At 40.2% G+C, this 72,089-nt stretch overlaps 2 protein-coding genes across 2 annotated transcripts; both read left to right on the top strand.

Annotated features, from left to right (window-relative positions):
- Nucleotides 1-44,057: 44,057 nt before the first annotated feature.
- LOC128127201 (uncharacterized) lies at nt 44,058-44,789 on the top strand. The gene has a single exon (XM_052765627.1). The coding sequence runs from the start codon at nt 44,058-44,060 to the stop codon at nt 44,787-44,789; it is 732 nt and encodes a 243-aa protein (XP_052621587.1).
- Nucleotides 44,790-52,110: 7,321 nt separating this feature from the next.
- On the top strand, nt 52,111-70,112 carry LOC128127200 (uncharacterized). The gene is made up of 4 exons (XM_052765626.1): nt 52,111-53,242; nt 53,332-53,806; nt 69,971-69,986; nt 70,083-70,112. The coding sequence occupies exons 1-4, from the start codon at nt 52,111-52,113 to the stop codon at nt 70,110-70,112; spliced, it is 1,653 nt and encodes a 550-aa protein (XP_052621586.1).
- The last annotated feature ends 1,977 nt before the right edge of the window (nt 70,113-72,089 follow it).

Here is a 72,089-nt window from a genome sequence, read left to right as displayed (position 1 = left end):
AGTCATGATTTTTGACTTCTCCATGACGTGGCTACCCTTCGCCACGTCATGACCACTGGAAAAATGCAATTTCTTCTATTAAGAGCTTAATCCTTTTAGATGAAAGCTCATACTTCCAAATCTACTCTTCCACACTGACTTAATGGATAAAGTTTCCAACTTTGTCCATTAGGAATCTATTTTAAGGCTAGATCTAGCATTTAAAGTCCATTAAGTCCTTAATGGGGTTATAATTTGAACATGAGAACAAAATACACAAAGCATGTTTTTGTTCTAAATCAATAGAAGTCCAAAGACCTAGAAAAGCCACCACAATTTTTTGAGTTATTCAAACTCCGAAAACATCTAAGAAAGGAACAAAAACCACCCAAATATGACCTAGAACGTGAATCTAGAAGTAAAGGTGTCAAGGTATGAACTTTATACCTTAAACAACTCAGAAACCTAAAGAGAATGTTGGATCCAAACTTGTGTCTTGTTCCCTTGCTTCCTTGTGAACTTCCCTCATCTAAATCTCTACCAAAAACCCAAGAAAAAGGCTCAAAATTGATGAAATGGACTCTCAAGCATGCATGAAGGTTAGGGTTTCGAGATGGGGAGGTGGAGGCTGAAGAGGATGTCCTAAACCAAAAATTTAAGGGCTTAAATATGGCAGAAACCCTAAAACTTTGTGGGATTGGGTTACATCAGTTGCCACACCATGGCTATCCTTTGCCACACTGTGTTTATCCATTACCACTCCGTGGTAGACATCCAAAACACGTGTTGAATCTTTCTTGCCACACCGTGGCCATCCATACTCCACGCCATGGCACTTAGGCCCCGTTTGATAGTTTCTGAATGAGAAAGTATTGATAGAGAAATGTATGTCTCAGTAAGAAATTCTGACTGAGTAAGAAATCATACTGTTTGATTGAAAATTTGACTGAATGTGCTGACTGGAGCAAAATGACCATTTTACCCCGATGCTCTAAGTGTTTCTATGCAATATGATGATGATAATAATAATAATAACAACAACAATTACAATAATAATAATAATAATAATAATAATAATAATAATAATAATGTATACAAATGCTTCCAACTTAATAAACATTAAATATATTATTTTAGAGATAAAACACAAACAACCCTTTAGTTTGCTGGTACACACCATTGTTTCTACAAAGGAGACCCAACTTCTATTCCTGTAACCTTCATTAGCTGCTAATTTTTATCAAAGCCAAGGGTACCATTAGAAAGCCTTGCTTTCTTTCTGAGTCAGCCATCTCCCAACTTCTTTCTCGGTCAGACCTTGCTTTCCGAGTCAGACGTCAATATTTTGTCTATCAAACACCTTTCGTCTGACCGAGTCAGCCAAAAATGTCTGACCTGACTCGGTCAGATGCATATCAAACAGGGCCTTAGTCTTTCTTACAAATCCTCCTTTTGATTCTTCCAAGATCTCAGCTGACCTACACAGTAAAACATGTGTTACATAAAGCATGACTATTTCAGTTAAGTCTATTCTAGAAGGAGCAAGAGTCTCCAGTAAAGATCAAGTTTGTACCTCAAAATTTAGGACTGAAGGTCCGACTTGGAATGAAGATCAATTGCAAGGTTGAGCATCGCAGTTAGTTAAGAAGTCCAAGATTTTGATACTCGTTTGGAAAGATAGAAGAGTTTTAGTTATTACCTAGAATGGAAATGTAACTTGCAGAATCATCATACAAGCCCGATTTTGCCGATGATTCTGAGATGTAATCATCCTAAGAGGGAGATAATTGTAACACCCACAAGATAGGGCTAGATGATTAAAGAATAATAGGATAATTATTCATCATGACGATAAACACATATTTTTGATAGAATATTATTTAGGATAAATAATCTAAACAAAAGTCATAGTAATTGTAAAAGCAAACTCGTGCTGTAACACCTCAGTATTCAGGTATTTTTAAATTCATTTGTATGGTTTATTTCATGTCATTTTGGTCCCTGTAATAGAAGGAAGTATCCATGAGAAGCCCTAGTGGTAAATTTGTAATTTTGGGACAGGAGGAGTGCGCTAAGCATACATGAGGGTACGATGAGCGTTCTAAGGCGCGCCCTAGTACGCTGGGCGTACACTTATGTACGTTGGGCGTACTTATGTCTAGAGTAAACCCTACGTTTTAGGGTTTGAGAGATATTTAAACATCCTTATGGCTCATTTATCCCCACCTTTTCAGCCTCCAAAGCCTTAGAGTCGTTCCTACAAAACCCTAGCCCCTTTAGAGTGGGTTTTGAGCCTTAAAGTGTGCTCTTGGTGTTTTAGAAGCAGGAGAAGTTGCATCAAGAAGCCTTGAAGTGGAAGCAAGCTTGTGGATTTGGAACCTTTGTCCCTTTGTGAAGCTCGAGAAGGTATAAAGTTTATACATTTATGTTTTGGTTGTTAGATCCCATCTTTGGAAGTTTTATGTTGTTTTCTTGACCCAAAGGTCCCATTCTATGCTTGTTTGGTTATGATGTTTTGAGTTGTCCTTCCAGACCCTAAGAAGGGTCTTAAGCCATAAAAATGGGGTCCTAATGGCTAGAATTGTCTCATGCATCCTATAGGGGGTCTTAATGGATTATGACCTTGTATTAAGGACTTTATGGACGTGCAATGTCATAAAGTTGGCGAATTTATGACTTTAGGGTGCATTTGGACCGTAAATCTTAAGTATGGGCTTAAGTGCTTAAGCCATTAAGCACTTAATGAGGATTTGAGGTCTCTGAGGTTACACCACGTATAGGTGGGAGTACGCCCCACGTACTTGGTCAGCCACCCCCGTAAGCTGGTCAATGCGAGGCTGCGCATACGCTTAGCGTACCTATGGGTTACGCCCTGCGTACTCGCATGAGTCAACCCTTGTTGAGTTGACTCAGTTGAGTTGACTCGACTGGGTTGACTCGGTTGGTTTAGTGGGTTGACCAGTTGACTTTGAGTTTGACCACGTTTGACCAATTTTGACTTTGAGGGCATTTTGGGTATTTCAGGGTTTTGATGGAATTGGTCACTTAGTGGATGTAGGTATTGAGTAGAGAGCTGAGATTCGGAGTTGGACCTTATCAGTTCTGTCCAGTTTGTGAGGTGAGTTTTCCTCACTGTACTTACAGGGTTTGATAAACTGATATTTGTTGATATGCCGAGTATGAGATAGATATGCATGATAGTTTTGATATGCTAGTCGGGTAGATCTGTAGGACTACCTGTGATACTGCATGATTATCTGTGTTTGTTATTATCTGTTATATGTCGACATATAGTGTGAGTTGGGTTGAGGCGGTACTGCTCTGTGTGGTAGCCAACAAAACCTGGAGCAAGCTAGATATGAGATGAGGGTCGGGGAGGGTATGCCAGACTCATACTGTGGGCTCATGAGCATTCCAGATACGAGCTGAGGGACGGGAAGGGTATGTGAGACTCGTACTGAGGGCTTAGTGGTATTCAGTTTGAGGACTGATTTAGCCGAGCAGCAAGCCAGACATAAGTTGTGGGCCGAGGGCAAGCCAGACTTATGTTGTGGGCTCAAGGGTAATCCAATCTGTTAGCGGTGGACCTATTGCATGCTGCTATTGTGTATGTGCTATTTGTTTGTGTGTTGGTGTTTGGGGGAAATCACTAAGCTTTGGGCTTACAGTTTTGGATTATGTTTAAGGTACCTCAGAGGATCGCGGGAAGGCGAAGGCATGATCGTGCACCTCCTCGAGTTTGTTTTATGATTTTGGGAAAACTATGATATTAAATCTGTTTTGGAAATAAGTTGTAAACAATAATGATTTACAGATTGTTTTAAAAGTTTAAAATTATTCATGAATTTTATGGATGTTACAATTTGGTATCAGAGCTTTGGTTTTAGTGAATTGGAGGAACACTCATTTAAATCCAGTCTAAAAATAAGGAATAAGATTTTAAAATTGATTTTTTTTCAAATGGTTTTCAAAATAATCAAGGAGGATGTGATGTTTACGATTAGTCGGAGCCAGTAAGTAGACCCCAAATTATCACACTGTTATTTGATATTGTTATATGTTAGAACAACATGCTAGTGATGGGCTAGGGACCTTCAGGATTTTGCATGATAGAATTGCTTGATTATATGATGCCTGATAGCCTAGGGTTTCTTCATCAATGAAACTGACATAATTACTGTAGTTGCTTAGTGTATGCATCATGGTTGTGCATAACTAAGATTTTATAGCTTGAGAATGTTTGGTTTGGCATTATTTCCTATTACTGTTTGATGAAGGGCTTAGGATAGGACCATGTATTCAACTATCTATAAGGTCCAATGTTATGTATGAGTAGCATACATGAGTGTTGCAGGGTTGGTGGAAGTTTCATGGATGAGTTGTGTTGGGTCAGCCGACTAGTTTCGAGATGCTTAGCCATTCCACTAAGGATTGGGGATAGAGAGTATGCTTATGATAGTGTGTATGGTTGGGGTTGTTGTGATGATCCTCTGATACAAATACAGGTAGGTGTGGAAGGTAGTATGAGCTTGTACTACTAAAAGCACATGACCCGTACACGTAACAGGGAAGTCACAACCCCTAGGTCTTTTTTGGGAGTTGGCTCCCCTGATATGATATGTGTATTATCCGATATCCTCCTGGTTTATTTTTAGGATGGTGACTATGAGGCGAGTTGAGGCTAGGACCGGATCGGGATCGGGAGCTGGCAGTCAGGGTGGCTCAGCTACACTGAATGACAGGATCAGGGAGATCCTGCAGGAGGAGGTTGTTGCTCGCTTTTGTGCTCAGTTTCCAGAGATGTCTTGGTCTATTTAGACCTCCATGATTGAGTACTTTGATGAGAGTTATGCTGCTTTGTATGAGGCTGCTGCTGCAGCCACCTCAGTTGTTGCGGCTGTAGGGGTTGGATCGGTTCGAGTTTTTCAGTATCAGGACTTCGACAATATGAAGCCCCTAACTTTCAATGGGGTGCAGGAACCAATCATAGCCATGAGGTGGATATCTGATGTGGAGGGATTTTTCTACACCTGTTCTCGTCTAACTGACCAGAAGTTCAGGTACGCTCTGAACCTTCTAAGGAGCGGAGCGAAGGATTAGTGGAGGTTTACTACTAGTTCATTTTCTGCTAAGCAGAGAGCTACTGTGTCCTGAGAGCAGTTCTCGGAGATGTTTCACTCTAGATATGTGCCGCTGGTGGAGCGTGAGAGTTTGGCCCAGGAGTATCTGGATTTGATGCAGGGGATGGAGATGGTAACAAAGATCACCAAACTGATCACAAAGAGGCCTATGGTTTGTCTGGAGTTTGCTACATCTGACCATGCTTAGATGACCCGTTACTTGAGCATGATCAAGATGTATATCATGAAGTTTGTTTCCACCCAACACTATGGTTCTTTGTTGGAGATGCAGAAGGCTGCCAGGCGGCATGAGATTGAGATTGATTTGCAGAAGAGGGAGCTGAGACCGGCCCTAGCGTAGTCGTATCCTGCACCAGAGCGGTTTAAAGCTGTTGATGTCAGATTTGGGGGTCGGAGGGGCCGCACTAGTGGGAAGTGCGACAAGGTTCATGAGGGTGCTTGTCGATCATCTCCTGTGTACCACAATTGTGGCTAACAGGGCCATATGGTGAGGGATTGCCGTCAGCAGGCCCCAACACTCAGTTCTACATTTTGGTATCATTACGACTTGGTTGTCCATGTGAAGGCCAACTATCCCTCGCTTGTTGCTAGGCTGGCGTAGGCTCCAACGTTGGATACTTTGAGGATCATTGATGGGAGTCAGGGCAGGGAGGAGCCCCCGAAGACTCAAGGTCGCGCTTTCCAGCTCACTGTTGAGGAGGCCAGAGCAACTCCAGATGTTATGACTGGTATGTTTCTATCCATTATTCTGTTGATTATGCTTTATGTTATGCTTATCGTTGTGCCTCTGTTAGGTACATTCCAAGTCAACTCTTTGCCTGCTATAATATTGTTTGACTTGGGTGCGAGTCGATCCTTTGTTTCTTGATCATTTAGTAGGGAGTTTGATATATCCATTGGAGAGATAGAGTGTCCGTTGTGAGTTTCTATCGCCAATGAACATGGGGTTTCTGCATCGTCAGTATATCAGGGTTGTGTTTTGGAGATCTTCGGGGTGCCTTATCCTTTCGATCTGATCTCTATCCCCATTGGGGATTTTTTCGTGGTTGTGGGTATGGATTGGCTGATCCGATTCAGTGTGATGATTGATTGTGAGGGCCAACGCATGGTAGTTCGAACCCCAAGTGGGTGAGAACTGGTTATCTATGGAGAGGGCACCAGGATGGGTTCCGAGTTTTTTTTCTTTAGCCAGGGATCGATAGTATATTTAACATTGGTGTGCAGGTTATTTAGCTTATGTGGTGGATTCGCGTGTTGGGGATCAGGTTTTAGTTTTTGAGGTACCGGTTGTCAGAGAGTGTGACATCCCCATTTTCATGGCCAGAAAAGACCGATTTTGTTTATGCTTTATAAAAATCAGAGTTCTTCTTTTAATAAAAATGTTGCAGAATTTGTTCCCAGAGAAACACGATAAATACGTTATTAAAACACTTTCGAAGAAACGTATTTGATTCATTTTAAAACATTTGGGATGTCATCGTTAATACAGAAACAAAAGCATAAACAAAACTTACATTTATTTACACTAGTGATCTACATCTCTTTAAATCTCTCAGTGTAATGTGACTTCATATCAACACCTGTGATATAAATAAACTGAGTGGGTCAGGTTGGGAAACCTGGTGAGCACATAGGGTTTTCAACCCACAATAATATAATTATTATTTTTAAACATCAAACAATCAACCCAATTACCCATTCCCGTTATGCTCACATTACGTCCCTAAAACATCTAACAGTTCACACAGTTCGAATAAACACACAGTTCGAATAAACACCTACAGGTTGCGAGCCTGCTAGTGTTCCACTGGACTGTCTAGAATAGTCCGTGGTCGTCATCTGTACTCCGCTCGATGACTGGATCATCAATAACATCTATAACAAGGCCTATCATTATTTTATTTTATCACACAACAACTATTATATCTACCCATGTTTTACCCAACACATTTTGTAGATAGAAAATACATATACAATTTAAATCATTAAAAACGTGTATAAAATCATTCATCCAGCATAGATAGCAAGTATACAGATAATATGCACCCACATCATGTAATTTATATAAAATACTTCATATATATGTGTAAGCTGAAAGTAACTATGCACTCACCAGAAAGGTGGTGACTCAGCACTCGGATAGCGTTTCGATACTCTCAAAACGATTTTCTTTCGATAAAACCTAGTACCAATACCACTAGGGTTTAGTCTAACGATAACCGCAACAAATTGATTAGTCTGACTATTATTAAGCGTTAATAACACTCAATATAACTCATAATATTAGCCCAAATAATTATTTTAAGGAACTAATAACATTCCTATAATTATTTGGAAGCTATATAAAAAATTCCGTAAGCGTAGCACACTTACAACGAATTTTATCGAAAACCGGAACTTAATTGGAGCAGCGTTTCAAAATTGAAAGACTCCTTTTTCTCGGGACTCCGGGAGCCTCGGGGCTTCCTTAGGGTGCTAGGTATTTTTCCTAGGGCTTAGGGGTTGTTTGGGAAGCTAGAGAGAGAAAGAAATTAGAGAGAGAAAGGTTTTGGTGTGAAAAATGCGGGCAGCCTCGGCCTCCTTTTATAGCCGCGAGGGCCTCGCTACGCTGGGCGTTCAGAAGCTCTACGCGGGGCGTAGCTTCGGATAAGGCAGACAGGTGGCAAGCTTCGGACGGGGCGACGTGGCTCAAGCTGGACCGAGGAGTGCAAGGCGTATGCGTCGCGTACCCGAGCTCGGACGCTGGGCGTAATGCGAGTGTGGCATGTCACTCATCCGAAGCGAGTCTTTCTTCAGCGATGGACGGTCTAGATCGTGCCGCGTCATCGCATCTAGCAACAACTTTGCAAATTCAAGTTTAATCTTTAAAAATTCGTAACTTTCGCATACGAGCTCCGTTTTCAACGTTCTTTATATCCACGCGAAGGCGGGAACGTACTCTAAAACTTTCGTTTAGACTTCGTCGGCTAATTTTGACTCGATTTTAAATTTTATATTATTAACAGGCCGGGACATGATTGGTCCGTTAAATCCTCATAACTTCTTCATCCGACGTCTGTTTTCGCCCATCTTTTTCTTGTTACGCTACTCTTAACAAGATCTTCGATTCTCATTTAGGTCGTGTCGGCCAAAAACCGCTCGATCTAATATTCGAATTTCGGGCTGTACACTGCTAATCCGAAACTTCGAAAAATCATAACTTCTTCATACGAAGTCAGATTTGGGCGTTCTTTTTATCGATGCTCTTAGTTTAACAAATTATACGACTTTCGTTTAGATTGCTAAGGCTAAATCTCGCTCTATCGTAAATTCACTATTTACGCTTCCCGGTGTCGTGCCTGTTCCGTCGTGAAACTTCGACGGGTCATAACTTCTTCGTTATAACTCGGATTTCGGAGTTCTTTATATGTACGGAAACCTTGTGACATATTCTACAACTTGGTTAAGATTATTTATTCTAAATAACCTTTTGTTGAAAAGTCATTTTCGACCCCTATTGCCTCTAATTGACTAGCCCGGATTTGCGGGCGTTACAAAGAGTTTGCAGATATGTTTCTGGAGGAGTTACCCGGTGTGCCTGCTGTAAGGCAGGTTGAGTTCAGGATTGACCTCGTGCCAGGTGCGGCCCCGAATTCCAAGGCACCATACCATTTGGCACCGCCTGAGATGTAGGAGTTGTCATCTCGGGTGCAAGAACTTCTAGGCAAGTAGTTCATCAGACCGATCTGTTCTCTATGGGGAGCACCAATTTTGTTTGTCAAGAAGAAGGATGGTTCACACCGGATGTGCATTGATTACCGGGAGCTGAAAAAGTTAATGGTGAATAACCGTTATCCCCTTCCGTGGATTGATGATATATTTGATTAGTTGCAGGGTGCATATTGGTTCTCCAAGATAGATCTGGGATCTGGGTATCATCAGTCTGGGTGAGATAGGAGGACGTGGAGTAGACAACGTTCCGGATTCGTTATGGGCATTACGAGTTCGTGTTGATGCCATTTGGGATCACCAATACGCCTTTAGTATTCATGGATTTGATGAATCAAGTATGCAGGCCGATGCTCGAGCGTTCTGTTATAGTGTTCATTGATGATATCTTGGTGTATTGCATGACCAGAGAGCAACATGAGGAGCATGTTCGTGAGCTTTTGGGGGTTTTGAGGTGAGAACGACTTTATGCTAAGTTCTTGAAGTCCGAGTTCTGGTTACAAGAGGTTTAGTTCCTTGGACACCTCGTTAACCAGGATGGGATATTGGTCGATCTGACCAAGATTGAGGCTATGATCCATTGGGAGGTTCGTAAATCTCCATTGGATAGCAGGAGTTTATTAGGTTTGGCAGGGTACTATTGGAGCTTCATTCAGGATTTCTCCAAGATTGCAGTACCCCTCACTCGTGTGACGAGGAAGGGGTGGATTTTCGATGGGGCCCTAAGCAGCAATCGACATTTGAGATCCTTCGAAATAGATTATGTGAGTCCCTGGTCTTGACCCACCCATAGGAAATTGAGGATTTCATGGTATTCGATGATGCATACATCACTATTTTGGGGGTAGTCATCATGTAGAGAGGACGGGTGATAAGTTATGCTTCGCGGCAACTGAAGTCGCACGAGACACGATACCCCACACATGATCTGGAGGTTGGGGCAGTGGTTTTTGACCTCACGATTTGGAGGCATTATCTTTATGGGGTACATGGATCACAAGAGTCTGAGTCATATTACAGTTCATTCGAACCTGAACATGAGGTAGCACAGCCCACAGGTGCTTGGACGTAGTTAAGGATTATGACAGCGAGATCCTTTACCATCCGGGTAAAGAGAATATAGTGGCAGATGTCGTGAGCCGCAAGTCGGCTGGGTCTTTAGATGGGTTATTGTGTATGAGGATATCAGTGGATTCCCTTCTTTTGCGCTTGATTAGGGAGGCTTAGGTCGAGGGCATTCGAGACGAGAATTGGAAGAAAGAGAAGATCAAGGGTGAGATTATCAGATTTGTTTCAGATAGTCGTGGGTTATTGATCCAAAGTGGACAGGTCTGGATTCCGATGTTTAGTGGGGTCAGACAGATTATATTAGAGGACGCTTATAAGTCTCGCTTTTCTATTCATCTGAGAGCCACCAAGATGTATCGATATTTGAGATTGAGCTATTGGTGGCCATGCATGAAGAGGGAGATAGTCTGGTATGTGAAGAGATTTATGACCTACAGGATGGTCAAGGTTGAGCATCAGAGGCCGCATGGCAAGCTGTACCCTCTAGAGGTTCCCATGTGGAAATGGGAGCAGATTTCGATGGACTTCATCACCAAGTTGTCAAAGACGACAAAGGGTTTTGATGCTATTTGGGTCATCGTGAATCAATTGATCAAGAGTGCCCACTTTATGGTGATTCGGGAGAGTTTTTCGGACGAGAAGTTGGCCGGTATGTATATTCGCGAGATCATTGCTTGCCATGGGGTTCCGGTCTCCATTGTTTCATACCATGATGTTCGGTTCACCTCCCGTTTTTGGCAGATGTTCCATGCGGATCTGGACATGAGGTTCCACTTCAACACTTCTTATCATCTGTAGACCGACAACCAGAGTGAGCGGATGATACAGAACCTTAAGGACATGTTGTGGGCCTGTGGCATCGATTTTGGTGGGAGTTGGGACTCCTTCCTACCTCTTGCGGATTTCTCCTACAACAACAGTTATCACTCTAGTATTGGTGCTCCGCCTTTTGAGCTCTTGTATGGGCGGAGATGTCGTACCCCGGTTTGCTGGGGCGAGGATGGTCACAGGGTTATGGTTTGGACTGAAGTGGTCTTTTAGACCACATAGATGATTCAACTGATCAGACATAGATTTCATATTACTCAGAGTCGGCAGAAGAGCTATGCCGACCGGCGTTGATCCGAGTTGGAGTTTCAATTCGGCAACATGGTGTTACTGAATTTCTCACCTTGGAAAGGTGTGATACGCTTCAAGAAGATGGGGAAATTGGGTCCCTGGAATACTGGTCTATTTCGAGTGATAGCCAAGGTTGGAAAGGTTGCTTACAGGTTGGATTTTCCCGAGGAGCTCAGCCAGATTGACAGTACTTTCCATGTTTCACAACTATGAAAGTGCGTATTAGATGAGAATGTAGTGGTTTCCTTGGATGATATTTAGGTTGATGAGCGCCTGAACTATGTTGAGAGGCTGGTGTCTATCTTGGAAAGGAAGGTAAAAGTTTTGCGTAGCAAGGAAGTACCTTTTGTAAAGGTACGGTGGCAGCACCGGAGGGACTCCAAGTGGATCTAGGAGCCAGAGGCTGAGATGCGGGAGCATTATCCAGATTTGTTCATCGCATCAGACTTCGAGGACGAAGTCTAATTTAAGTGTGGGAGAGTTGTAACACACCTTATTCAACTACTTTTAAATTCATTCATATGGTTTATTTCATGTCATTTTGGTCCCTGTAATAGAAGGAAGTAGCCATGAGAAGCCCTAGTGGCAATTTTGTAATTTTGGGACAGGAGGAGTATGCTAAGCGTACATGAGGGTACGCTGAGTGTACTAGGGTGCGCCCTAGTATGCTGGGCATACTTATGTCTGGAGGAAACCCTAAGTTTTAGGGTTTGAGGGGTATGTAAACATCCTTATGGCTCATTTATCCCCACCTTTTCAGCATCTAAAGCCTTAGAGTCATTCTTGCAAAACCCTAGACCCTTTAGAGTGTGTTTTGAGCCTTAAAGCATGTTCTTGGTGTTTTAGAAGAAGGAGAAGTTGCATCATGAAGCCTTAAAGTGGAAGCAAACTTGTGGATCTGGGATCTTTGCCCCTTTGTGAAGCTCTAGAAGGTATAAAGTCTATACCTTTATGTTTTGGTTGTTATATCCCATCTTTAGACGTTTTATGTTGCTTTTCTTGTGCCAAAGGTCCCATTCTATCCATGTTTGGTTATTGACATTTTGAGCTATCCTTCTAGACCCTAGGAAGGGTCCTAAGCCATAAAAATGGGGTCCCAATGGCTAGAATTGTCTCATGCATATTGTAGAGGTCTTAATGGATTCAGACCTTTTATTAAGGAGTTTATGGACGTGCAAAGTCATAAATTTGGCGACTTTAATACTTTAGGGTGCATTTGGATTGTAGATCTGAAGTATGGGATTAAGTGCTTAAGCCATTAAGCACTTAATGAGGATTTAAGGTCTGCGCTGCTACCCCCCATGTACTCGGTCATCCACCTCGTAAGATGGTCAATGCGAGGCTTCACGTATGCTTAGCGTACCTCTAGATTGCGTCCCGCGTACTCGCATGAGTCAGCCCTTGTTGAGTTGACTCGACTGGGTTGTCTCGGTTGGTTTAGTGGGTTGACCATTTTACTTTGACTAGTTGACTTTGAGTTTGACCAAGTTTGACCAATTTTGACTTTGAGGGCATTTTGGGTATTTCGGGGTTTTGATGGAATTGGTCACTTGGTGGATGTAGATATTGAGTAGAGAGCTGAGATTTGGTGTTGGACCTTATCAGTTATGTCCAGTTTGTAAGTAGAGTTCTCCTCATGATACTTATGGGTCAAAGGCACCAAGGCTAGCCCATTGGATTGATAACCTGATATTTTATATGCTGAGTATGGGATAGATATGCATGCTAGTTTTGATATGCTAGTTTGGTAGATCTGTAGGACTACCTATGATATTGCCTGATTATTTATGTATGTTATTATCTGTTATATGTCGACATATTGTGTGGGTTGGGTTGAGGTTGTACTGCTTCGTGCGGTAGCCAACAAACCCTGGAGCAAGCCAGATATGAGATGAGGGTCGGGGAGGGTATGCCAGACTCATATTGTGGGCTCATGAGCATTCCAGATACGAGATGAGGGCCAGGAAGGGCATTCCAAACTCGTACTGAGGGCTTAGCGATAATCAATCTATGGACTGATTTCGCCGGGGAGCAAGCCAGACATAAGTTGTAGGCCGAGGGCAAGCCATACTTATGCTGTGGGTTCAGGGGTAATCCAGTCTGTTAGCGGTGGACTCATTGCATGTTGTTATTGTATATGTACTATTTGTTTGTGTGTTGATATTTTGGGGAACTCACTAAGCTTTGAGCTTACAGTTTTGGTTTGTGTTTCAGGTACCTCAGAGGATCGCGGGAAGGCGAAGGCATGATCATGCACCTCCTCATGTGTTGTTTTTATGATTTTGGGAAAACTCTGATATTAAACCTATTTTGGAAACTATTTATAAACAATGATGATTTATGGGTTGTTTAAAAGTTTAAATTTTTTCATGAATGTTTTGGATGTTACACGTGCATATACAGAACACCCAAATCTAACTTCATATGAGGAAGATATGATTTTTTGAAGTTTTCAACACAACAGTGTTAGCTCAAAAACCAAAATTCAAATCGGCTGATTGTTAGGAAAAACAATCTAAACGAGAGTTGAAGATCTCATTAATACCTATTCGTTGATATAAAGACTATCGAGAATAGATATCGTATGAGAAAGTTATAATTTTTATATGGACTTTAACAATCTAAGCCTATACAATATCACTTTAAAAATAAAATGAGAATTCGCCGACGGAGTCTAAATGAAACTTGTAGATCTCGTCGATAGCTACGCGTGGATATAAAGAACTTCAAAAACAGAGCTTGTATGAATAAGTAACATAATTTATAGAATATGTATTTTGTGCGGCATGCGCTTCTAGAAGGAGGAAACACGGACCACAAAGAAGGTTACACATGGCACAAAATGGAAGGGGAGACGTAGCCTTAAGCGCACAGTGCGCACCTTGAAAGGCGCGACACACATTGTCAAAATTCGTCTATAATTATATGCAACCCCTCATTCTTTCCCTCGCACCTCTATAACCATTCTCTAGAAATTCTACCTCTTAATTCTGAATTTCCCTTAGATTTTAGAAGCTTTTAGAGGAGCCCTAATTCGTCAAAGAGATATAAGTGTTCAGGTCGAAGTTATGCCTAGGACTATTCCCGATTTTCGCTAAAATCTTTGTAAGTTAAGCTACACTTATTTTATTCAAAGTGTAACTTATATTTATCTACAAGATCCTAATTCATATCATCACCATGTTTTCTCTTCCATAAAACCTTCACGAGTTTCACCCTTTACTTGCATAATTCTCTGATTTTAGGCTCTAAGATAGCCTTTGGTTCCTCCACCAAGTGCTTCGACTCATCAACCCACAACTTATCTGGCAGAAGAATGCTTGGCTCCTCTGCTAAGCAATTTCATAGACATCAAACATGAAACTCATCATGAATCCTTTCCATCTGTAGTGGTAACTACAATCAGTACGCTTGGTCTCCAACATGCTCTAACACCACAAGTGGGCCAATGAAACGTGGTCCCAACTTGCCTCGCTTGCCAAAACGAATAATCCCCTTCCAAGGTGAGACTTTCAACATCATTGTCTCGCCCGCCTTGAAAGTTTTCGGTCGGCACTTCTTGTCGAAATACTTCTTTTTCCTCTCACGGGCCACCCATAACCGATCCGATCCATTTTCACTTTATCCTCAGTGATCGGCACAATCTCAAAACTTGGAAACTGCTTTTCTCCCCACTCCAACCAACATAGAGGTGTATGAAACCTCCTCCCATAAAGCATCTTGTACGGAGTTGTGACAATAGTAGCATGATAGGTGTTATTGTAGGTAACCTCCACCAAGGTAAGTAAGTATCCGATCAACACCATACTCGATAATGCATGCTCACAACCTATCCACAAAAGTCTAAATAGTCCTCTCGGTTTGTCTATCAGCTTGAGTATGGTAAGAAGTGCTTAGACACACCTTTGTACCCAACTCCTCCTAAAGTTTTTGTGAAGACCTCTAAGCGAAACGAATCTCATGATCATAGATAATAGATAGTGACATCCCATGCCTCGTGACAACCTCCTTAACATACAACTTTACCAGGTTCTCCAACTTCTCATTCTTCTTGGTTGCCAAAAAGTGAGCGCTTTATGTCAACCACAATCACCCAGATCATGTTATTACCTCGGGAATTCTTTGGTAATTTAGTGACAAAATCCTTCATAATCTTATCCCACTTCCACTCTAGCATCTCTGGTTGCTGTAACTCACCATAAGGCTTCTGGTGATCAGTCGTTACTAAGAGGAAGTCATAAATTCAACTACATATTCTGTTACCCCCCTCTTCATACCTGACCACCAATAGTTAGCTTCCAGGTCTCGATACTATTGGATTAGGTGTCTAAGCCATTAATTAAATTATTATCAACTTAAATTATTTTCAAAGTACTTATGGGTTGTCCTCAAACATAGTAAGAGACTGTAATGCTATTTGGAGAGAGAGAGAGAGAGAGAGAGAGAGAGAGAGAGAGAGACTGATTTATTAATTTATTATATGATTAATAAATTAATTATAAATCAAAATAAATAATTTATTAATATGTTTTGAGAAAAATATATTAATTCGAAATTATATTGTTTAATTATAAATTAATAAGTAATTAACTGGAATTAGTTTTAGGATTAATTGGAATAATTAAAAGTGGAAGGACTAAAGGTAAGAATGTTCAAAATTTGAGCATTGGACAAATTGTAGAACCTTCTTGGGTTGGACGAAATCTAGGAAGAGTTCTAGATAGTTTCTAGAGCCTTTATTGCTCACCAAGGAAACTTGGGGGAAAGGAAAAGGGATAAGGCTTATCCAAGGAAACCTGTCTTATCCTAGCCTCCTTGATCACCTGTATAAACCCTTCACCACCTTCATATTTTCGGCCATCCCTTATACCAAGGAAGAACATAAAATCCTTTGCCCTCTCCTCTCTCTTCAATAGCCTCCAACTTTTAGCATTTGGGTGTGAACCATCATATGCATGAGATTTCTAGTGTTTGCCTTTTGGAAGTTCTACAAAGAAGAATTCCAAGTTTATTTACAACAATAAACTAAAAGGTATATTTTCCTTATAACTCTTCTCAATTTCGAAGATAGCAATGTACTGTAGGGTTTCTTGAAATCAAATTTTTGTTTATCATAGTGAGAACATAGATCCTTTAGGGTGTATGCAAACTTAGGGTTTTATTTTTCCGCCTAAAATATGAATTTTTTTCATGTATAAAACCCATTGGTGGTATCAAAGCCATTGTTCTTTATGATTTTGCACATAGTTGAATAAGATCAAAAAACCTATTGTGGTGATTTTTGATTTTGGGCAAGGGTTTTAGAGACCCTAGTCTCCTTCTTGTTTTTTTTTTCCGAAATTGATAGGGTTCTTTAGGGTTTCCTTGTTTTGATAATTATTAGTTTTAAATTCCTTACAATTGGGTAATTATAAATTTGGTAATTCCCAAACCCGAATTCAAAATTAGAGGGTATTGGACTAGGATTAAAATTTATTTGATTATTTGAGTAATAGTAAATAAATTGTTTAATCCTTATTGGTTTAATTTAAATTAAATTAATTTTATTAGTTTCAAAATTTATAAATTAAACCTAGTATTTTGAAAAAAAATTAAAATACACCTTATACTATATGTAAAATTAAAAGTTTAATAATTACTATATGTATAAGACCAAGTCAGTCAAATCGCTAGTACGTCTCATTCACAAAGCTATACCACAAGGGGAGTTTAAGGAAGCGATCTATAAAATGACCGTCATTCGGTATCCGTTCTCACCCACCGCTCTCTTGTATGGTGAAGGGTCGTTAGTCGAACGTATTTGATAGGACATAACCTCATTAATAAGTATAATGCTATTAAAGTAACTAAAACATCTTTTATCAAATCCCACTCTTAGTTACTTTAGGAAAATGTGAAAAGTATGCTAGTCCATAAAATTGAATATTATACTTTATAGTAGTTAATGGAGCGTGTGTGATTAACCGGAACACTAATAGTAACTATAAAGAGTAATAATGGACATCTTGAAAATTATCATTGATTAATGGAGCATGTGTGGTTAACTGGCACATTCAAATGAGATTATAAATGAAATCGAGTGTGCCAAGCACATTTGTATGGTTATTCACATCTAGTTTGTGATCATCGGTATCGCAGTCACAAATAATAGAGCATAATCTGAGATTAAAAATGTCATTGATAGACTCAATGAATCTCAAAAGATCTAGGAATTTCACAGTTCGAAACTGGTGAATTGCTTTTACCTACCTCCATAAATTTGCAATAAGATTACGACATCCCTCTTCTTAGTTGTGAATTATTATTTAGGATCCTAGACTTAATAATTTATTATGGGTTAAAATATTAAGGATAATTGTCATTTAACTAAAACTATCCTTTTTCTTTATAGATTTATACTCCTGTTGATGCTTCTACTCCATCATCTTCTACCCACCACTCAGGGTTCTCCTTTCTCTCCATCGTGTCCAAAGTAACTTTTGATGGTTCCAACTATAATGATTGGATGCACAACATCATAATGTCTCTTTGATTCAAGGGCAAAGAATATGTCCTTGAAGAGAAACTCGTTGAAGTTGATGAAAACACTGCTGCTCCTGAACAATTAGCCTCCTACAGAAAACACTACGATGATGCAACAAAAGTTGCTTGCATCATGGTCTCCACAATGACTCCTGGATTGTAGAGGTTCTATGAGGACCACTAGCTTCTTGAGATGAACAATGACCATGTGGAAAAGTACCACAAGAGAGCTTGTCAGGAGAAATTTAAAGTGGTCAAGTCGCTCATGGATTGCAAGGTGAAAGAGGAAGAGTCTGTCTTCAACCACATGTAAAGAATGCAAAGATACATGGAGCGTCTCATAAAGCTCAATGTGCACTTTGACGAGGAGTTGTCTATTGACATGGTCTTAAACTACTTGCCAAGCTGTTATGATCACTTTATATTAGCTTATCATTTAAACAACACAGAAACCACATTGGCCCAACTCCACAACTTGCTACAGACTGCTAAGTCGGGATTGAAGGGAAAAAATTCGGCCCCTCCTCCTAATGCTCTCGTTGTCTCCATTGAAAAGGGCAAAGGGAAGAAAAAGAAGGTTGCTCCCAAATCTAACTAGAAAAACAAGGCCCATGCAAGGTCATCAAACAATGGGCAAATGGTGAAGCCTAATTCAGACATTCCAACTATTACTAACCCAAAGAGGCCACTTGTTACTATTGCAATGACAAGGGCCATTGGAAGAGGAGCTTCCCTAAATACTTGCATGACATCAAGGATGTCAAGGTAAATCCATTGTCGACAAGTATCTACGCTATTCAAACTAATAACTCACCTTATATTCATTCTTAGGTCCTTGATACAAGATGTGGATTTCACATTTGTTCTGATTTGCAGGGGCTAAAAGAAAGTGAGGAAGTGGAGTATAGGAAGATGAATATGATCATGGGGAATAGCTGATCTTCTCTTGTTACCAAGATTAGGACTTATCAACTTGTGCTTAGTAGTGATGTTAGGATTAGTTTAATTGATTATTGCTACTCATAAAAAATGACACGAAACATTATTTCTTTTCATGCATTGTTTAGACAAGTTTTTCACTACTCTTTTTATGATTTGAATGGTTCAATTCTAGTTTATAAAAATGGTGTTTATATTTGAATATTTACCTTGTAATAGTGTGTATGAAACTATGATTTGTGTTGATAGCTTAGGAAATAGTGTATTTGAAATTGATTCATCTAATGGATTAGACAAGGCATGCATGTGACATTGTCGTCTTGGGCACATTAACAAGAAACACATTGCCCAACTCTAAAAGGATGGAGTCTTCGAATCATTTGACCTAAGGCCAAATGATGAATACGAATCTTATCTTTTGGGAAAGATGAAAAAAAATCACATTTCACTAGATCTTGTGAAAGAGGTGAGGGCTTGTTGAACCTCATACACATAAATGTGTGTGGACCTTTCAGATCTAGGATAAGAGATGCTAGTCGATTTTATGTAACGTTTACAGATGATTATAGTAGATATGGCTATATTTACTTAATCAAACATAAATCAAAAACCTTTGAAAAGTTCAAAGATTTTAAGCATGAAGTCAAGAATCAATTAGGCAGGAAGATAAAGATGGTCTGATTTGATATATGAGGATAGTATTTTAGTATCGAATTCGACGACCACCTCAAGGAATGTGGCATAGTTTCAAAAATTACTCCTCCTAGGACACCATAACTTAATGGTTTGGATGAGAGGCGCAATTGAAACTTGTTAAATATGGTTCATTCCATGATGAGTTGAGCCACTCTTCCCATTTCCTTCTAGGGGTATACCTTAGACACAGCCACCCATATCCTCAATATTGTCCCTACTAAAAAGGTTTCCAAAACACCTCATGAGATATTGACAGGGAAAGTTCCCTCATTGTCACATATCAAAGTTTGGGGTTGTGAAGCTTTCGTTAGACGAGAGACTCATGACAAGCTAGAATCCAGATGAAACATCCCAAAAATACGGTCCAAAATTTTTGTTTTAAATCATTTAAGAAAACCATAATTCATCAGACATCATCATAATAAAATCACAAGTCATGTATCTCAAAACATCGTATAAAAAATTTTGTATCAATCACGCGTCAAAATATCAGAGTCTAAACATCCTAGGCTAAAAGTTGTGGTGTGTGTCATGCAGTCATCCCGAGCTCTTCCCCTTGCTAGCGGAACTACTTGAAACCAAAACTGAAAACTGTAAGCACGAAGCTTTGTGAGTGTCCCCAAACTACAACATACCATACACATAATCACATAATACCATACATTGGGCCTTACGCACTGCATCGGGCCCCACCCGACATCGGAAGAATTCGGCATCTGGCCCCGCCCGACATCGGACCGAAGTCCGGCATCAGGCCTCGCTCGGCATCAGACCGAAGTCCGGTATACATATTACATATAAACAAGCATATAACATAAACACATAACATAAACATATAAGCTAAATCCTTCCTCGGGCTTGCCCTGACATCGAACCGAAATCCGTAACGTATAACACATAGCATATAACTAAACATTCCTCGGGGCTTGCCCCGGCATTGGACCAAATTCTGGAACATATAAACAAACACATGTAAGAATCACAAAGACATCAAGCATACAAATGTTCCTCGGGCTTGCCCTGGCAACCGACCGAAGTCCGGAAACATATAATCTACATCGGGCTAGCCTCGACATCGGACCAAAGTCCGGCATATGCTAACATACATAAACATGCCGACATTGGTGCCTTCGACCCGTTCCTACTAGAGGAAAACTCACCTTTCAAGATGGTTGTTGAAATCTCGAGTGAGGAAGCCGACTATAATTTTCATAATAAACACTTGGTTAAAAACTGAGAATTCTTCTAAGGTTAAAATGACCATTTTACCCTTGGTCAAAGTTAACATTCTGGTCAAAGTCAATATTCTGGGTTGAACCAACTTGCCGAGTTGCTCCATCAACTCGCCGAGTCCTAGAACCCTAAAATCGCGATCTAACTCGTCGAGTCATCCCCTAACTCACCGAGTTCCATGGCTACTAATAGTTGCGATTTGACGAATCAACTCGTCGAGTCCTTTCACAGATTCATCGAGGTCTACCATAAGCTGAAACGGGATATCACGACTCAACTCGTTGAGTTCCCCTATGGACTCGACGAGTTCCTCTGTCTGTTTGGGCCATCTTAACAGATTAAGCCTCTACTCTCCAGATCCAAAGTCCATACTTCACCTACACACTGGAAATGCCCTTTTAAGGGTAAAGTTTCCAACTTTACCTGCTAATAATCCTTCTTAGTGGGTTTAGCTAAAACCCTATTTCCTTAGGACATCGATCTTTGTCCAAAAGCCTTATTACTCCAACCCAAAGCATGAAAACTGAGATCTAGGTCCTAGGCACCAAATAAACACGTAAAGTATCAGACTTTACTTCCATGCATGGCCTTTTGGAGCTTAAAAGGCCATAATAACGTCTTTAAGCTTGTATGGGGCTTCCATGGTCATAAAGTTTGCACCTTTATGCCATGAAACCCCTTCTAGATCCCATATCTGAAAGGTAAGCCACTTGGGACGTCCATGTCCCAAAGATCAAGATTCTTGAACCAAAACCCTCATACCATAAAACGATGAGGATGGAAGGAAATCTCTGGATCTAATATCTTCTCCTTGAACCTTCTAGCTTATTCTTCTTCTTCTAGCTCATTCTTCTTCTTCAAGCTTTAAGATCACACAATGATTACTCAAGAATGGCTCACACACTCACAAAAATCTCTAGGGTTTCGTGGATTAGGGTTTGGGACTTGGAGGCTGGAAATGAGGCCATAAGGTGGGGATTAAGATGATTAAATAGGGTGCAAAAACTCGAAATTAGGGTTTCACTTTGGCAGACCTGCTCGCCGAGTTGAGGGTTCTCAACTCGTTGAGTAGATTGCTTAAAACCTCGCGTCCAATCTCGTTTCTACTCAACGAGTCTGGGGATCCCAACTTGTCGAGTAGCTTTACAAAATGAATAAATTATAAATAAATGCGTACCAAGAATCAGGCGTTACACCAGAAGTGATAGATGTATTTTCATTGGCTACCCACAAAAGTCATTTGGATATTTTCTCTACATGCCTAGTGAAAACGTGGTCTTTTTAGCATGAACATGAGTCTTTCACGAGAAAGAGAGAGAGAGAGAGAGAGAGAGGGAGAGAGAGAGCTCATATTTAAAGAGGACAGTGGAAGCATAATTGACCTTGAAGAGATTTAAGAGTCAACCAATGAAAGATCCTTAGAAGACACTAGCACTCAAGCAGAGGAAGAAATCCTAGTTGAGCTAGTTGACAATTCATTACCTCTTTGTCGATCTAGTAGACTTAGCTGCCACCTGAGTTCTATGGTTTCCATATAATTTCAGATGGTGATACGTTTATCAGTGATCAAAAACTAATAAATTTTGATGACCCAACTAACTACAAGGAAGCAATGGCAAGCCCTAAGGCAGCCAAATGGAAATAGGAATGGATAACGAGATCAAGTCCATGTAGGACAACCAAGTTTGGAATTTGGTTGATCAACAACTTGGTCGAAAGATGTTTGTTTGCAAATGGATCTTCAAGAAGAAAACCAACATGGATGGAAATGTGCACACTAAGAAGACATGACTGGTTGCGAATGGATTTACTCAAATCCAAGGGGTTGACTATAATGAAACCTTCTCACCAGTGGCTAAGATAAAATCTATTCAGATATATCTAGCCATAGTTGTCTTTCATGATTATGAAGTTTGGCAGATGGATGTCAAAACCACTTTTCTTAATGGAAAGTTGGCTGAGGATATTTACATGAGTCAGCTAGAGGGTTTTGTTGATGCATAGTTTCCCAATATAGCGTGCAAGCTTGGGAAATATGTATATGGATTGAAACAAGCATCTCGCAACTAAAATATTTACTTCCATGAGAAAGTCCAAGCATTAGGTTTCTCTATAAGTGATGATGAGTCCTGTGTGTATGTGAAAGCTTGTGGGAGTATAGTAACCTATCTAGTATTTTATGTTGATGACATACTAATCATGGGAAACGACATTCTAACCTTGCAAAAAGTGAAATCTAGGCTTGGAAATTGTTTCGCTATGAAGGATCTAGGAGAGGCAACCTATTTTCTCGGGATACAAATTTTCACAGATAGAAAGAACATGCTAATTGGACTTAGTCAAAGTATATACTTGGACAAGCTACTAAATCGATTTAGTATGGAAAATTCTAAGAAAGTAGACCTACCTATTTAGAGAAATGCCAAATTGAGTAAGACTTAAAGCCCAAGTACATATGAAGAGATAGTTGACATGAGTCGAGTCCCTTATGCTTTGGCTGTAGGATTGATTATGTACGCTATGACACGTACTTACCCTGAGGTGTCCTTTGCTTTAAGCATGTTCAGTCGCTATCAGGGAAATCCTGACAGAGCTCATTGGACAGAAATTAAGAACATTCTCACGTATTTGCGAAGGAAAAAAGGACATTGTTCTAGTCCGTGGTGGCAGTGATACGTTGAGAGTGACTGGGTATAGTGATGCCAACTTTCAAACAAATAGAGATGACTTTAGTTCTCAATCTAGCTGGGTATTTACTTTAAATGGAGGAACAGTTACTTGGAAAAGTTCCAAGCAAGACATAGTGGCTGATTCCACCTGTGAATCAGAGTACATAGCAGCAAGTTAAGCATCAAAGGAAGCAACATGGTTAAAGAAATTCATCGGATATCTTGGAGTTGTTCTAACCATTCAAGAACCAATGGAACTTTTCTGCGATAATGAAGGAGCAATTGAAAAGAGTCTTGTTAGAAGATAACCACGTAGATCCTCTCACAAAGGCTTTGAGTAGGATTAAGCATAAACAACATGCTAGGGGGATTGGATTGAGAGATGACATTACTTTTAGCAGTTAGATGATTAGTTTGAAACTTGTAACAAAATAAATCTAATTGACTTTTGGTTATTAAACAATAGAGATTATTTATGAGTTTGTTTACTGCCTTTGCCAATTTTTATTCTTGTGTTTTCTTTTGCATATTTTACTTCCCAAATAGTTTAATTCCATAGTTGTTCATACTTTGGGAAGTAAGTAGTGAATTAAGACTGTCATGAATTGGATTGTAGATTGTCTAATGGAGTTAGAAAGCAATTGTATTGCTACAACTTTCATAGGTGCTTAGAAATGGAGATTTAAGTATTGGATAAACCCACGGTCAGAGAATTACTTCATGGATTATATCACGAGCAATTTTGAGATGATAATATCTTATATTCTTAAAACGGAGATATAGGAGTTGTAATTTACAAGTCGGTTGTACATTGGTGTTGCGTAAACGCCTCAGTAACATGATGCTATAAAACACAATGTCATGTATGATTTGGTGAGTAAAGGATACAAGCATATAAGTCAAATTTTATTCATTCCTTTTGCCTTAACGGGAAAAGTGATATATTTCGGCTCATAGGTGATTTGGTGTTGAATTATAGTGTTGGACCCAGCTAGGACTCAATAGATGTGTTCAATTGAAGTCTTATGTCTTCATAACAAATCAGAAAATCAGGAAACAAAATTTGGACGATGAGATTGATTTTAAATCATGTCTCATGTATATATGATATCTAGTAAAACGGAAGAATATTTGATCACCTATCTAAGGTCCAATATATGTTTAAATCAGAGTTCGGCAGTTGCATCGAAAAGCACACTCTGTTGTTTAATTTGGAAGTTGTAATTTAGTTATAGACTTATCCAAGTGGGAGACTATTGGATTAGGTGTCTAATCCATTAACTAAATTATTATAAACTTAAATTATTAGCAAAGTCCTTTTGGGTTGCCCTCAAACCTAGTAAGAGACTAGAATGTTATTTAGAGAGAGAGAGACTGGTTTATTAATTTATTATATGATTAATAAATTAATTAGAAATCAAAATAAATGATTTATTAATATGTTGTTAGAAAAATATGTTAATTCGAATTTATACTGTTTAATTATAAATTAATCATAAATTAATTGGAATAATTAAAAGTGAAAGGACTAAAGGTGACAATGTTTAAAAGTTGAGCATTGGACAAGTTCTAGAACCTCCTAGGGTTAGAAGAAATCTAGGAGGAGTTCTAGATAGTTTCTAGAGCATTTCTTGGGATTTAAGGAAACTTGGGGACTCTCCTTTCTCTTCAATATCCTCCAACTTTTAGTGTTTGGGTGTGAGCCATCAGAGGAACGAGATTTCTGGTGCTGGCCTGTATGAGGTTCTACAAAGAAGGAATCCAAGTTTATTTACAACAATTAACTATAAAAGGTATGTTTTTATAATAACCCTTTTCAATTTTGAAAATAACAATGTACTTTAGGGTTTCTTGAATTCAAAATGTTGTTTGCAAATCATAGTGAGAATATAGATCCTTTAGGGTGTATGCAAACTTAGGGTTTTATTTTCCATCTAGAAATATGATTTTGTTATGTATAAAACCCATCAGATACATCTTTGTTGTGCCTAGATGAATCGAATACTTCAATATGTGTGTGTCACACAACAACGTGTTGTGAACACCACCCAACTTAAGGACCCAGAGTCGCCATCGAAACGTCTTAATTCCTCGATCGTCTTCTACCAAAAGAGCCTACTACTTAACCATGACCATACTCTTCATATGATCGCCCTCAAAATGTCCTAAGTCCCTGATGATCTTCTTTTGGACTAATCTCACAGTCATGATCAGCAAGTAACCTAACCTAATGTTGTTGCCTCATATTCAACTCCTAATTTTGGATGTGTTGCAAACTATTATGGTCAGTATATAACATACACTTCATACCATACAATTAGTGGCACTATAACTTGAGTGCAAACACCACTGCTGCTAACTCCAAATCATGCATCGAGTAATTCATCTCGACACTCTTCAACTGTCGGGAAACATAGGAAATCACATTCCCTCTTTGTATCAACACACAACCCAACCCAAAATATGATGCATCATTATAAACTATAAAGTCCTTATTCCCCTAGGTTAGAGAAAGAATAAGATCCTCACATAAATGGATCGATACCACTGGTTGCCAAAGAAACTGTAATCCACTCATATATCAAAGTGACTAAATCTTCCTTGACCCTCCCAAAATACCTAAAAACTCATCATGTACAATCCTTAAGACCTCAATGATCACTGACTTGCGCAGAATCGCATTGCTCGAACCCGCACATAAGATGTCACTTCTCTGTATAGTCATAATCATAAGTCGTTTGAAGTCTCTTCTACTATAAAATCAACGAAATCTTCCTTGACCCTCCCTTCCCCACTAGCCCATAAGTCGTATGAAGTCTCTTCTAATATCACCAGATTGTATCATGAATGTGAAGTCATACATAATCGAGAATGAGATAGACATTCGAAAAAGTGTCTCTATCCTAAAACCACAAACAGGAAAGCAGCAGGTAATAAAGCCAAATAAAAAATTCTGAGGCTATGAGATCCTAATTATGTACAACCCTACTGGCATTTGCTTAACAATCCAACGATAAAAATCATAGATTCCAAAAAAAACATATAACAAGCAACACATATCAGGCCTAAAAGGCATATATACAAATCAGGCATATCTATCATGAAATTCATGAACAGATCCTTAACGTACATTCTATCATGCATATCTATCAACAAAATAAATAACATACATAACAATAGTAGGTCAGGTCAAGAACAATGTTCCTAAATACTAAGGCCTTTATCATACAATAACATGCAATGGGATAAGTCAATGTTCCAGCCCAACAAAACTTTTTCTTTTAAAGTTCTATTTGTAAACGAAAGGTTTTCTTTTCAAAAATTCCTACGAAAATCTCTCAGTCATCAGTTTGAGTTCAGACTCACACTTGCACGTCTTCCTGAATCCCTCAAACTAAGGCTCTGATACTAACTTGTAACGTCCCGAATTTCAACCAAACTTTTTATTTAAAACCAAATTAAACATTCAAGCACATTCCTAAAAAAACATATTACTAAAACATAAGTTTGAACATAGTTAATTTATCAAAACCAAAGGAATTTAATACAAAATAAATTTTTAATGCGAATGTACAATCACGCTGTTCCCTTCCCTCAAACAACCTGATAAACATTTAACTTAAAAATATAAACATAAATCTTAGTGAGTTCCCCTGTATACCACATATTCAACCATACTTACAATATATATATAAGCAACGCTCTCAGCTCTATAGCTAATAAACCATCATCCCTATCAAGCATACATATCAACATTACAGAAGCTACTACATATCGAATCAAGTCGTTGATTAGCACCATAGAATGAAGAATCATCAAGAACTCTATAAAAAACCTTGCATATATGTCACACCCCCAAACCGAAACGGCGAAAATGTTCGGGGGAGGAGGACGTCATGTACAATATCATATCAATGCATAATAGTAAACAAGCAACAACATCATCCATTGCATTAATAGTATAATTCAATACAAGTGTGTTATGTGTATAGTTGAAAAGACACCAAAATATGAATCAAAATAAAAGACGAGTCTCGAATGTGCTCCGTCTTCTCAAAACCAGGTCCAGTGTACCTGTCTACTGATGACCTGAGAATACAAGTTATTTTGAAAGAGTAGATCAGCATTTAAGCTGGTGAGTGCATAAGTATTTTAGTGCCATTGTTGTGTATAAGTTTGAATGAAAGTGTTTGTAAATGTTTGTGAAAATATGTGATGTAAATGTTTTATCTCCTAGAAAATCCTATATTTTCTACTTTATTATGAAATTTAGTCTTCTACCAAGACCCGACTGTTCTGAATGTTTGTTGTTTTGTAAAAGTGGGTGTTTTTCCCAAGTATGACTATCATTACCAAAATATATCTTACATTAACGTTTATGTGAGAAGATCACAATGTGAATGCAATGGGAAAATAAAGATGTACTGTAGTATTGTATATAGTAACTACCATTGTACTAACTAACTTAAACCAATTGTTAAATTAAGGTAAATTGTGATGAGATTATAACCATACTTGATTGACTAGTAAGACACGACATTCCAAGACGTCGAAATAGTATGACATTCGTCACCTGTAGACCTGCAGGTCTCACTGTAGCTAGCAGCAAGGTGTAGGATGGTCAATCCCATATAGATCTATACACAAACTCATGCTCTCCCTCCATGAGACTCTGGTTATAAAACGTGACACAACAGTATGTTGCCATGCCATGAAGTAGTGGCTCCCATTAATGTTATGGTATTCTTGAATTTGTATAGTATGTTCTCTTTTTTCTAGTATATAGTATGTTCTCTTTGTTCTAGTGTATAGTATGTTCCTCCCTGTTTCTCATTATAGTATGTTTGAACTGACTCTTGTATGTTTCATTGTTCTAGAAATTGTGAGTAGTAATTCTCTAAACTATACCTATTATAGTTTACTAGTAATGTTGTTTGAATGACTGAGTATGTTTGTACACATTTGCTACCCAAAGGTGTTGAACTCATGTAAGAACTTTTATATCTATACATATACATAATATACAACTAAGATTCAAACGACATTCGGACAAACAACCGATACCCTAAGTCCACAGCCAACCAACGAACAAGAAATAAAGTGAGTTATCAGTTCTAAGCCCTTTCAACCTTATTTATATAACTATATCTATATAGACATGATTTTGACAATATATAAGTTTAAAAGAGTTTGATAAAGAGTTTAGCATGTAAAAGAGTTTTAACCATTTGAATGGCTATAGATGACTTGATGTCAGTTTATATAATGTTTTGAAATAGTTTGTTTGATAACACAATTTGAAGTATAAGAAATACATTTGTTTGATAGTTATTAATCACATGTGATTGATACAATAACTATAATGTTTTCTACTTGTATTCCCCCCCCCCCATAAAAGCATTTAAAATCATTTAAAAGATAAGTTTAGGGGTATGAACTCACCTGATTGTGAGTGATCTGGAAAGTAAGATAGGTATAGGATGCTTGAGTTCACAATTGAAGTTCCGAAGCACAGTTGGATCCCTTCAAGTTCATGAAGATGATGATGAAACATGACAAATCAAGCCTAGGATCTAGTAGTCTTTCAAGTATGACAAGATTAATGATGAAACATTTAAATTTTTGAGGCTTTAGAGGGTTCACGGATGAAGTTAGTTGAGAGAGAATGGGAGTGTGCACGGTTAGGAGGAGGAGAAATGAGAAGAAAATGAGCATCATATATATATATATATATATATATATATATATATATATATATATATATATATATATATATATATATATATATATATATATATATAGGAGATGGTTCACGGCCGTGAACCTAGCCTTTGGCCGTGAACACTTATTAAGTGGTATTCTAGTTCGAATTAGTCCTCCCAATCTCAAGCTAACTCATCCTAGTATCCATTCATACATTTCACTAGGCTCAGAAACTCTCAAACGGACCCATAACATGGCTAAAAGGTAACAAAAACAAGTCTGACTTTTGATTGATTTGATTAACTTTTCATGAATGAAATTTTGGGTTGTCACAATATACCCTCGAATAGCACCCATCTCATATCCTCTTCAATTTTTTTTACCTGACCAATCAACCCAATTACACTTAGTTTTAAGTCGATATTATTTAGCACCAAATCTCCAACAGCACTCCATAATTTACAAGCTCGTGCTTCTAGCATAGCCTCCTTATCAACATAACAAACTTTTTGTAATTCCAAGGAAGACACCTTACCCTGAAAAAGCAATACCTCTTCTTCTAGATGGCGGTTCTCAGCTACCCTACTCTCCACTGCCATCTTCTCCTCGTTTAACAACCTTATCTCACCTTTCAAAACCTCCAAATCTGACGTAGGACCAATAGAAACACTCAAGCTTTCTCCTTCCAGCTCAACACCTCTCTTAGATATATCCACAAACTTATCCTGAAATAATATAACATTTCAAGATAAACTGTAACGCTCGTAGATCCGGGCTAGTCAATTTAGAGATAATAGGGGTCGAAAATGAATTTTCTACAAAAGGTTATTTATAATAAATAATCTTAATCAATTTTTATAATATGTCTCAAGGATTCCGTACACATAAAGAACGCCAAAATCCGAGTTATAACGAAGAGGTTATGGCCCGTCGAAGTTTTACGGCAAAACCGTCACGGCACCGGGAGACGTAAATAGTGAACTTTTGATAAAGGACTTTTTATCCTTATCAATCCAAATAAAATTTGTAGTATATGTTAAACCGAGAACATACAAAAAAAGAACGCCCAAATTTGACTTCGTATGAGGAAGTTATGAATTTTCTAAGATTTGACATAGCAGTGCACGGCCCGAAACTAAAATTTTAGTTCGAGCGGTTTTTGGCCTACGCGACCTAAATGTGATCTGAAGATCTCATTAATAGGAACTCAACAGTAAAAAGACGGACGAAAACAGAGTCCGTATGTAGAAGTTATGAATTTTATGCGGACATTTAACAGTATAATCTCCTCGTACTATTAAATTTAAGATCGGTCGAGAATTAGCCGACGGAGTCAAAATGAAAGTTGTAGATCTTATTTTTACCTACGCGTGGATATAAAGAACGTCAAAAACGGAGGTCGTATGTGAAAGTTACGGATTTTAGAAGTCGGAAGTGTGCTGTGCGAAAATGAGTAATGTGGCACAATCTTGGTCATTGCTTTCTCCCCAAGTCTTGCCACTAGATGGTGACGTGTGACACCAAGTTCAGCCATTTTCACCCTATAAATAGAACCTCTCTCACCCTCATTTTCTTCACACCTTTCCCATTCTTTCTTCTTTTTACTCTCTCTCGAGAACCTCTCTCTAGCCCCGAAACCTCCCTAGCACGAGGCGGAAGCCCCAGAGTGTTCGACGGCTCCGAGAAGAAGAGTTTTTCTGCACGACAATGCTGCTCCAAGCAAAGACCGGTTTTCTATAAAACCCGTTGTAAGTGAGCTACGCCTACGCTATTTTTAATATAGCTTTTATTTAATTATAGTAACGTTATTAAGAACTTATAATAAGTAATTGGGCTATTATTATGGGTTATATATGTATTGTTTAACGCTTATAATAATAGTAATAATAGCTAGACTATTAATTAGTCTCGGCAAATAATAGACTAAACTCTAGTCGTAATAATTCTAGGTTTCATCAAAGGAAATTATTTTTTTAGAAGCGAAGCGCTGTCTGAGTTCGGAATCACCACCTTATCAAGTGAGTGCATAGTCCCCTTCATGAACATGATTTTAATACAAGTATTAATTAAAGTATTAAATATATGTTAAAGAGTTAAATATTTGTTAAAGAGTTTATGTGTGAGTGCATAGTCCCTTTCATGAACATGATTTTAATACAAGTATCGATTGAAGTATTAAATATATGTTTATGTGAGAATTATTTGATGTTGCCTGAGATACTTGTTAAAGAACATACCTGATTATATATGCTGATTTAGGATAAAGAGTAAACCTAAATTAATTATGAGGAATATTGGGTAGTGTTTTCTTACGAGTACGAGTGAATTATACTCAGAGAATAAAACCTTAGTATATGTCATTGATCCGAGAGCATGGATTAGACATAGTCATTGTCCCTAGTCCGAGAGTATGGATTAGGCATAATCATTTATCATTAATCCGAGAGTACGGATTAGTCATTCGTCTCTAGTCCGAGAGTATGGATTAGGTAAAGTCATTCGTCTCTAGTCCGAGAGTATGGATTAGGTAAAACAGCTAATCTTAGGTCCGAGAGTATGGATAGTCTCGTTGTGAGGATCGACGGGGTGGGATAAAAGTTGTTTATATATACGGTGAAATTGCATAGATAGGCCTGTTAGAATAAGGAACGTCTACATATCAGTGGGGAGGGGGTATCATAGTGTTTAAACAATCAATATAATAGGAAGTCATGCTCACCCCAATGTTACTTATAAACGAATGAAAAGATGTAGGATCCAAAGAATGATATCACTTTATAACGCGCCTAGAACTGCCACTTTCCCCACTAGAAACTACCGTAGCAAAACATTCAAATCCGTTGCACCCCGCCTTTTCCGAGAAAACAAAGCGGTATCATTAGCTTCATTATCTACAACTGTCTTAAAGGTACCACCACTTGGGGGTTCGATGTACCACCCACATCAGAATCAGATGAATCACGAATGTGAATCGAAGATTGGGGCCCTTCATCATCCTTATCCCCATTACTACCTTCTTCCTCATCACCACTCATATTGCGTCCATGACAGGCAACTTAAAATCATCAGAGCCTATATATTTAGCGGAATTCCTACCTTCAAAGAAGTAACTCAGAAGAAATAGGGATCAACCACTTTCTGCACAACAATAGAAGCACAAAACATTCAAGCGATGACCACAACACAACCACAAGCACATATAGTCAAGAAAAAGAGAAAGAAGTAATAGAAAAACCTTGTACTCAAACATACAAAGCAGAAACAATCCACATACGGATCCAATGTGGACTCATTCCCACTTGTCCTAACACCGATTCAGGAAATGTTTTCATCCACACTGAGATTTTGGATATGTCTTGGCTAAGATCGGTGGTCGTGTCACGTTTTTGGTCCGCAATAGTACTAGGGGAATGAAAAAACTTCGGATAAGCAAATCGCGAATCATCCAACCAGATAAATTCATTCTTAAATCTTTTAATGGATTCTAGAACACCCAGTATAAATCTTTTTCCCCTGGAATGAAAATAGAACCAAGCACTACTACTACATATGTGGAAGAAGTATTGAAACAAATCCACCATCGGCACAACGAGAGAGGCATGTCACAAAAACTCAAAACGGGTTATTTTAAATATGAAATTTGGCTTTAGTTGGCATGTATGAATCTTATAATCCTCGATAGTCAACAACTCATATCTCTTGGTTTGAATACTTAAATGATATTATCGTCTCACGATCACTTGAGATAAATTCCATGAAGTGATACAAGTTAGCGTGGGTTTAATCCAATACTCAGACCTTATGAGCACTTATGAATGTTGTAGCAAACTTTGCTATGTCTAATACAATTTAGATAATCTACAAGCCAAATTCATGAAAGTCTTGCTTGAATACCTACTTCCAACGTATGATCGACTGTGGATAGTTTGAATAATATAATTATTCTGGAAGTCAAAACATGCAAAGTGAAACAATAGTAAATGATTGACACAAGATAGTAACATTACTTATAAATAAAAAACACCTTTAATTTAAATCATCAAATGTCAATTACATTTCAACTATTACAAGTTTCAAAAGCTATCCAATTATTAAAACTGATATCGTCATTCAGCCCGATGCGCTTCGCATGTTGTAAGTGCTTAACCCTGCTTAGTCCCTTCGTGAAGGGATCTGTTGGGTTCTCCTCAGAAGATAACCTATTTTCCACGAGGAGTCCTTCTTCTATTCGATGTCTTATGAAGTGATATTTTCTGTCGTTGTGCCTGGATCTGCCATGATCCCTTGGTTCCTTGGCTAAGGCAACTACACTCTCGCTGTCACAGAAAATCTCTGTATGCTCCTTTTTAGCTGACACAACTCCAAGGTCTCCGATGAAGTTCTTCATCCATATTGTCTCCTTTTCCGCCTTGCTTGCTGCTATGTACTCTGATTTGCAAGTTGAATAAGCTACCGTCTCTTGCTTGGAACTTTTCCAAGTTATTGCTCCTCCATTTAGGGTAAAGACCCAGCTCGAATGAGAGCGGAAGTTATCTTTTTCGGTATGAAAGTTGGTGTCACTATACCCCACCACTCTCAAGTCATCACTCCCACTGAGGGTAAGGACCTAATCCTTAGTCCTCTGTAGGTACCTGAGAATGTTCTTTACCGCAGTCTAGTGAGCCTTGCCCGAATTCCCTTGATATCTGTTGACCATGCTCAAAGCAAAGGCCACATCAGGGCGAGTACAAGTCATAACATACATGATCGAGCCAACAGCGGAAGCATATGGGATTCAACTCATCTTAGCTATCTCAGCCTCTGTACTCAGACTCTGAGCTTTACTCAGTTTGGCATTGCTCTGCATCGGTAAGTCACCTTTCTTGGAATCCTGCATGCTGAATCTTTTCAAAACCTTATCCAAGTAGGTACTTTGACTAAGTCCAATTAGTCTCTTACTCCTGTCTATCAATAACCTTATCCCAATAATATAGGCAGCTTCTTTGAGGTCCTTCATAGCGAAACACTTCCCAAGCCAAAACTTAACCTCCTGCAAGGTTAGGATGTTATTTCCTATGAGAAGAATGTCATCCACATACAATACCAGAAAGTTAACTATGCTCCCACTAGCTTTGACATATACACATGACTCATCCTCACTTCTCAAAAATCTAAACTCCTTGACTTTCTCATCGAAACAAAGATTCCATCTGCGAGATGCTTGTTTCAATCTATACACGGATCTCTCAAGCTTACACACTCTATTAAGGGTACTTTGCATCGACAAAACCCTCTGGGTGACTCATGTAAACATCCTCAACCAACTTTCCATTAAGGAAAGCGGTTTTGACATCCATTTGCCACATTTCATAATCATGAAATGCAACTATGGCTAGCATAACCCTGATAGACTTAATCTTCGCTACTGGTGAGAAGGTCTCATCATAGTCAACTCTTGGAGTTTGAGTAAAGCCCTTTGCAACCAGTCGCGCCTTGTAAGTGTGTACCTTTACATCCATGTCGGTCTTCTTCTTGAAGATCCATTTGCACCCGACTGTCTTACGACCCGGTACATTGTCAACCAAGTTCCAAACTTGATTGTCATACATGGACTGAATCTGGCTGTCCATAGCCTCTTTCCACTTTGCAGACTCGGGGCCTGCCATAGCTTCCTTGTAGTTGTTAGGTTAATCCAAATTTACCAGTGTGCTATCACTGATAATTGTATCACCTTCTACAGTAATATGGAAACCATAAAACTCAGGTGGAACTCTAACTCTACTGGAACGCCTTAGAGGTACATACTCGTCAATCGGCTCAATAGGAGTTTCCTCCTTAGGTTGATCGCTAGTTTTTGAGGTTCCTTCACCGCTTGACTCTTGAAGTTCTTCAAGGTCAATTTGCCTACTACTATTTGCTTGGCCAATGATCTCTCTCTCTCTCGCGAAAGACTCCTCTCCTTGCAATGAAGACAACATTTTCACTCGGTCTGCAGAAGAGATAACCAAAGGATTTATGTGGGTAGCCGATGAAAATACACCGCTCACTTCAAGGTTCGAGCTTGTCGTGAGTCTCGCGTCTCACGAAGGCCTCGTAACCCCAAACCCTGATGTGTGATAACGAGGGAGTCTTTTATGTCCACATCTCGTGAGGTGTTTTGGCAATCTTTTTAGTTGGGACTAGATTAAGGATATGGGCGACAGTCTCTAAGGCATACCCCTATAATGAGATAGGTAACGAAGCTCGACTCATCATGGAACGAACCATGTCCAACAAGGTTCGATTGTGCCTCTCAGCCACACCATTAAGCTGTGGTGTCCTAGGTGGCATCAACTATGAAACAATTCCACATTCCTTAAGATAGTCAAGGAACTCGATACTAAGATACTCACCACCCCGATCGGATCAGAGCATCTTTATCTTCCTGCCCATATGATTCTCCACTTCTTGTTTAAACTCTCTGAATTTCTCAAAGGTTTCTGACTTATGCTTGATTAAGTAGACATAGCCATATCTACTATAATCATCAGTAAAAGTCACATATAATCGATTAGCATCCCTTGTGGCGGTTCTGAAGAGCCCACACACATCAGTGTGTATGAGATCCAAAAAACCTTCACCCCTTTCACAAGTACCGGTGAAGGGTGACTTGGTCATCTTTCCAAGTAAGCAAGATTCGCAAGTGTCATCCGACCTTAAGTCGAATGAATCCAAAACTACAGCCTTTTGGAGTTGGCCTATGTGCTTCTTACTGACATGTACAATACGACAATGCCACAAGCATGCTTTATCCAATTCATTGGAAGAATCAATGTGCAACACATTATTTCCTAAGTTGTCTACAACCATCACAGTTTCATATATACCATTACAAGGCAATGCTTTAAAATGTAAAACACCATTATAATAAGCATTAATATCACCAATTTCAATATCAAATGAAAAACTAAAACCTTGTTTGTACAAACCATGAAAGGAAATAATATTTCTCGCCATTTCAGACGAGTAGCAACAACTATTCAAATCTATTTCTAACCCACTACTAAGCAATAACGAGTAAACTTCGATCTTGGTGACAGGTGAAACCTTCCTATTCCCCACGATCAAGTTTATCTTCCCGTGCTCCACATCCTTACTTCCTTTTAGGCCCTGCACATCAGAACAAATGTGAAATCCACAACCTGTATCAAGGACCCAAGAGTTAGAATGTGATGAGTTTTTAGATAGAATAGTATAAATACCTACATGGTGGGCTTAACCTTCCCATCCTTGACATCCTGCAAGTATTTGGGGCAGCTTCGCTTCCAGTGCCCTTTCTCATGACAATAGAAACACTCTGCTTCCTTAGGAATGGAAGAGGGAGCAACAGAACCAACCTTGGTCCCACTTGAAGAGGATCCATCAAGAGACTTTCCCTTGTGGCTCTTTGAGGGAGCCTTCCTCTTCTTCCCTTTCCCTTGTCCAATTTCCAGAACAGGGGCAGTTACGGTAGAAGTAGAAACAACAATTTTACCTTTGAGACCACTTTCATCAGTCCTCAAAAGCCCTTGAAGTTTGCTAAGTGTGACCTTCTCCTTGTTCATATAATAGGTCATGCAGAACTGATCATAACATGGAGGTAAGGAGTGTAGAATGATATCTATAGCCATCTCCTCAGGGAAGTTCACATTTAACTTTAGCAACCGGTCCACAAACCTTTACATTTTCTGCAAGTGGCCCGTGATGGGTTCACCATCCTTCATCCTAGTAGTTATCACGGAAGAGATGATTTCATACCTCTCTTGACGAGCACTCTGATGGTATCTTTCCATCAGGTCCCGATGCATCTCAAAAGGGTAGAAGTCCTCATAGGATTTTTGGAGTTCAGCTGTCATGGTGGCCAACATGATACAAGACACCTTGGTGGCATCCTTCTCATGAGTCCTAAACTCAACGATCTCCTCAGGAGTAGCAGAAGACTCATCGATTTCCTTAAGCTCCTTGTCAATGACATATTCCTTGTCCTCATAGCGAGTGATCATCCTGATGTTCCTAATCCAGTCATTGAAGTTGGACCCATAAAAGATGACTCTCCCACACAAGTTCATGATAGAGAATGAGCCAGTAGGGTTTGAGCCAGAAGCAGCGTTCGAAGACATCTAAAAAAAGAAAGACAAAGTTTAGATTTGATAAATAGTCCTTAATATAACACCCAAAATGAAATATTAAGGCTAGGACCAAACACAATATTTTACAAAGTGGAAGAGGGATGTCGTAATCCAACTTGCAAACTATTTGAAGGTAGGTAAATGATGATTTACCAATTTCCACCATGAAAAACGAAATTGTTATTAAGTTTTAATTGGATTGAAACACCTAGATCCTTAGAGATTTATTGAACAATTGAATGGCATGTTTAAATCTCGATTATACCCTTCAGGTTTGTGACTGGGATACTAAGGATCAAAAACAAGGTGCGGATAACCATGCAAATGTGTTTAGTACTCTCGATGTCGTTTATCACCCAATCAATGTTTCGGTTAACCACACACGCTCCATTGATCTTATGATAAACATCGAGCCACCCTCACTAGTCGAATTGATCTTATGGGTTGATTGTGTAAATCATCCATACTTATATAGTGGGCTAATGCTCCATGGATTGTCAAGTTGGGCTAAAACCCATAAGATGCTCCATGGATTCTCCATGGTGTATTTGTACCCATGGATCATGGAAATGAAAGGCCATGACAATTAGGGTTTACATGGTGTAACCCTAACTATATAATGATCTTATTCTTGGAGAAAATCGGCCACTATGTGAGAGATATAAAGGGCTAGCCGATTTTATGAAGTGTTCCAATTTCTCTCAAGTCATTCCAAGTGTATTTGGTGTTGTGTGAACCATTTGAGGTGTCACACTTGGGGCACTAGGCACTCAAGCTTCATGAAGACATTCTACATCAAAGAGGTATGTAATTCTAACTTGATATATTCATATGAAGCAATGTTATTATGCTAGTTAGGATGAATACCTTGGAAAGTTCATATTTGCATGTATAATAGAGAAAACATATATCCAAGGTATTTAGGGTTGCATGTACACTTAGGAAGTGTTAGAATGCTCATAACCCAACATTTACTATTTCATGTCATAAAAGGCTTTATTGTACATTACACAACGGTTGCAATAAATGAGACTATTTATAGATAGGTTGACCTAATACTAATGGGTTGAGAAAACTTCATGGGCCAAAGTCAACATTGGCAAAATTGGTCTCACTTAACGTCGAGTCAAAACTTGCTCTTCAAGAAAATTTGTCATGCTTCTCGAGGACTAACTGACCGCTTAAGTAATGTTGGCTACTTAATGCCATAAAAAGCGCTGCTTATGCAGATTGACATAAGAAGTCTGCTCCTACGAATTGCCATAAGTAGACTGTTCCTGCAGACTGTCATAAGCAGCCTGCTTCGGCGATCTGCCATAAGTAACCTGCTTCTGTAGGTTACCATAAGAAACTCAGTCTTTATACTCAACAATCTCCCACTTGGATGCTGACAAACAATTTGTTGCCATCCAAAACATGAATACTTGTAATCCCCATATCGCGCCTTCACTTCAAGTTCCTGGAAGACTAGTTGAATCCATGCATAACTTCAACTTCTTTGTATTCACCACCATAGTAAACATGTCTATTGGATTGTTCGTACATGGATTCTCTTCAGATATAAGGTTCCATTAGTTATCAATTCACTATTAAAGTGATACCTCATCTGAATGTGTTTCGTCCTACCGTGAAACATTGGATTCTTTGTCAAAGGAGTTGCACTTTGATTGTCACAATGTAATACACAATCTTCCTGTTGCGTATCATGTTCTTATAGGAAATTCTTCAACCATATGATCTCTTTGCTTGCTTCTCTAATAGCCATATTCTCTGCTTCTGTGGTTGAAAGAGCAACACTCTTTTATAGATTGGACATCCAACTGACTGTAGTACCTCTAATTGTGAAAACATACCCAATGGTGCTTTTTCCCAAATCCATACAACCTCCTAAATTTTCATCAGCGAAACCTTCCAAGACTACCTTTTTTTCTTTTGAAACATAAGGCAGCCTCGAAAGTACCCTTCACATAGCATAACAACCACTTGACTCCTTCCCTATGCTCTTTCCTTTGATTAGACATAAACTGGCTTACAACTCCCACTACATGAGCAATATTTGGTCTGGTGTATACTATTGCATACATCAAACTACCAATTGTTAACGCGTAAGGGACTTTAGTCATCTCTTCTTTATATTCTTCCTTATTGGGGGACTATTTCTTTTAGAGTCTCAAGTGACTTCCCAAAAGTGTGCTTCTAGGTTTGGTATGTGCCATGATGAACTTCTTTAGAACTTTCTTGATGTACTTTCCTTAGGAAATTTTCAAAGTAACCACAACTCTATCCCTAACTATGCTCAGGCCTAATATCTACTTAGCAACTACTAGGTTCTTCATCTCAAACTCTTTAGACAACTTCTCTTCATCTTGTTGATCTCCTACATATTTACTCCAATAATTAACATGTAATCAACATACAACAAGAGAATAATGTATAAGGTTTCATACATATTCATGTAAACAATGATACATCTCACATATCATGTACTCATTCCGCTACATGAAGCTATCAAAATTCAAGTATCAATGTCTTGGAGCTTGCTTCAATCCATACAAACATTTCTTCAATTTACACATCAATTTTTTTTGCCAGCTATGGGAAAACCTTTTCGCTGTGATATGTAGATGTGTTCTTCTAGGTCACCATGAAGAAAGGTGGTTCTTACATCTAGCTGCTCTAGATGGAGATCTTATGTCGCGACAATAACCGAGATCGATCTGATAGTGGCCATTTTTACAGCTGGATAGAAGATCTCATTATAATAAACCCTTTTTTTCTATTGGAACCCTTTGACCACCAATTGAACCTTGTACCTCTTGTTTTCATTTATCTCATCTTTAACCCGAAGCACCCATTTATTCTGCAATACTTTCTTCCCAGCCGGTAAGTTGACCAAGGACCAAGTATAGTTCTTGTCAAGTGAGCTCTATTCTTCTTTCATATCCTCCTTTCAATGCATAGAGTATTTCATCTTCAAATCCTCTAGAAAACATTCAGGTTCACCATTTTCTATCAACAATAAGTAGTTTACTGATGGGGAATATTGTACTGGAGGTCTGCGGACTCGAGTGGATCATTGGAGTCCTCCTGCCGACTCTATGGCTGTGGATTCACTATTTATGGTTTCTCCTTCAAGGTCACTCCCACTCATTCCAAATTCCTCATCCTCTTCAGAGCTCCCATTGCCTTTTGAACTTTCACATATCTCATGGGTTTTGGTAGGTTTTATAATTTCTTCATATGAAATTTCATCAAACTTAACTTGATCTTTCTCTTTTGGTTTCTTTTTTGTATTCAGGCTTGTTGCAATCTCATCCTTCTATAAGGTACTTTCATTAAACACCCCATATAGACTTCTGATAACCCTTTTATTTTGGTTATCCCATAAATGGTAACCCATGTCATCCAATCAGTAACATATGAAGGTACAATTCCTTGTTTACGCCTCACACTTGTCTCTTTTAGAATCCTTGATTTTGATGTAAGAGATGCAACCAAACACTTTCAAGTGTCTAAGACTGTAACGCCCCGTGTTTTCTCGGTACATTTTGTTATTTTAATTTAATTATCCTTGTAACCTTGGGTTAATTTATTTAACCAATGTCTGATTTCTTATGTTATTGGACTCTTTTGATCATCTTGTAAACTCCTTTTATTGAAGTCCATGGGCTATGGGCCTATTTGCAAAGTCCATCTAGTTAATAGTACTTAATGTGTAAATTGAATCATTTGGAACACACACAAGGAAAACACTCTAAACCCTCCCTCTCTCTCAAAAATCATCCCTCTCTCTCTCTCTCTCTCTCTCTCTCTTTGGGATCAAGAGCAGCCAAGGGGCTGTTTGGAGCTTAATTCTTGTTCATTTCCAGCCTTGATTCGTATTGGTATGAACCTCCTTATCCTTTCTTACGACTTGATTCATAACCTTGTTCTAGTTTTATTATTTCATCTTCACCTTTTCTCATTCTTATTTTATTGTAATTGTATGTTATACATCATGTCAAGATCCTATATTCACCCCATATATGGTGGATGATGGATCTAGGGGATTACATGTGGCAAAAGATCATGGAAACCCTAAAAGGGAGAATGATGATTTTATGTGCTTATGTTTATTTTCATGTTGATTATTATTACATCCTTGTGGATAAATGAAATCCTAATGATCCCTAACCCTTTTTAGTTCCACCATTATCATGGGGACTGAATTGGGATGACGAACACATCTTAAAATGTGTTTCAAAAGGAGAAGGATGGATAAGCCAAACAGGAATCACGGGTGGCTACGATTCTGTTTTCCATCAGATCTGTAGTCATTTTGTAAAAATCATATCTGGAGCTCTAGAACTCAAACGGACCCCAAACCAGTTCCAAAAGTTCACAAATGTTGGCTAACTTTCTTAAGAAGGCCAACCTCACTGATAAGGGATTTATCTATGTGAAAGAATGGAATCTTTGCTGTTAGGTCTGATCCGGGTCTGTTCTGATATGTCATTGTGTTTTCATCATTTATAAGGCTTGGAAAAGGATCCAGAGTGATTCCAAGTTTCTATATGTTCCTTATATTATGAATTTAAGATCTGGATAATATGGGGTGTTATTTCCAATTATAAATTGGGTATAATGGATCCACACTCCAGGTCAGTGGGCAGTCACCAGCTTTTGCTAGTGCTGTGATTGTCCACAATGTGAATTTTATATATGGAGTTTGAGAGATGCTTTTCATTCAATTCCAACTCTGAGACTTTCACTTCTATGTCCTTTACATCTCTTAATTTTCTTTTGGACTAATTCTACACACAAGTTGGGTAGAATTGGCCAACATCACTTGACTGTATTGTTGGAGACAGAAGTGATACACCATTTTATAAAATTCATATTTAATTCATCTTTTGGAGTTAGAATGAGTTCTTTATAGTTGTGGAATCCAGAGCAATCATAGTTTCCTATAAAATTTATTTAAAGCTATGTTTCTGTTTTAGATTTTGGAGTAAATCCATTTTGAACAGCAGGTCTGTTTTAGAGACCTTGCTGTGATTACTCTTTTCTCAACTCATAGCTTCGTTACTTCTCCTTTCTAACCTTTAGTCCTTCTTAGGTGAGGTTTTGAAGTTTGCTCAAGCTTGGTAGCATTATTTGATTGTTATCCATCCTTAATACTCACTCAAGGTGAGTTCTCTCACACCGTTGTATTGATGATTGTGTTTGCTAGTTAGCTCGTGTGTGATTATTTGAATTTATTATAAAAGAATGCTATATAAGTATTGTTTTAATTCGTACATGTGCACTGTATGTAACTAATTATGGATATGGGGACACCACCAAAGGATACAGATTTACCGGTGCGGTGGGTAGGTAAGATCACCAACGTAATACTCTTCGTGAGGTGCGGTGATTAGGGCCAAATGATACGGGATCTTCCCGGTGCGGTTCAAACCTACAAGTCCTTCTCGTAATATAGACATTGATTCGTTCTTTGCCTTTATCATTATAATTGGAAAATGGATTAGGGCTAGTAAATATGAATGTTAGTACAATGTCTGTGTTTGAATTCACTAAGCTTCGTGCTTACGTTTTTCCCTTATAACTTTTCAGGTGTTAAGATTAAAGAGGCTAAGGCTTGACATGGAGCATCGGGACATCGCTACTAGTTATTTTGTTGGGACCTTATTATTATTATTACTTCCGCACTTATTTTATATGATTATTAAGTTGATGGATTATGTTATGACTATTTCAGTTGTTTTAATTTAATTTAAGATGGGTTTTAAAAGTTTAAAATTTTTGCAAAAAAATTTTGGGTGTCACAAGTTGGTATCAGAGCCACAGTTTGAGGGAACTAGGCATTCTTGTGGATGTTCTAGACTCAAATTTGAGGCTCTATAAGAGTTTATTTTCTTTTTAAAATATTTTTCAAACTTTCTGAAGACTAGTAGTGAAAGATGTCGCGGTGTACCAGTCAGCCAGCCAAGTAAGCCTTATTTCTTATGTTAAATGTTTATGTTAAATTGTTGACTATGAATTGGATTCTACTAGCCTTAAAATATTAGATTACACACTTAGTTAGTGTTAACATGTGAGAGAGTTGTAAAATTAACGGCTAGAGCGAACTGGAAATTTTGAAACTAGACGCGAATGCGAAATTGGAACTTGTGTGGAAGGTAGTAGAAGGGCCCCTACTATTTGAAACATCGGTGCCGGTTTCGAGTCGGGGCAAGGTTGAAAAATTTTCGGCAAGCTGAGTGTTTTGTCTTCCTAGAAATATCTAGGCTGAATTGTTTCTAAGAATTTCCTTCTTCTGTGAATACCAATGGCTCCGCCTGCTCGCCTTAATCAGCTCCAAATGGAGCAAGTTAGGAATATTGTCGCTGAGGAATTCAATAACGCTTTCAATGAATTAATCCCGGGCGTGACTAATGACATAATCAACCAGGTCAAAGCTCTTCTGGATGAGCGCCTCGCAGCTATTCCCGGGGGAGCGTTATCGGCTCCGCCCGTTCGGGATTCGGCATACTACTTCGAGAAGTTCAACAAGTGTAGCTCTCCTCTTTGGAATGGTGAATCCGACCCAGTTGCTACTAAGCCCTGGGTGTCAGATGTTGAGGGCGCCTTCATAAGTGTTGGGTGTCCGGACTAGTACAAAGCAGTGATCGCCATGAATCAGCAGTGAAAAAGGGGAAAGACATAGTGGAACACCATCACCGCTCTATTGATCGAAGACGAAGTGAGGGCCATGTCTTGGGCCCAATTTGTGGAGAGGTTCGAGGAACAATATGTGCCTAAGGTGGAGCAGCAGCGGATGCAGCAAGAGTTCATGGCCTTACAGCAGACTACCGAATCCGTTAGTGACCTGAACGCCAAGTTCTTGGAGATGCTATCTTTTTGCCCCTCGTTTGCTGGGAACGAGGCCTGGTTAGTCAGCCGGTACACGACCATCCTGCGTATCGAGATTCGAGAATTTGTTAGCATGCAGAAGTTCTCGAATTTATCTGCGATCATGAATGTAGCGAGGAGGAGGGAAATTGAGTTGCAGACCCAGTCCAAGAGGAAGGCCAATGACACCTCTTCCAAGACATCCAGAGATGCCCAGAAAACGCAAAAGCAGGGTAGTAAGTCAAGGTATGAGTATAGGACGTCTTCAGGGCGAGAAAAATATGTTGATATGCTACAACTGCAAAAAGCCAGGGCATCATTGGAAGAATTGTAGGGATCCCCCTGCGAGTGCAGTACCTCATATTACTTCTGCAATTCCCGTCTGCTATCACTGCAACGAGACGGGACACAAGAAGCCTGAATGCCCGAAGTTGAAGACTGGTAAAGGAGACAGGGGTACAAATCCTGCAATTGCATCATCCTCTAAGGGAACCATTATGGTGACACGAGGTCGTGCTCACCAGATGACTGTGGAGGAGCCGGTGATTACAACGACAGTGGCAGACACTTATTTGCTAGATTCCAAGCCCGATGTTGTTATGTTTGATAGCGGTGCTACCCATTCTTTTGTATCTCACACGTTTATTAATCGTTTGGGGCGTAGTATCGGAAAATTGGCTCACCCAATGGTTGTCGATGTTGTCGACAATCGCACTATTTATGTCACCGATGTCTATCGGGGTTGCACTCTCGAGTTTTCTGGAGTTGAATTCCCTATTGATCTTATCCCTATTGCGATGCGAGAGCTCTGCGTTATCGTAGGCATGGATTGGCTTGATGCGTTTGATGCGGAAATCCACTTTCGTAAGAAGCAAGTTCGTGTTCGAAACCCTAGAGGTGGAGAACTTATTATTCAGGGGGACATTCCCCGCCTGGCTATGGCTTCTTGCTCTTTTGCTATAGCACTAGACGACATTCCTATCGTTTCCGACTTCAACGATGTCTTTCCGTAGGAACTCCCTGGCTTGCCACCTGTTCGGCAAGTGGAGTTTCGCATTGATTTGGTGCCAGGTGCGACTCCGGTAGCGAAATCTCCTTACCGCTTGGCACCACCTGAAATGAAAGAGCTCCAAGATCAACTTCAAGAACTAAGTGATAAAGGGTTTATACGGCCAAGCTGCTCGCCTTGGGGTGCTCCTATTCTCTTTGTGAAGAAGAAAGATGGATCCCAGCGAATGTGTATTGATTATAGGGAGCTAAACAAGCGCACGATAAAGAATAGGTACCCATTGCCACGTATTGACGATCTTTTCGATCAGCTTCACGGAGCATCTTGGTTTTCCAAGATTGATTTACGTTACGGTTACCATCAGATGCGGGTTCGTGAAGAAGACATTGAGAAAACAGCATTCCGTACTCACCCTCTGACATTGAGAAAACGGTATTAAGGTCGATCAAGCCAAGGTTAATGCGGTTAAATAATGGAAGATTCCAAAAACACCTTCTGAAATTCGCAGTTTCTTGGGTTTAGCCGGTTATTACCGGAGGTTCATTGAAAATTTCTCTAAAATCGCCTTACCACTCACCCGATTGACCAAAAAATCAATGAATTTCGTTTGGGGCCCGGAGCAGCAGCTGGCGTTTGATGAGCTAAGGAAACGATTTTGTGATGCTCCGATTTTGGCCTTACCTGATGGGGTTGAGGATATGGTGGTTTACTGTGATGCATCGCTTCAAGGTCTTGGTGCCGTGTTAATGCAACGAGATAGGGTGATAGCCTATGCCTCCCGACAGCTGAAACCCCACGAACGAAACTACCCCACTCATGATTTGGAGCTTGGGGCTGTTGTTTTCGCTTTTAAGATTTGGAGACACTATCTCTATGGAGTGAAGTTTATCATATACACTGACCATAAGAGTCTAAAATATTTGTTCGAGCAGCGGGATTTGAATATGAGGCAGATCCGATGGTTGGATGTGGTAAAAGATTATGATTGTGAAATTCACTACCACCCCGGTAAAGCTAATGTGGTAGCTGATGCTCTCAGTCGTAAACAATCTGCCGAACCGATTCGAGCTAAGTGTCTCCGGATCACGATGGTGTCGTCTTTGTTAGATCTAATCCAGAACGCCCAAAAGACGGCAATACTGGAGGAAAACATCAGGCGTGAGAAGATTGGGAAAGAGTTGCCTAAGATGGAACGAGACGGGCGGGGTTTGCTGACTCGCTACGGTAGGGTTTGGGTTCCATATACCGGGGGAAATCGGAAAACCCTAATGGATGAGTCTCATAAGTCAAAATTTTCTATCCATCCTGGTGCTACTAAAATGTATCGGGACCTTCATGAGGCTTACTGGTGGCATGGAATGAAGAATGATGTGGCTCGATTTGTGGAAGAATGTATGACCTGTCGGAAGGTCAAGGCGGAACACCAGAAACCGCATGGGAAGTTGCAACCATTGGAGATTCCTGAATGGAAATGGGAGCATCTAACCATGGACTTCATTACAAAACTTCCTAGAACTGCCCGAGGATCAGATACGATATGGGTGATTGTTGATCGTTTGACTAAGAGTGCTCACTTTCTGGCTATAAAGGATAGCTCATCGGCGGAGAAATTAGCCGAGATCTTTGTTCGGGAGATTGTCTCATTACATGGGGTGCCCATTTCTATCGTCTTCGATCGAGACACCCGATTTACCTCTCGGTTCTGGAGGAAGTTTCAAGAGGAATTGGGCACACGATTACATTTTACTACCGCCTTCCATCCGCAGACAGACGGGCAGAGTGAGCGGACGATTCAGACCTTGGAGGACATGCTTAGGGCGTGTGCGATTGATTTTGGGGGTAGTTGGGATGACCATCTACATCTAGCTGAGTTTTCTTATAACAACAGCTATCACTCGAGCATTAAAATGCCTCCGTATGAAGCCTTGTACGGGAGGAAGTGCAGGACGCCCGTTTTTTGAGGCGAGGCTGGGCAGAGGGTACTTGGGAGTACCGATATCGTGCTACAGACTACGAAGAAAATCCAAGTGATTCGGGATCATTTGGTCACAGCGAGTAGTCGTCAGAAAAGTTAGGCCGACAAAAGACGCTCCAATATTGAGTTCCAGGTGGGAGATTATGTGTTGCTTAAAGTTTCCCCCTGGAAAGGTGTGATTCGATTTCGGAAGCAGGGAAAGCTCGGACCCCGATTCGTTGGACCCTACAAGGTCATAGCTCGTGTGGGGAAGGTGGCTTACCGTTTAGAGCTTCCTGACGAGCTTAGTCTAATTCATAATACATTCCACGTGTCTCAGTTACGAAAATGCGTTGTTGATGAGACCGCTGTGATACCACTGGAGGACATACAAATTGACGAGCGTCTCAATTATGTTGAGAAACCAATCGCTATTTTAGAACGAAAGACGAAAGCTCTCCGCAACAAGACTATAAACCTGGTTAAGGTGCAGTGGCAACATAGGAAGGGTTCGGAATGGACTTGGGAACCGGAATGCGAGATGCGGACTCATTATCCGGATCTGTTTCTAGGTGTTGACTTCGAGGACGAAGTCCGTTCTTAGTGGGGGAGAGTTGTAACGCCCCGTGTTTTCTCGGTACATTTTGTTATTTTAATTTAATTATCCTTGTAACCTTGGGTTAATTTATTTAACCAATGTCTGATTTCTTATGTTATTGGACTCTTTTGATCATCTTGTAAACTCCTTTTATTGAAGTCCATGGGCTATGGGCCTATTTGCAAAGTCCATCTAGTTAATAGTACTTAATGTGTAAATTGAATCATTTGGAACACACACAAGGAAAACACTCTAAACCCTCCCTCTCTCTCAAAAATCATCCCTCTCTCTCTCTCTCTCTCTCTCTCTTTGGGATCAAGAGCAGCCAAGGGGTTGTTTGGATCTTAATTCTTGTTCATTTCCAGCCTTGATTCGTATTGGTATGAACCTCCTTATCCTTTCTTACGACTTGATTCATAACCTTGTTCTAGTTTTATTATTTCATCTTCACCTTTTCTTATTCTTATTTTATTGTAATTGTATGTTATACATCATGTCAAGATCCTATATTCACCCCATATATGGTGGATGATGGATCTAGGGGATTACATGTGGCAAAAGATCATGGAAACCCTAAAAGGGAGAATGATGATTTTATGTGCTTATGTTTATTTTCATGTTGATTATTATTACATCCTTATGGATAAATGAAATCCTAATGATCCCTAACCCTTTTTAGTTCCACCATTATCATGGGGACTGAATTGGGATGACGAACACATCTTAAAATGTGTTTCAAAAGGAGAAGGATGGATAAGCCAAACAGGAATCACGGGTGGCTACGATTCTGTTTTCCATCAGATCTGTAGTCATTTTGTAAAAATCATATCTGGAGCTCTAGAACTCAAACGGACCCCAAACCAGTTCCAAAAGTTCACAAATGTTGGCTAACTTTCTTAAGAAGGCCAACCTCACTGATAAGGGATTTATCTATGTGAAAGAATGGAATCTTTGCTGTTAGGTCTGATCCGGGTCTGTTCTGATATGTCATTGTGTTTTCATCATTTATAAGGCTTGGAAAAGGATCCAGAGTGATTCCAAGTTTCTATATGTTCCTTATATTATGAATTTAAGATCTGGATAATATGGGGTGTTATTTCCAATTATAAATTGGGTATAATGGATCCACACTCCAGGTCAGTGGGCAGTCACCAGCTTTTGCTAGTGCTGTGATTGTCCACAATGTGAATTTTATATATGGAGTTTGAGAGATGCTTTTCATTCAATTCCAACTCTGAGACTTTCACTTCTATGTCCTTTACATCTCTTAATTTTCTTTTGGACTAATTCTACACACAAGTTGGGTAGAATTGGCCAACATCACTTGACTGTATTGTTGGAGACAGAAGTGATACACCATTTTATACAATTCATATTTAATTCATCTTTTGGAGTTAGAATGAGTTCTTTATAGTTGTGGAATCCAGAGCAATCATAGTTTCCTATAAAATTTATTTAAAGCTATGTTTCTGTTTTAGATTTTGGAGTAAATCCATTTTGAACAGCAGGTCTGTTTTAGAGACCTTGCTGTGATTACTCTTTTCTCAACTCATAGCTTTGTTACTTCTCCTTTCTAACCTTTAGTCCTTCTTAGGTGAGGTTTTGAAGTTTGCTCAAGCTTGGTAGCATTATTTGATTGTTATCCATCCTTAATACTCACTCAAGGTGAGTTCTCTCACACCGTTGTATTGATGATTGTGTTTGCTAGTTAGCTCGTGTGTGATTATTTGAATTTATTATAAAAGAATGCTATATAAGTATTGTTTTAATTCGTACATGTGCACTGTACGTAACTAATTATGGATATGGGGACACCACCAAAGGATACGGATTTACCGGTGCGGTGGGTAGGTAAGATCACCAACGTAATACTCTTCGTGAGGTGCGGTGATTAGGGCCAAATGATACGGGATCTTCCCGGTGCGGTTCAAACCTACAAGTCCTTCTCGTAATATAGACATTGATTCGTTCTTTGCCTTTATCATTATAATTGGAAAATGGATTAGGGCTAGTAAATATGAATGTTAGTACAATGTCTGTGTTTGAATTCACTAAGCTTCGTGCTTACGTTTTTCCCTTATAACTTTTCAGGTGTTAAGATTAAAGAGGCTAAGGCTTGACATGGAGCATCGGGACATCGCTACTAGTTATTTTGTTGGGACCTTATTATTATTATTACTTCCGCACTTATTTTATATGATTATTAAGTTGATGGATTATGTTATGACTATTTCAGTTGTTTTAATTTAATTTAAGATGGGTTTTAAAAGTTTAAAATTTTTGCAAAAAAATTTTGGGTGTCACAAGTATTCGTATTGGTATGAACCTCCTTATCCTTTCTTACAACTTGATTCATAACCTTGTTCTAGTTTTATGATTTCATCTTCACCTCTTCTCCTTCTTATTTTATTTGTAATTGTATGTTATACATCATCTCAAGATCCTATCTTCACCCCATATATGGTGGATGATGGATCTAGGGGATTACATGTGGCAAAAGATCATGGAAACCCTAAAAGGGAGAATGATGATTTTTTTTGTGCTTATGTTTATTTTCATGTTGATTATTATTACATCCTTGAGGCTAAATGAAATCCTAATGATCCCTAACCCTTTTTAGTACCACCATTATCATGGGGACTGAATTGGGATGATGAACACATCTTAAAATGTGTTTCAAAAGGAGAAGGATGGATAAGCCAAAAAGGAATCACGGGTGGCTACGATTCTGTTTTCCATCAGATCTGTAGTCATTTTGTAAAAATCATATCTGGAGCTCTAGAACTCAAACGGACCCCAAACCAGTTCCAAAAGTTCACATATTGAGTTGGATAACTTTCTTAAGAAGGCCAACCTCACTGATAAGGGCTTTATCTATGTGAAAGAATGGCATCTTTGCTGTTAGGTCTGATCCGGGTCTGTTCTGATATGTCATTTTGTTTTCATCATTTCTAAGGCTTGGAAAAGGATACAGAGTGATTCCAAGTTTCTATATGTTCCTTATATTATGAATTTAAGATCTGGAGAATATGGGGTGTTATTTCCAATTATAAATTGGTTAGAATGGATCCACACTCCAGGTCAGTGGGCAGTCACCAGCTTTTTCTAGTGTTGTGATTGTCCACAATGTGAATTTTATATCTGGAGTTTGAGAGATGCTTTTCATTCAATTTCAACTCTGAGACTTTCATTTGTATGTCCTTTACTTCTCTTAATTTTCTTTTGGACGAATTCTACTCACAAGTTGGGTAGAATTGGCCAACATCACTTGACTGTATTGTTGGAGACAGAAGTGATACACCATTTTGTAAAATTCATATTTAATTCATCTTTTGGAGTTAGAATGAGTTCTTTATAGTTATGGAATCCTGAGCAATCATAGTTTCCTATAAAATTTAGTTAAAACTATGTTTCTGTTTTAGATTTTGGAGTAAATCAGTTTTGAACAGCAGGTCTGTTTTAGAGACCTTGCTGTGATTACTCTTTTCTCAACTCATAGCTTCATTACTTCTCGTTTCTAACCTTTAGTCCTTCTTAGGCGAGGTTTTGAAGTTTGCTCAAGCTTGGTAGCATTATTTGATTGTTAGCCATCCTTAATACTCACTCAAGGTGAGTTCTCTCACACCGTTGTATTGATGATTGTGTTTGCTAGTTAGCTCGTGTGTGATTATTTGAATTTATTATAAAAGCATGCTATATAAGTATTGTTTTAATTCGTACATGTGCACTGTATGTAACTAATTATGGATATGGGGACACCACCAAAGGATACGGATTTACCGGTGCGGTGGGTAGGTAAGATCACCAACGAAATACTCTTCGTGAGGTGCGGTGATTAGGGCCAAATGATACGGGATCTTCCCGGTGCGGTTCAAACCTACAAGTCCTTCTCGTAATATAGACATTGATTCATTCTTTGTCTTTATCATTATAATTGGAAAATGGATTAGGGCTAGTAAATATGAATGTTAGTACAATGTCTGTGTTTGAATTCACTAAGCTTCGTGCTTACGTTTTTCCCTTATAACTTTTCAGGTGTTAAGATTAAAGAGGCTAAGGCTTGACATGGAGCATCGGGACATCGCTACTAGTTATTTTGTTGGGACCTTATTATTATTATTACTTCCGCACTTATTTTATATGGTTACTAAGTTGATGGATTATGTTATGACTATTTCAGTTGTTTTAATTTAATTTAAGATGGGTTTTAAAAGTTTAAAATTTTTGCAAAAAAAAAAAAAAAAAAAAAAAAAAAAAAATTGGGTGTCACAAGTTGGTATCAGAGCCACAGTTTGAGGGAACTAGGCATTCTTGTGGATGTTCTAGACTCAAATTTGAGGCTCTATAATAGTTTATTCTCTTTTTAAAATATTTTTCAAATTTTCTGAAGACTAGTAGTGAAAGATGTCGCGGTGTGCCAGTCGGCCAGCCAAGTAAGCCTTATTTCTTATGTTAAATGTTTATGTTAAATTGTTGACTATGAATTGGATTCTACTAGTCTTAAAATGCTAGATTACACACTTGTTTAATGTTAACATGTGAGAGAGATGTAAAATTAACGGCTAGAGCGAGCTGGAAATTTTGAAACTAGACGCGATTGCGAAATTGGAACTTGTGTGGAAGATAGTAGAAGGGCCCCTACTATTTGAAACATCGGTGCCGGTTTCGGGTCGGGGCAAGGTTGAGAAATTTTCGGCAAGCTGAGTGTTTCGTCTTCCTAGAAATATCTAGGCTGAATTATTTCTAAATATTTTCCTCCTTCTACGGATACAGATGGCTCCGCCTGCTCGCCTTAATCAGCTCCAAATGGAGCAAGTTAGGAATATTGTCGCTGAGGAATTCAATAACGCTTTCAATGAATTAATCCCGGGCGTGACTAATGACATAATCAACCAGGTCAAAGCTCTTCTGGATGAGCGCCTCGCAGCTATTCCCGGGGGAGCGTTATCGGCTCCGCCCGTTCGGGATTCGGCATACTACTTCGAGAAGTTCAACAAGTGTAGCCCTCCTCTTTGGAATGGTGAATCCGACCCAGTTGCTGCTAAGCATTGGGTGTCATATGTTGAGGGCGCCTTCATGACTGTTGGGTGTCCGGACCAGTACAAAGTTGTGATTGCCATGAATCAGCTGCGAAAAAGGGGAAAGACATGGTGGAACACCATCACCGCTCTATTAAACGAGGAAGAAGTGAGGGCCATGTCTTGGGCCCAATTTGTGGAGAGGTTCGAGGCACAATATGTGCCCAAGGTGGAGCAGCAGCGGATGCAGCAAGAATTCATGGCCTTACAGCAAACTACCGAGTCTGTTAGCGACCTGAACGCCAAGTTCTTGGAGATGCTATCTTTTTGTCCCTCATTTGCTGGGAACGAGGCCTGGTTGGTCAGCCAATACACTACCATTCTACGTACCGAGATTCGGGAATTCGTTAGCATGCAGGAGTTCCCGACTTTATCCGCGATCATGGATGCAGCGAGGAGGAGGGAAATCGAGTTGCAGACCCAGACCAAGAGGAAGGCCAATGACACCTCCTCCAAGACATCCGGAGATGCCCAGAAAAAGCAAAAGCAGGGTGGTAAGTCAAGGTATGAGTACAGGCCGTCTTCAAGTCAGGGCGAGAAAAATCCGTTGATATGCTACAACTGTAAAAAGCCAGGGCATCATTGGAAGAATTGTAGGGCTCCCCCTGCGAGTGCAGTTCCTCAGATTACTTCTGCTGCTCCCGTCTGCTATCACTGCAACGAGACGGGACACAAGAAGCCCGAATGTCCGAAGTTGAAGGCTGGTAAAGGAAGCGGGGGTACAAATCCTGCAATTGCATCGTCTTCTAAGGGACCCACTATGGTGACACGAGGTCGTGCTCACCAGATGACTGCGGATGAGCCGGTGATTACCGCGACAGTGGCAGGTAAATTTCTTTTTTTTTTCTTTTCTCTCCTGCCATTATTTAATAAATGGTAATTAGAATTGTTTACATGATTGTATGTGGTAAATCAGGCACTTATTTGCTAGATTCCGAGCCTGCTGTTGTTATGTTTGATAGCGGTGCTACCCATTCTTTTGTATCTCGCACGTTTATTAATCGTCTGGGGTGTAGTATCGGAAAATTGGCTCGCCCAATGGTTGTCGAAGTTGCCGACAACCGCACTATTTATGTCACCGATGTCTTTCGGGGTTGCACTCTCGAGTTTTCTGGAGTTGAATTCCCTATTGATCTTATCCCTATTGCGATGCGAGAGCTCTGCGTTATCGTAGGCATGGATTGGCTTGATGCGTTTGATGCGGAAATCCACTGTCGTAAGAAGCAAGTTCGTGTTCGAAACCCTAGAGGTGGAGAACTTATTATTCAGGGGGACATTCCCCGCCTGGCTATGGCTTCTTGCTCTTCTGCTATAGCACTAGACGACGTTCCTATCATTTCTGACTTCAGCGACGTCTTTCCGGAGGAACTCCCTGGCTTGCCACCTGTTCGGCAAGTGGAGTTTCGCATTGATTTGGTGCCAGTTGCGACTCCGGTAGCGAAATCTCCTTACCGCTTGGCACCACCTGAAATGAAAGAGCTCCAAGATCAACTTCAAGATCTAAGTGATAAAGGGTTTATACGGCCAAGCTGCTCGCCTTGGGGTGCTCCTATTCTCTTTGTGAAGAAGAAAGATGGATCCCAGCGAATGTGTATTGATTATAGGGAGCTAAACAAGCGCACGATAAAGAATAGGTACCCGTTGCCACGTATCGACGATCTTTTCGATCAGCTTCAGGGAGCATCTTGGTTTTCCAAGATTGATTTACGTTCCGGTTACCATCAGATGCGTGTTCGTGAAGAAGACATTGAGAAAACAGCATTCCGTACTCGATATGGGCACTTTGAATTCGTGGTGATGCCTTTTGGGCTCACCAATGCACCCGCAGCGTTCATGGATCTCATGAACCGGGTGTGTAGCCTGATGCTTGACCGTTCGGTCATAGTGTTCATAGATGATATCTTAGTCTATTCTAAGAGCAAAGAGGAGCATCAGCAACACCTTCGGGAGATTCTGGAAACTCTGGCAAGAGAAAGGCTTTATGCTAAATTTTCAAAATGTGAATTTTGGTTGGAAGAAGTTCAGTTCTTGGGGCATGTGGTAAACAAACAAGGTATCAAGGTCGATCAAGCCAAGGTTGATGTGGTTAAACAATGGAAGATTCCGAAAACACCTTCTGAAATTCGCAGTTTCTTGGGTTTAGCCGGTTATTACCGGAGGTTCATTGAAAATTTCTCTAAAATCGCCTTACCACTCACCCGATTGACCAAGAAATCAATGAAATTCGTTTGGGGCCCGGAGCAGCAACTGGCGTTTGATGAGTTAAGGAAACGATTGTGTGAAGCTCCGATTTTGGCCTTACCTGATGGGGTTGAGGATATGGTGGTTTACTGTGATGCATCGCTTCAAGGTCTTGGTGCCGTGTTAATGCAACGAGATAGGGTGATAGCCTATGCCTCCCGACAGCTGAAACCCCACGAACGAAACTACCCCACTCATGATTTGGAGCTTGGGGCTGTTGTTTTCGCTCTTAAGATTTGGAGACACTATCTCTATGGAGTGAAGTTTATCATATACACTGACCATAAGAGTCTAAAATATTTGTTCGAGCAGCGGGATTTGAATATGAGGCAGATCCGATGGTTAGATGTGGTAAAAGATTATGATTGTGAAATTCACTACCACCCCGGTAAAGCTAATGTGGTAGCTGATGCTCTTAGTCGTAAACAATCTGCCGAACCGATTCGAGCTAAGTGTCTCCGGATCACGATGGTGTCGTCTTTGTTAGATCTAATCCAGGACGCCCAAAAGACGGCAATACTGGAGGAAAACATCAGGCGTGAGAAGATTGGGAAAGAGTTGCCTAAGATGGAACGAGACGGGCGTGGTTTGCTGACTCGCTACGGTAGGATTTGGGTTCCATATACCGGGGGAAATCGGAAAACCCTAATGGATGAGTCTCATAAGTCAAAATTTTCTATCCATCCTGGTGCTACTAAAATGTATCGGGACCTTCATGAGGCTTACTGGTGGCATGGAATGAAGAATGATGTGGCTCGATTTGTGGAAGAATGTATGACCTGTCGAAAGGTCAAGGCGGAACACCAGAAACCGCATGGGAAGTTGCAACCATTGGAGATTCCTGAATGGAAATGGGAGCATCTAACCATGGACTTCATTACAAAACTTCCTAGAACTGCCAGAGGATCAGATACGATATGGGTGATTGTTGATCGTTTGACTAAGAGTGCTCACTTTCTGGCTATAAAGGAGAGCTCATCGGCGGAGAAATTAGCCGAGATCTTTGTTCGGGAGATTGTCTCATTACATGGGGTGCCCGTTTCTATCATCTCCGATCGAGACACCCGATTTACCTCTCGGTTCTGGAGGAAGTTTCAAGAGGAATTGGGCACACGATTACATTTTAGTACCGCCTTCCATCCGCAGACAAACGGGCAGAGTGAGCGGACGATTCAGACCTTGGAGGACATGCTTAGGGCGTGTGCGATTGATTTTGGGGGTAGTTGGGATGACCATCTACATCTAGCTGAGTTTTCTTATAACAACAGCTATCACTCGAGCATTAAAATGCCTCCGTATGAAGCCTTGTACGGGAGGAAGTGCAGGACGCCCGTTTGTTGGGGCGAGGTTGGGCAGAGGGTACTTGGGAGTACTGATATCGTGCTACAGACTACGGAGAAAATCCAAGTGATTCGGGATCATTTGGTCACAGCGAGCAGTCGTCAGAAAAGTTATGCTGACAAAAGACGCTCCAATCTTGAGTTCCAGGTGGGAGATTATGTGTTGCTTAAAGTCTCCCCCTGGAAAGGTGTGATTCGATTTCGGAAGCGGGGAAAGCTCGGACCCCGATTCATTGGACCCTACAAGGTCATAGCTCGTGTGGGGAAGGTGGCTTACCGTTTAGAGCTTCCTGACGAGCTTAGTCTAATTCATAATACGTTCCATGTGTCTCAGTTACGAAAATGCGTTGTTGATGAGACCGCTGTGATACCACTGGAGGACATACAAATTGACGAGCGTCTCAATTATGTTGAGAAACCAATCGCTATTTTAGAACGAAAGACGAAAGCTCTCCGCAACAAGACTATAAACCTGGTTAAGGTGCAATGGCAACATAGGAAGGGTTCGGAATGGACTTGGGAACCGGAATGCGAGATGCGGACTCATTATCCGGATCTGTTTCTAGGTGTTGACTTCGAGGACGAAGTCCGTTCTTAGTGGGGGAGAGTTGTAACGCCCCGGGTTTTCTCGGTACGTTTGGTTATTATAATTTAATTATCCTTGTAACCTTGGGTTAATTTATTTAACCAATGTCTGATTTCTTATGTTATTGGACTCTTTTGATCATCTTGTAAACTCCTTTTTGAAGTCCATGGGCTATGGGCCTATTTGCAATGTCCATCTAGTTAATAGTACTTAATGTGTAAATTGAATCATTTGGAACACACACAAGGAAAACACTCTAAACCCTCCCTCTCTCTCAAAAATCGTCCCTCTCTCTCTCTTTGGGATCAAGAGCAGCCAAGGGGCTGTTTGGAGCTTAATTCTTGTTCATTTCCAGCCTTGATTCGTATTGGTATGAACCTCCTTATCCTTTCTTACAACTTGATTCATAACCTTGTTCTAGTTTTATGATTTCATCTTCACCTCTTCTCCTTCTTATTTTATTTGTAATTGTATGTTATACATCATCTCAAGATCCTATCTTCACCCCATATATGGTGGATGATGGATCTAGGGGATTACATGTGGCAAAAGATCATGGAAACCCTAAAAGGGAGAATGATGATTTTATGTGCTTATGTTTATTTTCATGTTGATTATTATTACATCCTTGAGGCTAAATGAAATCCTAATGATCCCTAACCCTTTTTAGTACCACCATTATCATGGGGACTGAATTGGGATGATGAACACATCTTAAAATGTGTTTCAAAAGGAGAAGGATGGATAAGCCAAAAAGGAATCACGGGTGGCTACGATTCTGTTTTCCATCAGATCTGTAGTCATTTTGTAAAAATCATATCTGGAGCTCTAGAACTCAAACGGACCCCAAACCAGTTCCAAAAGTTCACATATTGAGTTGGATAACTTTCTTAAGAAGGCCAACCTCACTGATAAGGGCTTTATCTATGTGAAAGAATGGCATCTTTGCTGTTAGGTCTGATCCGGGTCTGTTCTGATATGTCATTTTGTTTTCATCATTTCTAAGGCTTGGAAAAGGATACAGAGTGATTCCAAGTTTCTATATGTTCCTTATATTATGAATTTAAGATCTGGAGAATATGGGGTGTTATTTCCAATTATAAATTGGTTAGAATGAATCCACACTCCAGGTCAGTGGGCAGTCACCAGCTTTTGCTAGTGCTGTGATTGTCCACAATGTGAATTTTATATATGGAGTTTGAGAGATGCTTTTCATTCAATTCCAACTCTGAGACTTTCACTTGTATGTCCTTTACTTCTCTTAATTTTCTTTTGGACGAATTCTACTCACAAGTTGGGTAGAATTGGCCAACATCACTTGACTGTATTGTTGGAGACAGAAGTGATACACCATTTTGTAAAATTCATATGTAATTCATCTTTTGGAGTTAGAATGAGTTCTTTATAGTTATGGAATCCTGAGCAATCATAGTTTCCTATAAAATTTAGTTAAAACTATGTTTCTGTTTTAGATTTTGGAGTAAATCAGTTTTGAACAGCAGGTCTGTTTTAGAGACCTTGCTGTGATTACTCTTTTCTCAACTCATAGCTTCATTACTTCTCGTTTCTAACCTTTAGTCCTTCTTAGGCGAGGTTTTGAAGTTTGCTCAAGCTTGGTAGCATTATTTGATTGTTAGCCATCCTTAATACTCACTCAAGGTGAGTTCTCTCACACCGTTGTATTGATGATTGTGTTTGCTAGTTAGCTCGTGTGTGATTATTTGAATTTATTATAAAAGCATGCTATATAAGTATTGTTTTAATTCGTACATGTGCACTGTATGTAACTAATTATGGATATGGGGACACCACCAAAGGATACGGATTTACCGGTGCGGTGGGTAGGTAAGATCACCAACGAAATACTCTTCGTGAGGTGCGGTGATTAGGGCCAAATGATACGGGATCTTCCCGGTGCGGTTCAAACCTACAAGTCCTTCTCGTAATATAGACATTGATTCATTCTTTGTCTTTATCATTATAATTGGAAAATGGATTAGGGCTAGTAAATATGAATGTTAGTACAATGTCTGTGTTTGAATTCACTAAGCTTCGTGCTTACGTTTTTCCCTTATAACTTTTCAGGTGTTAAGATTAAAGAGGCTAAGGCTTGACATGGAGCATCGGGACATCGCTACTAGTTATTTTGTTGGGACCTTATTATTATTATTACTTCCGCACTTATTTTATATGGTTACTAAGTTGATGGATTATGTTATGACTATTTCAGTTGTTTTAATTTAATTTAAGATGGGTTTTAAAAGTTTAAAATTTTTGCAAAAAAAAAAAAAAAAAAAAAAAAAAAAAAAAAAAAAAAAAAAAAATTGGGTGTCACAAGTAAGACAAATTTCACGACTTTTCCATTCTTCTTAAGGATTTCTAAACCCTATGGGGACTGAGGGTCATCTGTTGATTAAATATGTTGATGTGTTAATCGTAACCTCCCATAACATCTTCGACAACCCTGCATTTAGTCTCATACTCTTTGCACTCTCGTTTAGTGTACGGTTCAGTCTCTCTACCACACCATTATGTTGGGGCGTTTCAGGAGCCATTTTTAGCATTCTGAATCCGCGTTCTACACAATAATCAATGAATTCTTTGATGTTGTATTCACCCCCAATATTTGAATTTAAACACTTGATCTTCACCATGTTTCATCCTCTATAGTATCTCTCTATTTCTTAAATGTACTAAATACCTCATACTTGTTTTTCAAGAAATAAACCCAAAGTTTTCTTGTGCAGTCGTCAATGAGAGTGACATAACACCTAGAACCTCCCACTGAAGAGACTAAGGTGGGACCATATACATTAGAATCCACTAACTCCAACTCCCTGACCTTGGTCGGTTGATCCATCTTTAAAAAAGCAACTTTCTTCTATTTGCCAAGAACGCATGACTCATAGAAGTCAACTGTCACATTCTTCAAGTATGGAATCTTCCCTTTGGTGGTAAGCATCTTCATTCGTTTCTCACTCATGTGTCCAAGTCGTTGGTTCCACTGCATTTACTTTATTATCAGAAACCTCTGCCATGTAAAGTGTACCATTTTTTGTCCTTTAGCAACCACCAAGTTCCCCTTTGTCACCTTCTACAGATGATCACCAAAAGTAACATGGTGACCTTCATCATCTACTTGCCCTACTTATATCAACATTCTCTTTGTAACATCCCAAAATCTAGGAAATCTTTATGATCCTTCTATTTTGGAGGGTTGTCAAATTAGGCCCTAAAAGTTGAATGCGAAATTAGTGAGTACGCTGGGCGTACTGAGATGTACGCCGCGCGTACTCGCGTGCTTAATTTGAACGCGGACTCACTCGGGTACGCTGGGCGTAGTGAGCCCAGATGCAAACCCTAAATTCCGGGCTTGTACACTATAAAAGGAACATGTAGTCCTTTGCCCTAGCCACCATACCCCCTTGAGTGAGTCCTTAGAGAGCTGATATCCGTTCTTTAGCTTGTGAGTGTGTTTTTGAGCTTGAAGTTACCTTTTTAAGGAGAAGAAGGAGCCATTGTTGGAGCTAGAAGTTGAAGAACAAGTGTAGATCCGAGTTCTACAGTGGTTGGAGATCACTTCTGAGGTAAAAAGCTCAAAGCTTTCCTTATTCTTCATGAGTTTTGCTTTTTTTGACCATTTTTAGGGGTTTTGGTTCAAAGTTGGAGACTTTATGTGCAAAGAGTCTCCATGAGTTTAGATCTGACCTTTTCTAGTGTATAAGTTTAGATCTGACCTTTTCTAGTGTATATTGTGTTAAGGATTCATAAAAATCCAGTCTTGGACGTGGATCTTGTGTCATGCATGAGTTATAGTCTCATTATGGAAAGAGGAAAGGTGTTTTGAGGACAAAGTGACCTTTACAGCCATGCAAAGGCTTAAAGGATTCAACTTTATGGATTAAGTCATGTTAGAAGGGTCAAATCTGAATTTTGGATGAAAGTATTAACCGTTTAAGACCTGAATGAGATGGATGAGGAAACTGGGTATTATGCTGGGCGTAATCCCAGTACGCGCGGCTTAAGGGGCCGCGTACCCCGATTCTGTGAAGGCTCCGGGTATGCCCAAAGTACACGTTTGGTACGCACAGCGTAACCCGGAGGGTTGACTTTTGTTGACTTTTAAGGTTTGGTCAACTTTAGTGTAATTGAGCCATGTAAGGGGTAAAATGGTCTTTTACCTCTCGTGAGAGTGATTAGAGGAAATGGTCTAGCCTTGGGAATTATGTTGATGACAAGTGATTATTTCATATGATTAGGCGGAGGCTAGGTCTTATTTCTCTGAGTTTGAGATTTCCGAGTTACCGAGTTACACGGGGTGAGTCTTCTCACTATACGTTACCTAGAGTGGTATTATGTGTTGACCAGAGGGTCTTATGTGTTATGTATGAGATTATGTGCTATGTGTTATATGTATGCTGTATGATGTTATAGACCGGGCCGGAGGGTCCAACGATCTATGACCGGACCAGAGGGTCCAACGAGCTACGGGAATGGAGGGTCCCACTGAGACACATCGACCGGAGGGTCATACTATAGCCTCGAGTGGCGTATGTGTTGTATGCGGTATTTTGCGGAACTCACTAAGCATTTATGCTTACAGTTGTTGTGTTATGTGTTTCAGGTACTAGCAAGGACCGTGGAAAGGCGTCGGCGTGACCCGTACACACTAGAGAGAGGATTTGATTTTGGTGATCTTGGGATATACTATGATTTGATAACTATTGTTGGATACTTTTGAGAATATTTTTATATGAATTTGGTTGTTGAAAAATGAAAAAAATTGTTTTGAAAATTACGTTGTTACAAGTTGGTATCAGAACCTTGGTTTGAGGGACGCGGATGCACCTTTGGGCATATCTGAACTCAAACTGAGGATTTGAGAAATGTTCAACGATAAAACTAAATTTTCTAAAAGAGCAAGGGGTTTTGAGACAAACAGAACAGAGCAGTGTGTACGGTCAGCCAGCGCCCGAACGGTGAATCCCCAAAGTACCCTTACATTATGTGTTATGAGATATGCTATGTTATATTATGCATGTTAGAGTAGGCTAGGTATTTATATTAGGACTAGAGTGGCCTGATTTGTGATGCCTTAGCCAAGGATATTTCTGCTGCTGAGTTGCCTTGAGAGCGAGTAGGTAGCAGTTAGGAGCTCATGAGAGGTCTATCGGAGGGTAGCCAATGCATAGCGAGAGTAGAGTACTTGTGATCCAAGATCCAGGGAGGAGGACTTGGGGTGAATGCTGATGCGGTGTGGTCAGTAGTATAGGGCTCGTACTACTGAAGACACCGGATCAGTGGGCAGGCCAAGTAAGAATACTTTGGACATCAGAGGACGAGTAGGGTTGCATCATCGAGTGTGAGTATGATCGATCGAGTCTCTGATATTTATATGTTGTATTTCAGAGGCATCATGGTTGGGACTCGACACACACCTGAGAGTAGTGGTGTCAGCGACGAGGAGATCCGTCGATTGATTCATTAGGAGGTGGCTGCTGTCATCCAGGCTGAGATTCCAGAGATGTTTGGGGACATCAAGACCACATTGATTGAGACCTTTGATGAGCGGTATGCAGCAGTGACTGAGGCTGCGCCTGCTGCAACTTCTGCTGCCAGACATCAGGGAGGTGACTTGTTGTTGTTTCGGGAGTTCAGCAACACGAAGCCGCCAGAGTTCGATGGGATGCAAGACCCGATTGCTACGATGAGATGGATCTCTGACATCGAGGGATGTTTCTATACATGTTCTTGTCCAGAGCACTTGAGAGTATGGTTCGCTCTGAACCAGCTCCGCTTTGGAGCGAAGGATTGGTGGAAGTTCGTGAAGGCGAGCTTCACTCTAGCGGAGATTTCTGAGGTGACCTGGGAGAGGTTCACCGCTATGTTTAGAGACGAGTATGTTCCCCCGGTGGAGAGGGAACGGTTGATTCAGGAGTTCTTGACCCTCAAGCAGGGTACTGATTCTGGTGCAGTGATTACCAGGAAGTTTCATGAGAGGGCGATGTTTTGCCCTGAGCAGGTGTCTTCTTAGCAGGCTCGCATGAGCTAGTATCTGAGTGTTCTGAGGAGAGATATTTGGGAGTTCGTGGCGAACTCGAATTACTGGACATTTGCTGAGCTCCAGGAAAATGCCCGGAAGAGGGAGATTGAGTTGGAGACTCAGGCCAAGGAGAAGGCCGAGTCACAGAGGGTGGATCAGCGGCCGACTCAGTCTCAGCCGGCAGCCAAGCGGGCCAGACCCGCTAATTCGAGATCTGGAAGCACGAAGGGCCGCACTTGTAGGAAGTGCGGCAAGAGTCACGAGGGGTCGGTGCAGGTCTGGAGTATGCTACAAGTGCGGGAAGGAGGGGCATATCGCGAGGGATTGCCCCAAGGGATTTTCGGTTTGCTTTCATTGCAACCAGACCGGCCATCGGAAGGCCGAGTGCCCTTAGCTACTTCAGGGATTAGTGCAAGGATCTGCGCCTGCTGCTAGGGCTACCGAGGTTCAGCCAGTGAAGGCCGAGGCACTGAAGGCTCGTGCGAGAGCTTTCCAGTTGACTGCGGAGGAGGTCCGCACGACGCCCGATGTTGTGGCTGGTATGTATTCTGTATTTATCTTTTATTTGAGTTGAGTTATTGTGCTTATATGATGATATACGTAGGTACTTTTCTTGTGAGTTCTGTGCCTGCTTTGGTATTATTTGACTCGGGTGCGAGTCGGTCGTTTGTTTCTGTGGCATTTAGTCAGCATATTAGTATCCGTCGAGAGGCGTTGGGTCGACCTCTATGAGTTTCCGTAGCTGATGAGCGAGCAGTGTATGCTACGGATGTGATTCGAGGATGTATCCTTGAGATCTTCGGTGTGGAGTTCCCGATAGATCTGGTTCCGATTGCGATGGGGGATGTGTGTGTTATAGTGGGCATAGATTGGTTGAGCCGATATGGAGCTGTTATAGACTGCGAGCGTCAGTTGGTGACGAAACGAAACCCTAGTGGGGGAGTACTTACGGTGTTCGGAGAGGAAACCCGATGTGGGTCAGCATTTTGTTCAGCTGCCAGGGCGAGACAGAGTTGACAACAAGGCTGTAGTAGATTCGTAGCCTATGTGATAGACACCCGAGTGGCCGCTGGGAGGCCAAGTTTGATTGATGAGGTTCCGATAGTGTGCGAGTTTCCGGATGTTTTTCCCGAGGAACTACCAGGTGTGCCTCCCGAGAGGCAAGTGGAGTTCCATATCGATTTGGTTCCGGGAGCAGCACCTATCGCCAAGGCGCCTTATCGCCTCGCGCCACCAGAGATGCAGGAGTTATCCTCGCAGCTTCAGGAGCTGTTGGGGAAGGGGTTAATCGACCGAGTATCTCACCTTGGGGAGCGCCAATCCTTTTTTTCAAGAAGAAGGATGGTTCACACCGGATGTGTATTGATTACCGGGAGTTGAACAAGTTGACGGTCAAGAACCGTTATCCGTTGCCGAAGATCAATGATCTGTTCGATCAGTTGCAGGGGGCGTCTTGGTTCTCCAAGATGGACTTGAGGTCGGGTTATCATCAGATGAGGGTTCGGGATGAAGATATCCAGAAGACAACGTTCAGAACTCGTTATGGGTAATATGAGTTCGTGGTGATGCCTTTTGGGCTCACCAATGCACCAGCTGCGTTCATGGATCTCATGAACAGGGTGTGCAGGCCGATGCTGGATCGGTCGGTGATCGTATTCATTGATGATATTTTGGTGTATTCGAGGTCTAGATAACAACACGAGGAGCATTTGAGGGAGATCCTTGGAGTTCTGAGATCGGAGAGGCTTTATGCCAAATTCTCCAAATTTGAGTTCTGAGATCGGAGAGGCTTTATGCCAAATTCTCCAAATTTGAGTTCTGGTTATGAGAGGTTCAGTTCTTGGGACATCTCGTCAACCAGAATGGGATATTGGTCGATCCGGCCAAGATTGAGGCGGTCATGAGGTGGGAGGCGCCGAGATCACCCACCGAGATCAGGAGCTTTCTGGGATTGGGCGGCTATTATCGGAGATTTATTAAGGATTTCTCCAAGATCGCCGTGCCACTTACCAAGATGACCCGAAAGGGTGATGCTTTTTCCTGGGGTCCGGAGCAGCATACCTCATTTGAGACACTTCGCCAGAAGTTGTGCGAAGCCCCGGTGCTCGCACTCCCGGAAGGGATGGAGGATTTTGTGGTCTACTGCGATGCATCGATATCCGGTTTGGGAGCAGTGCTTATGCAGAGGGGGCATGTAATAGCATATGCTTCGAGGTAGCTGAAGCCTCATGAGTCGAGGTATCCCACCCACGATCTGGAGCTGGGGGCTGTGGTGTTTCCCTCAAGATCTGGTGTCACTATCTGTATGGGGTTCGATGTACCATATACACGGACCACAAGAGTCTGAAGTACTTGATGGATCAGCCCAACCTGAATATGCGCCAGAGGAGATGGTTGGATGTGGTAAAGGATTATGATTGTGAGATCCTGTACCACCTGGGCAAGGCTAATGTTGTAGCCGATGCTTTGAGCCGTAGGGCGAAGAGCGCCCCGATTCGAGACGTTTGTATGAGGTTGACAGTGATGACTCCGGTGTTGTACATCATTCGAGGAGCCCAGGCGGAGGCCGTGAGACCGGAGAACCGCAAAAGGGAGCAGGTGATCAGGCAGGTATCGGATTTCGTTACCGATAGTCGAGGACTTATGACTTTTCAGGGCAAGATTTGGGTACCGTTTGTGGGTGGAGCGCGTACCATCTTGATGGAGGAGGCCCATAGGTCGAAGTTCTCGATCCATCCTGGGGCCACTAAGATGTTTTTGGATCTAAAGAAGGAGTATTGGTGGTCCTGCATGAAGAAGGATGTTTCATGGTTCGTAGAGAGGTGCTTGACCTGTCACAAGGTTAAGGCTGAGCACCAGCGTCCGCATGGTAAGCTGCAGCATTAGAGATTCCCGAGTGGAAGTGGGAGCATATTACCATGGATTTTATCACCAAATTGCCAAGGACTGCTAGAGGTGTCGCTGCAATTTGGGTGATTGTGGACAGGTTGACAAAGAGCGCTCACTTTCTTGCTATCAGTGAGAGCTCTTCTGCTGAGAGGCTGCCAGAGCTGTATGTGAGGGAGGTGGTATCGCGACATGGAGTTCCGATCTCGATTGTTTCAGATTGAGATGTGCGATTTACTTCCAGATTTTGGAAGAAGTTTCACGAGGAGTTGGGTACGAGGCTGCATTTCTGTACCGCATACCACCCACAAACGGACGGACAGAGTAAGCGGATGATTCAGACGCTCGAGGACATGCTTCGGGCGTGTGTATTGGATTTCAGCGGAAGTTGGGACACGTATTTGCCCTTGGCTGAGTTTTCCTATAACAACAGCCATCACTTGAGCATTGGTATGCCACCTTTTGAGCTGTTGTATGGGAGGAGGTGTCGGACCCCCATATGCTGGGGAGAAGTAGGGAAACGCGTGATGGGTAGTACGGAGATTGTGCTCCAGATGACAGAGCAGATATAGCAGGTCCGACAGAGGTTGTTGACCACTCAGAGTCGCCAGAAGAGTTATGCGGATAGGCGACGATCTGAGCTCGAGTTCCAGGTCGGTGATTTCGTGCTCCTAAAGGTATCTCTTTGGAAAGGAGTGATCCGATTCAGGAAAAGGGGCAAGCTGGGACCCCAGTATATTGGGTCGTTTAGAGTGATCGCGAGGGTGGGTAAAGTAGCGTATCGCTTAAAGCTACCTGCGGAGTTGGATCAGATTCATGATACCTTCCATGTGTCGCAGCTGAGGAAGTGTATTGCCGATGAGTCGACGGTGGTACCATTAGAAGATATCCAGGTGGATACGAGTCTGAATTATGCTGAGAAGTCGATTGAAATCTTGGATCGAAGGATCAAGGTTCTGAGGAACAAGGAAGTGCCCCTGGTTCAGGTCCAGTGGCATCATCGGAGAGGATCCGAGCTGACCTGGGAGCCAGAGTCGGAGATGCGGGAGCAGCATCTGGAGTTGTTCGCAGCATGAGACTTCGAGGACGAAGTCTGGTTCTAGTGGGGGAGAATTGTAACAGCCCGAAATCCAGGTAAGCTTTATGATCCTTCTATTTTGGAGAGTTGTAAAATTAGGCCCTTAAAGTTGAATGCGAAATTAGTGAGTACGTTGGGCGTACTGAGATGTACGCCGCGCGTGCTCGCGCGCTTAATCTGAATGTGGACTCGCCCGGGTACGCTGGGCGTACCCAGGGGTTACGCTGGGCGTAGTGAGCCCAGATGCAAACCCTAAATTCCGGGCTTGTGTACTATAAAAAGAACATGTAGTCCTTTGCCCTAGACACCATACCCCCTTGAGTGAGTCCTTAGAGAGATGAGATCCGTGCTTTAGCTTGTGAGTGTGTTTTTGAGCTTTAAGTTACTTTTTCAAGGTAAAGAAGGAGAAGAAGGAGCCATTGTTGGAGCTAGAAGTTGAAGAACAAGTGTAGATCCGAGTTCTACAGTGGTTGGAGATCACTTCTGAGGTAAAAAGCTCAAAGCTTTCCTTGTTCTTCATGAGTTTTGCTTTTTTTTGACCATTTTTAGGGTTTTTGTTCAAAGTTGGAGACTTTATGTGCAAAGAGTCTCCATGACTTTAGATCTGACCTTTTCTAGTGTATATTGTGTTAAGGATTCATAAAAATCCAGTCTTGGACGTGGATCTTGTGTCATGCATGAGTTATAGTCTCATTATGGAAAGAAGAAAGGTGTTTTGAGGACAAAGTGACCTTTACAGCCATGCAAAGGCTTAAAGGATTCAACTTTATGGATTAAGTCATGTTAGAAGGGTCAGATATGAATTTTGGATGAAAGTCTTAACCGTTTAAGACCTGAATGAGATGGATGAGGAAACTGGGTATTACGTTGGGCATAATCCCAGTACGCGCGGCGTAAGGGGCCGCGTACCCCGATTCTGTGAAGGCTCTGGGTACGCCCAACGTAACCCGGAGGGTTGACTTTTGTTGACTTTTAGGGTTTGGTCAACTTTAGTGTAATTGAGCCATGTAAGGGGTAAAATGGTCTTTTACCTCTCCTGAGAGTGATTAGAGGAAATGGTCTAGCCTTGGGAATTATGTTGATGACAAGTGATTATTTCATATGATTAGGCGGAGGCTAGGTCTTATTTCTCTAAGTTTGAGATTTCCGAGTTACCGAGTTACATGAGGTGAGTCTTCTCACTATACGTTACCTAGAGTGGTATTATGTGTTGACCAGAGGGTCTTATGTGTTATGTATGAGATTATGTGCTATGTGTTATATGTATGTTGTATGATGTCATAGACCGGACCGGAGGGTCCAACGATGCAGACCGGAATGGAGGGTCCAACAAGCTATGACCAGACCAGAGGGTCCAACGAGCTACGGGACTAGAGGGTCCCGCTGGGACCACTACAAGAAAAGACCCTTTTACGACGCGCAAACCACGACACTCGTTGATTTATGTTACGCAAAAGAGAGTGACATTAAAAAATTGTCATCTCTTCAAAAAATTTAAGGATAGGGGACACACATTATTGCGCGCCCTTAAATTAGTATCATAAGAAAAAAAAATTTAAAACACGGAAGGCACTGTATCTTAAGTGGGCATCCTCTAGAAGTGTCGCTTTATAAATTTAATGAAAGGTGCATTTAGTAGATTTAGGGAAAATGAAATCCCAAAATTTTTGAGAACCCGCTTCTTTTTTATCCTCTACTTTTGTTCTCAGTTTCCCTCTTGCCCTAATTACGATGCTCCTTCTTCCCTCCTCCAGAGAGTGACTGTCGGCTTGCCCTAGTTATCGACGCTCCTTCCTTCCTTCCTCACTTGCCTTCTTCGCCTTACAATATCTACAGAAGTACAACTCCGAAAGCGTACAAGTCGGACTTATGTGTCGGAACTCCGGTAGACTGAAATTCAGGCGGCATGTAGCCTCGTGTGCCCTAGAATTTCATGAATCTTGAATTTGGCTTACTTGAATCTCATTCCAAGTTGCTATCGGTTTCACCACAGATTTCCGTCGTTCAAGACTGTGATTAGGAGTCGGGTTGTCATCTTTCATGTCGCTAAAAAGACGAAAGGTAAAGTTGAAGAAGACGATGAGTAGATTGGTTTTTCCCATCATCGATTTGTCAAGAGGCACTTATGTCAATAGGTAATAACTATATACTCTCTCCATGTGTATTGTTTATGTTAAGAACATAAGAAGAACAATAATTTTCCTAAACTCTCCTCTCTCATCTCCCGATTTCTAAATACACCTCCCTATCCTTATTTTTATGACTTTGCTAATGTCTCTGCTATCTAAACTCATCAGACCTCACTCATCACTCACCCCTTCATAATCTGATTTCTATTTTCTTTAATTTCTCTATTTCCTGATTTCTAGATATGGAATTGGTTGTGGATTCTCCGATTCCTGATTTCTAGGACTACAATCTAAAGAGTCATAAGAGTAAAGAGGGGATTTCTGAATTTCTGATTGATTGATAATAAGACTCAAGGTATAATTTTTATGCCCAACTTATAATTTCTCATTTTCTAGACTTATGATTTCCAAATTTCTAGAGTTCTTGTATTTATTTTCATATTTTTGTGTTTTGATTCAGGACTAAGGAGTTACATTTTTTCTTTAATATTGGAGTTTGGTGGAGGTATATACTCTCCCGTCGACAGCTTGTCAAATCCAAGATCAGGGCACAAGCGATCCAGGTTCTCATGCTCTGATTCTTGATCTCCAGTTCATTCCACCTTGAATATACATGTAGTCGTTGAAGCAACAACCTTAAATATCGGTAAGAACTCCCTATCTATAAACTTCTCATAGAAATTCATAACTATGTAAGTGTTCTAGGTGCTGCTGCGATTTTTGCTTCTAGAGGTGTAATCTGGGTTTATTTCTTGTTAAGCATCAAGATGAATATTTCTTTTGAGCACCAATTAGGAGAAGAGTGAAAGACCAAAGGGTGTACCAATTAATGTTTCAGGAAAATTCCATCTTGGCAATCAAATGATTAAGCCCATGAAGAATCAAAAAAAAATATTGGTAATATAAAATATACTTTATGACTTTACCCAAGTGCTCTCAATCTATCGGTTTTGGAGATATCGAAGCTTGATTTAATTCCTTTGTCTTGTTTCAAATGGTCTTGAATTTGAATCTGTTTATAAATCTATTTTTAAGCTATGACACTCTAAATAGGCTAGAAAAGGGAGGTGATAAGTTGTACACACATGGTGTTTAACAAAATGCCCAAGAGAAATATAATTGCAGGTTACACCCAAAACGTTGGTTCTATTGTTGATGTCCTTGACTGGAGGAAAAAATGGTTTTTTGTTTTTTCAAAAACAATAATATTATAATAAAATTTAAAATAATACTAATTTGGTAAATATTTTAGAAACAACATTCATTTGGTAAATATTTTTTTAAATAACACTAGTTTGGTTAATAACTCTAATTTTTGATTAGTTTTTTTTTGCTTCATTAGTTTTTCTGATTCATTTGTTCAGGTTGTAATTCACACTCCAGTCTTTCCTTAAATAAGAAATCAAAAATCTTTTAGCTGTTAGAAAGAACTTCCCCATTATTTGAACCTACTGTGATTTAGAAACTATTGTGATTTTGAAACCCGTTGTCCACTTGATTACTTGACCATTTGGATATTTGGGTAGGAGATTTGGTGTTCAACACAATGGAACGGATAAAAATCACCAACAATGAAATCGGGCAGCCCGTGGGTCCCGGGGCAGCCCAATCAACCACCTTTGTGGGTGTGATAGCATGTGATGTGAACTTTGCTCCCCTTACTTATAACTGGAAGAAAATCCCACCAGAAAACAAAGAGAACATGTGGCAGAAAGTTTTGGTAGAGTGTAATATAAAGAAACCTTTCACATTTTTTTAAATCATCATTATTGACATTATTATATATTATAGACCAAGTTTGATATTGGCCTGAATTGTCGAAGATGGGTGCTGTTGTCCATTAGAAATAAATGGAGGACCTTCAAGTCTCGCCTAGCAGACCTTGATCATCGGGTCCCACCTGATCAGTGGTCAGCCCTTGTTTCTCTGTGGAGCTCTGAGAAATCACAGGTTTGTTTCATATTCCATGAATTTAAAGATAGGGTTAATTGTAGTATGTTATAATAAACAAGAAAACACAATGCTATAATTTGGTAGTTTTTTTTTGTCTGAGAAATGTTGTAATAGAAAGAAATGAAAATCAAGTTTGCTAATAAAGAAATAAATGAAAGTAAAAGTATATTTTATCTCCAATTTTTCAGAATATTTCTATCAAATTGAAAGCTACAAAAAAACTATTTTTCATTATAAATTTTGGTCATTTTGTGTGGAAAAACGTGAGGGCATTTTAGTCATTTTGCAATTGATGTTTCAGGGGTGATGATGGAGTATTAAGGTTGGGGATCCGAAGAGCGATACAAGCAATGGTGTCATCTTGGCAACAACTAATGTTGTTCTTGGACAATTCAAAACATGTGTGATCCTTTTAGGAGGTTTCATTATGTTTGGGTCAAACCCATCTTGGCAAGCAGCAAAAACAAAGGTTGGAAAGTCTAATGGTTATGGATCAAAACCAGGAAGCAGAGCTATATCTTCGGTATGATATATATAGCTTTTATACTTTATTCATTATCATTTATAAAAATAGATATAAGATTTATTGTTTTGATTTTGTGTTTAAGAGAGGGGTACCAGCAAAGGTCACAAAACCAGAGCCTCTAACGTCTGTTCAAGATATTAACATACAATCACAAGCATTGCTAAATGTCAAAGACTCTAATAAGTTATTTGGATATAGATTTTATGCCATTTTGAAATTTAAGAAGGATCAAACATACTTTAGTTATAATTATAATAGTAATAATATATAATCTACTTGCAGGATGAAAGAGAGAGAATTGTGGTTCGTATGTTTAAATTTAAAGAGTTACAATTGGAGCAGATTCAGGATCTTGAGGTTGCTAATTTGATATCTATATAATGACATTGTTTTGGTTGTCATTAAGATTCTCAAAAAAGTAAGTAAATTTGTTGAAACAGAATGATCTGATGAAGTGCTTCAGGGAAGATTTGCACAGGCGGCTTTTGAGCACAGACTTCAAAAAACAAGTTGATGGAATCGAGAGGCTTCAGAAAGTATGTTTTCCATTCTTTTTTTATTTTATTTTCTAAGTTAAAACTGACTATGTGGGCCCAATTTTTTATTTCACTCATCTAACTTATTCAGGCACTTCCAGCAATTGCCAATGAAATTATTGAAGTCCTAGATATATTGTTGAAGGGGTTTGTTTTGCGATTCTACGAATCCAACACATCTTGCCTACTCAAGGTGAACTTATTATTATTATTATTATTATTATTATTATTATTATTATTATTATTATTATTATTAAAGTTTGGTTGGTTTATTATGTAGTAAACTTGTGTAGTATATATATATATATATATATATATATATATATATATATATATATATATATATATATATATAT

Source organism: Lactuca sativa, chromosome 7 (assembly GCF_002870075.4).
Source record: "Lactuca sativa cultivar Salinas chromosome 7, Lsat_Salinas_v11, whole genome shotgun sequence".
Lineage (NCBI taxonomy): Eukaryota > Viridiplantae > Streptophyta > Magnoliopsida > Asterales > Asteraceae > Lactuca > Lactuca sativa.
Note: the sequence above shows the minus strand (reverse complement) of the source record. Positions and strands in the feature narration are given on the sequence as shown.

Excerpts from the sequence above, each read along its gene's own strand:
- LOC128127201 (XM_052765627.1), top strand. The coding sequence starts at position 44,058 with ATGTTGATATGCTACAACTGCAAAAAGCCAGGGCATCATTGGAAGAAT.
- LOC128127200 (XM_052765626.1), top strand. The coding sequence starts at position 52,111 with ATGGCTCCGCCTGCTCGCCTTAATCAGCTCCAAATGGAGCAAGTTAGG. Across the intron at positions 53,243-53,331 it reads GATTACCGCGACAGTGGCAG|GCACTTATTTGCTAGATTCC; the intron begins GTAAATTTCTTT and ends GTGGTAAATCAG.